This window comes from Lolium perenne, chromosome 5 (genome assembly GCF_019359855.2).
Source record: "Lolium perenne isolate Kyuss_39 chromosome 5, Kyuss_2.0, whole genome shotgun sequence".
Taxonomy (NCBI): domain Eukaryota; kingdom Viridiplantae; phylum Streptophyta; class Magnoliopsida; order Poales; family Poaceae; genus Lolium; species Lolium perenne.
This window is the reverse complement of record NC_067248.2, coordinates 92,133,432-92,205,520: the sequence shown is the minus strand read 5'-3', so window position 1 is coordinate 92,205,520 and position 72,089 is coordinate 92,133,432.

The following is a 72,089-nucleotide window of genomic DNA, read 5'->3' as shown; positions in this document are numbered from 1 at the left end:
TAAGATCCAAAGTCAAATGTCAAAAGCGGTGATCTATGTCAAGAAAACACGGAAACACACACAAGGAAGAATAATGGGGTTAGCGCGACCAAGGAAGTGAGCAAGTAACAAGGATGGTCCTAACGAAGACTATTAGCTCGGTGTCGCGCCAACACAAGAGAGACCGTAGCTTGGTTGCATATGAGAGAAGCAACTAGATTTGCACAAATGCCACTCTTCTCTTATCTCTCTTAGTGCTCACAAGCTTTGCACTCCTTTGTATCGGTGAACACACACTCTTTTTGTATTTCCTTTTCCTGTTCTCTTTTTTTTTGTATGCTTAGAAGCTTTCTTTGTCTCTATATATATGTCACACTCTTTCTTCTTTTGTGTATCTTTCTCACCGAGCTTGCTTCGGAGCTTTGCTCAACACAACGCACACACACACCCTCTCACGGTCGTGACACTTGTGCAATGCTTCGCAACACTCGGAAAGCCACTCTCAATGGGATAGGTACACAAAGAAAGAAACGGGGCTACAACGGGAGGCAAGTTATACCTATTGATGTTAGGCGGTGTCAAGCACACGAACTTGCGATGGCGAAGTGGTGGTGTCGATGACGATGGTGAAGTTGCGCCGGAATCCGGGGTGCCAACGGTGTCGTCGCGGTGTTGATGTAGGCGCGGAAGCGAAATAGACAACCGATGCACTCCAAATCGATAACCGAGCAAAATAAGTCAATGCCCGAAAAGTTGGGTCAAAACGAGCGGTCGAAAGTTATGCTCCAAAAATCGTCAAAAATTAAAGATAGGCTATGTAGAATATTTGGGGGATGTTGTTAAATTTTGGAGTCAAACGGGCGCCGGAAAGTTGTCAAAATTTGGGGCAAAAAGATGGGTCAGAATTGGCCGAAACTTGAACAGGGCGTGGCCGTGGCCGGCACTGCCGGGTAGGCTTGGCGGCACTGCCGGGGGGCGCAGGCCGGCACTGCCGGGAGTGCTTCTGCAGTACTGCCGGCCAGGAGCAGAGGTGCGCTGAGGATGGAAGGAGGTGGCCTGGGTGCTGCGTGCGTGCGTGGCTTGGGCCTGCGCGTGGAGAGGAAGCTGGGGCGGGGCCACGCCGAGATGGAGCTGCTGTTGGGCGGGAGGAGAATTGAGCAGCGCGAGGTGGAGCAGCGGGCGGGCGGCCAAGGCCTGCGGACGAGCGGAGCCTGGCGGCTTGGGCGTGCGTGGTGCTTGGTGAGCGGAAGCTGCGCGGCGGCGTGGTGTGCGAGTTGGGCGGGGCGATTGGCGGCCAGGGGAGATCAAGGCGCAGGGCTTGGCGCGCGGGGCGAGCAGAGGATGCTGCTGCGGCTTGCTATGTGCGCGAGGTGAGCGGAGGCGAGGGCGGGGCAAGCGGTGGCCAGGCGGCAGTTGGGCGGCGAGTGGAGGAAGAAGGAGGGCGGCGGCGGTAGTGCCGCTATGAACAGGCCGGCAGTGCCGGGCCGGCCGGCAGTGTCGGTGAAACTAGGTCGGCAGTGCCGGTCGAGCACGAACTGGACGAACAGGACGAACTGTTCTTCGTGAGTAGCGGAAATTGGGGCAGAAATTCGTCGATTCTGAGCGAAATACAAGGAATTTGACGGTGAAGTTTGGAGGAGATGTAGATCAACACAAGAGACAACAGATCTGTGGACCAAAACCACAAAAAATCAACAAATCCAGAGATCCAAATTCGAGCTATTTTTTGGGAAAAAATTTTTGGGGAATTTTTTGGGCGAAATTGGTGGAATTGGAGGGTCAAATCCGTGGCAACCTTTGCATTGATACCATATGATGCGGGCTAAGCCCGAGGGTGTGCCCAATCTTCACGGTTTGACCCGGGTGAGTGTGATTGCGGAGGGGGATTCGCGGGGAAGTGGATGAACGCGAAGAACACGATACAAACACACGCACACACAGAATCGGTTATCCTCGTTGGCCCGAACCACCAACTCGATAGAGGTTGCAGGAAAAGACCTTTCGGTAGAAGTCCCGCAAAAAGATCGACAAATCGAAGATCCTATGAATCTAGAAGGGTGAAAAGACCAAACTCAATAGAAGTGCAAGCAAAAGACCAAATAGGTAGAAGTGCAAGCAAAAGACTAAGATTGGTAGAAGTCACCAAAGAGATACAATAGGATTCGATAAGGAGCCCGGGTGGTACAATAGGAATTACCCTAAGGTGGGGGTTTCCCAAATCCACAGGGGGATAATAGAGGCATAAGCCAATTCATCTAAACATCATCTCTCCCTCATGAAGGTGGGGGTGGAGGTCTATTTATAGGGAACCACTAAGGAGGGGTAGTTTGGGGAAACTAAGATACAAGCACAGCCATACATGTGGCAGATTAGGGTTAGGTTTGGGACTGGTCACGACCTCGGCGGCAGTGCCGGCGTGGGGAGGGCGGCAGTGCCGGCCCAGGCTGCAGTGCCGGCCTGTGTAGGGCGGCAGTGCCGGCCCTAGAGCTTCCAGCTCCTCTTCCTCCTTCTCTTCCAAGCTTCCGTGACATCGGCTTTGCGTCCTCGGGTCTCCATGGCATCCTCTCTTCTCTCCGTACTTGTCGTCGAGTTCCTTTCATCAAGATATGTCGGAGTATGAAGTAGTATATCGTCCCAAATAGGAGATTCGAGGCACGCGTAAAGGAGAAGATTCACCTTAGCGGGCCGTCTCGGCGATGAAGCACATGATGCGGTGAAGACCGAAGGTCGGGCTGCATCATGTATGTTAGTGGAAGAATACTACCTCACAATCTTACCGTGGTATGACAAGATTGGGGTGATCCAACAAGCCGAGAGTTAGAACAATTGTATCGGGCACTCACACAAAGACACACGCAAAAGCTAGCAAATATGGTGTTAGGTGGGTATGGTGGAAAGCCAAAAGATGAAATCCGAAATCAAGTTTGTTGTTAAGGGTGGGTGAAATCCAAAAACTCAAATGTCAATGCGATGATCACTATATACACGGAAAAGATGTGGAACTCACACACGAGATAAGCGGGGTTAGTGCGACCAAGGAATGAGCGGAAAAGTGTATGAAGCCCGAAAGCAAGGGTGGCTCGGTGTCACACTAACACAAGGAGAGGCAAAGCTTTGGTTGCAACATGAGAGACAACAAGATTCACACGCGGCCTCTCTTCTCTTTTCTCTCTTTTGCTTAAAAGCTTTTTCCTCTTTTTGTAGTTGGTGGCACTTACACTCTTTTGTGTATTTGTATGTATGATGACACTCGCACGCCTTTGCTCTATGGTGCACTTGCACTCTTTTTGTGTTTTGGCGGCTTTTTCTCGCACTATGTTAGCGTTAGCTCGCTTTTGCTATCTTGCCACACGAGTTTTGCTTAGAAGCTTTACTCCACACTACACACACACCTCACAATCGGGGCCACGTGCAATGTCTCGCAACACTCGATAAGCAATGCTCGATAGGATAGATCGCAAAAGAAGAGGGGTTACAAGGTGATGCAAGTTATACCTATATGGGGCGTAGGCGGTGATGATCACTCAACTTGCGATATGGTGGTGGTGTCAAGAGTACGTTTGCAAGTCCGGGGTGCCGAGGATGTCGTCGCTTGCTTCGGAGCTGCGGGTTAGTTTCACAAACAAGGCACTCAAACCGGAACAAGCAAACACAAGTTAGCGGATAAGATGGGTCAAAGTAGCTCGGCGGTGGTGGCGGTGGTATGCCGGTGGTGGGTGGTGTCGATGCTCTTGCGGATGTGGTGGTGGTGGTGGGGCCGCGGTGGTGTTTACCGGTGGTCTGCGGTGGTGACGGAGCTTGCCGGCGGATGAGAGGGGTGGTGGTGGTCGGCGTTGGTGGTGGAAGTGGTGGCGCCCGGTCTGGCGCCCGGTCTGACCGGCTCCTGGACCGGCCTGCCCGGTTGGCGGCCGGTTGACCGGGTTCTGGGCCGGCCTGCCCGGTCTGCCACCCGGTCGACCGGATTTCTCAACCGGCCTGACGTTTCTCTCTCCTGTTCTTGAGGCAAACCAAGCCAAATTGACCCAAATCGAAGGAAACGATGGAATTGGGGGCTTGAAAGTGGGGGAAATAGTAGATCAAGCACCTCAACACCAAATCCATGGACCAAAACCACTCAAAACGCAACCAAATCGCAGATCCATCCAAAGGCAAATTAGGGCTATTTTTTTGGGTATTTTTGGGGAAAATTTTTAGAGACGAAATTGGATGGGTGGGGGGTCAAATTCGCGGAAACCAAAGGCTGCTGATACCATATGATGAGGTATCTCTGGCTCTGATAACCATATGATGAGGTCTAAGACCCCGTGTTTGGCCCGATCTCGCGAATGACCCAAGAATCAAAGGGGAAAAGAGAGGGAGAGGCGGAAGAACACGAAGAACGCGAAGAACACAACGCACACCAACCCGATACAATCGATACTTACCCTCGTGTCTCGATGGACCACGCCAATAGAATCACCATGGGAGAGACTCGAGGTAGAATCCCGGAGTGAGAGATCGGTGTTGGGGACGGAGACCGGTGAGGGAGAGAGAGTGGAGCACACTAGAATCTCACTCACATAGATCCAATCATCCAACATGGGGTGCCTTGATACAAAGGGGATGAAACCCTAGGGAGACAAAGCTCAAAGTCATGTTTAAGCCTAAATCTTGTCTAACCAGCTATGGGGGCGAGCTGGGGTCTTATATAGGCATACAAGGCAACATGGGTCGAAAAGGTACAAGTTGGTGTGCCAAACCCGACGGATCCGGTCCTAGGGCCGGTCTGACCGGGCCTGGGGCCGGCGGGTCCGGTCGTGGGTCCGGTCGACCGGTCGCCAACCGGAAATGTCGCAGATCTCCGTCCGGTTGGCTTCCGGTACGACGCCCGGTTGTCGACTGGGTGCGCCCGGTCTGTGGCCCGGTCTGACCGGCCTCTGCGCCGGCCTGGCCGGTCTGTGGCCCGGTCTGACCGGCCTCTGGGCTGGCCGGCCTGTTCCTCCCTCCTCTTCTTCCTCTTCCTTCTCCTCTTCTTCCCTTCTTCTTCTTCCTTCTTCCATGCACCATGGGGGTTCCTTCTCTCTTGGTCCTTGTCGACGTCGGCACCTATAGACATCATGATTATAGGCATGAGGTAGCATGCCATTCAAGTTGGTGTTGAGATCGACCATAGAGAGGAAGGAGTTCACCTTGACGTATATGGCGGGGTTTTGTGTTGTTGGTCCACTTGGGGGACTCCTTGGCCATGGTGTAGCGTCGACGATAGGCGGGGATGCACTTGTTGGTCTTGAAGCGGAGGTGTCCAAAAGCCACCCCGCATCAGAGACTAAGCTCAAAGTTGGTTTAAGCTCAAAATTATGTCTAACCCATAAGGGAGGGGTCCTGGGTACTTATATAAGCATACATGGCCAGCAAGGCGAAAAGGTAAATAACTTAGGCGGGTCGGTGGGGCCTTCTCGACGAATCCGGTCTGGGGCCGGTCAGACCGGGCTGGGGACCGGGTGGCCCGGTGGTGGGGCCGGTCGACCGGTCGCCAACCGGAAACTTCGCAGATTTCCGTCCGGTTGGTCTCCGGTACGAGCTTGCGGGAAACCCGGTTGGCGACCGGTTGACCGGGCCTGGGACCGGGTGGTCCGGTCTGGGATCCGGTCTGACCGGGTTCTGGACCGGCCGGCGTCTTCTCTTCCTTCGAGCGCTTCGAGTGACATCGGGTCCAGCTTCGTGCCCATCTTCAAGTCCTGTTGTTCCTCTCCTTCCCTTGGCCATGGTGCGTCCTCCCCTCCGGGGTCTTGATGCTCCTTGTACCTAATGACACAAAGCACATCGGCATGAGGTAGCATTCCATCCAAAGGCGTACCGAGATCAAGGGTGGTGAGGAGCGAGTTCACCTTATCATGTAGAGCTTTAACTCGAGCCCTTGTCATTGGTCCACTTGGGGGACTTGTTGGTCTTGGTGAGGAGGTGTCCGAAGGCCACCCCGCATCAAATCCATTGCAAATGCCAAACATGAAATGAGAAATCCAAAGGAGAGCAACTTTTGATGTAACATGTGGCACAAGGTGCATAAGGTGTCTCTCACATGTATGACATGATCCTTGAGGTTCTCGGAGTGTATGATAATATCATCAATACATACAACAACCATTGTGCCAACAAGATCTTTCAAGATATGTTGCATAAGAAGCAAAAGAGGTGACGAGGAATTGGACCAAACCGGAAGCTCGACAAGAAATGTCGGAAACACACGATGGCGAAGGCGTTGGGAAACATACCCTTTGGTTTGAATCCCGCGGGTTTGGTGATGGAGGTTGTCCTTGGTGGGGTAGCTCTCGATGGCACGTGTCGTCAACTCATGCTCCATGGCGGTGGATGTTGTCGTTCGGGTACCTATACACACAATGGAGAAAACAAAAAGCGTGTGTGCATGGTAGATGAATACATCATCCATCATGATGTTCCATGTCTTGTGCACATCACCATTAGTGTCAAGCAAGATAGTATGGAATGCATGGTGATGGTGCATATGGCAAGAAGGTGCATTCATGGCATGTGGTAACTTATGATCATCAAAAATTGAGAAGGCTATGGGGGCCATCTCATGGACAATGAAATAAGCATTCTTGCATACCAAGCATAAGAAAGAGCTATTATTCACAATCTTGGATGCAAGGACCATGGAATAGTGCAAACATTTTGGGCAAAGCATGTTTAACATGTTATCATTGTTGTCGACAACCCTATGGAAAGAGCAAGTGTTCATCAAGGGTGTCACAACACAAGCATTAGCATCATCATTTTTATTGCAAGCAATACATGGTAAAGAGCAATTGTTCGACATATTGCAAGCAATAGGAGAGAAAGTGAAACTCTCATAGCATGGCATGACCATATTGTCACAAGCAAGTAATTCCACATGATCAACAATGTTATCAAGCAAAGCATCACGTGGGAAAGACAAATTGTTCAACAAGTTGCATGCAATGGGATTTATATTGAAACACTCATAGCATGGCATGATCATATTGTCACAAGCAAGCATACCCACATTATCAACAATGTTATCAAGCAAAGCATCACATGGAGGAATGAACGAATCATGTGGCATAGCAATTGTATCCTCAAGATCATGCATGCACTCATAAGTCATCATGTCCACTAGTGGGATCATGGCATCATCAACACCCATATAGGTACCTTTGTAGTCCGACTCATTTGAGGTAGGTGTTGTGGAAGTGGTAGGATCCATGTGGTCGATATCTTTGACTTCTTGTAAGCATGGTGTGATATCATCATCTTCATGCACCATGTACATCGTCTCCATGATCGGGAACTCGTCCTCCATGGAACCTAGTGCAACATAAGAAGACACAAACGAGGGAGAGGTTAATGTGTTAGCAAATGCGATATCCTCCATGGACCTATCATCTACCTCTCTCAACTCACTTTGTGTGTCACTCATGTCCTCCAAATGGAAGCACTCAAACTCACATATGGGGTGGAAGTCACTCAACTCACTATCACTCTCGCTCAAGTGGGCTAAGTGGCTCTTATGCTCACATGGGGTTGGTACCAACTCATCAATCAAGCATGTAGGAGTAGGTTCGACTTGCTTATCTCCATGCGCCTCCGTGGTTGAAGGGAACTTCCCATGCTCAACCATCTCAACTCCATGCGCCTCCTTGGTTGAAGGGATCATCCCATGCTCAACCTTCTCAACTCCATCGCCTCCCATGTTGACACCATTTGATGGCGCTATGGTGTTGTTGAGAGCTAAGCTCGAATCAACGTCACTCTTGTCCATTTCCTTGCACCATTCTTTGAACACGATTGTATCTTGAAGTGTCATGTTGGCGAATTGGGCATCCAATTGGGCGAAGTAGAGCTTGTGGGCTTGTGGTGTGTTGCACTCCCATGTCATGTGCTTGTTGGATGTGCACACATCACAATGGAGATTGGCGCATTCCCAAAGATGATTACCGTCTTGTGTGCAATGAAAGCATTGGGAGCTACGTGGTCTTGGAGGACGAACCATTGTCATGTTGGCATAAAGATGGGTAGATCGTCCTTCATCTTGAAGTGTAGACTCCACGGTCTTCATCTTGGGGCTTGAGCTTCTTGTAGGTGCCATTGTGGTGGTGGCGGTAGGAGGGGGAGGCACCATGATAGGTGGTTCCTCTTTATGTGCACTTGACACCATCTTCCTTGTTGATGTAGCGTCTTGTCTCGCACCATTGGAGATCTTCTCATGTGTAGGCGGTCTTGGAGATGCCATTTTGGTGGTGGAGCTAGGCTTTGTGGACACCATATGTTTGGTGTTGTTGACCTTTGTAGCCTTGGCCGCTTCATGTCGAGGCTCTCGTCTTCTTGCATCATCACCATGTCTTGGGGGGGTGTCGTCGAAGATCCTTGGGAGGTGTTGGTTGATGGCGAACATGAGGTGACTTGTGTCGGCGATGATCATGTGGTGACGCATGTCGATGGTGGTCATGAGGTGGTGATTGTCAACGACGATCATGAGGTGACGAGTGTCGATGGCGATCCTCAACATGCCTAGATGATGGTTCATGTAGTTTGGCACTTTGCTTGTGGCGCCTTCTTGAGCTCGGAGGAGAGTGTCGATGGCGATCATGGCGGGGACGCTCTTGTTGTTCCAAAGGACGAGCTCGATGTAGATGATCATGTGCGTAAGCACTCTCATGGTGGCGCCGTCTTGAAGGTCCGCAACCGTCATAAGTAGTTCCATTGCCCAAGGTGGGGAACTTGTAGGCACCGGTCTTGTGCAAGGTGGTGTCGAAGCTCGGTTCCGCCATGGTGTCAATGTCATAGTCGAGGTAGTGCTCGGTGCGGTGCTCCATCATGTTGTCGTGGTCGTAGTCGAGGTAGTGCTCGGTGCGGTGCGCCATCATGTTGTCGTGGTCGTAGTCGAGGTAGTGCTCGGTGCGGTGCTCCATCATGGTGTCGTAGTCGTAGTCGAGGTATTGCTCCACCATGTCGTCGATGTTGTAGTCAAGCTCGGAGTGGTGGTCCACCATGTTGTCCATGCTTGGCGAGTCATGGTCGGTGTAGATGATGAGGTCTAAGACCCCGATTGTGGCCCGATCTCGCGAATGACCCAAGAATCAAAGGGGGAAAGAGGGGGAGAGGCGGAAGAACACGAAGAACGCGAAGAACACACGAAGATCCACGCACACCAACCCGATACAATCAATGCTTACCCTCACGGTTCGATGGACCGTGCCAATAGAATCCGCCCGGAAGAGACTCGAGGTAGAATTCCGAGAGGAGAGACCGGTGGGGAGGACGAATCAAGGAGTGGGAGAGAGAGTGAATACACTAGAATCTCTCACTACCAAATTCATACATCCACAAGGGTGGCCTTGATTACAGAGGGATGATACCCAAGGGAGACTAAGCTCAAAGTTAGGTTTGAGTTCTAAACAAGTCTAAGGGGTAAAAGGGGTGTCCAGGGTGCTTATATAGAAGTACAAGGCGACACGGGCCGAAAAGGTACAAAGGAAAACATTTCGGGCCGAAAAGGCGTCTTTAGTCGTGCAGGCCGGTCAGGGGGCCGGTTGGACCGGACCTGGGACCGGGCAGTCCGGTCGGTGACCGGATCCTGGACCGGGCAGTAACCGGGCGAGGTTCTGGGGCCCCGGGATGGCGTCCGGATGGCACCGGTTGGGGGTCCGGTTGTGGACCGGGTGGCCCGGTCAGGCGGCCGGTCAGCCGGATTCTGGACTGGGTGGCCCGGTCAGGAGGCCGGTCAGACCGGATTCTGGACTGGCCGCTCATCTTCTCTTCCTTGCGTTCTTCGGACGACTTCGGGTCCAGCTCCATGTACATCTTCCCGATCAGCTGCTCCTCTCCTTTCCTTGACCATGACGTATCGTCCTCTCTGTGGTCTTGATGCTCCACGTACCTAATAACACAAAGTGTTTCGGCATGAGGTAGCATTCCATCCAATGGGGTATCGAGATCGAGGGTAGTGAGGAGCGAGTTCACCTTGTCATGTAGAGCTTTAGCTCGATCCCTTGTCAATGGTCCACTTGGGGGACTTGTTGGCCTTGATGTAGTGTCGTTGGTGAGCGGGGCTACATCAGTAGAGATGCTCGATGTGGGTCATGTTGCCAATGCTTGCGGAGCCATTGTCGGTGTCGAGCTCCACATGGTCCTCCATATCCGCGGTGCTTGCGGAGCTATCACCCTCATCGTACTCCATGTCGTCCTCCGTAGGTTCATCCTCACTATCCATGTTATTCTCTATGATTGGTGTATATATGGTGGAAGGAAAACTACCAAAAGTGTCAAAACTTGCAAACCAAAATCGGAAAGGTGTTTCAAGTCGGGGGACAACCGATATGTATGCACACACACAAAACAAAAACTCTATATGGTGTTAGGTATGGATGTGGAAAGTCAAATGGAAGAACCAAACGAAGAGTCTATTGTCAAAAGTGGGTAAGATCCAAAAGTCACAAGTCAAAGGTGGTGATCACAAAAGGCATACACAAGGTGGAGCACACACGTGGGACAAAATAGGGTTAGCGCGACGGGAAAATGAGCACGAACAAAATTGGTCCTAACGAAGACTACTAGCTCGGTGTCACGCTAACGCAAGAGAGACCGTGGCTTGGTTGCAAAATTGAGAAGCAACAAGATTTGCGCAGTCGTAGTCGAGGTATTGCTCCACCATGTCGTCGATGTTGTAGTCGAGCTCGGAGTGGTGGTCCACCATGTTGTCCATGCTTGGCGAGTCATGGTCGGTGTAGAGATGCTTGATGTCGGTCATGTCGCCAATGCTTGCGGAGCCATTGTCGGTGTCGAGCTCCACATGGTCCTCCATATCCGCGGTTCTTGCGGAGCTATCACCTTCATCGTACTCCATGTCGTCCTCCGTAGGTTCATCCTCACTATCCATTTTAGTCTCTATGATTGGTGTATATATGGTGGAAGGAAAACTACCAAAAGTGTCAAAACTTGCAAACCAAAATCGGAAAGGTGTTTCAAGTCGGGGGACAACCGATATGTATGCACACACACAAAACAAAAACTCTATATGGTGTTAGGTATGGATGTGGAAAGTCAAATGGAAGAACCAAACGAAGAGTCTATTGTCAAAAGTGGGTAAGATCCAAAAGTCACAAGTCAAAGGTGGTGATCACAAAAGGCATACACAAGGTGGAACACACACGTGGGACAAAATAGGGTTAGCGCGACGGGAAAATGAGCACGAACAAAATTGGTCCTAACGAAGACTACTAGCTCGGTGTCACGCTAACGCAAGAGAGACCGTGGCTTGGTTGCAAAATTGAGAAGCAACAAGATTTGCGCAGTCGTAGTCGAGGTATTGCTCCACCATGTCGTCGATGTTGTAGTCGAGCTCGGAGTGGTGGTCCACCATGTTGTCCATGCTTGGCGAGTCATGGTCGGTGCAGAGATGCTCGATGTCGGTCATGTCGCCAATGCTTGCGGAGCCATTGTCGGTGTCGAGCTCCACATGGTCCTCCATATCCGCGGTGCTTGCGGAGCTATCACCCTCATCGTACTCCATGTTGTCCTCCGTAGGTTCATCCTCACTATCCATGTTAGTCTCTATGATTGGTGTATATATGGTGGAAGGAAAACTACCAAAAGTGTCAAAACTTGCAAACCAAAATCGGAAAGGTGTTTCAAGTCGGGGGACAACCGATATGTATGCACACACACAAAACAAAAACTCTATATGGTGTTAGGTATGGATGTGGAAAGCCAAATGGAAGAACCAAACGAAGAGTCTATTGTCAAAAGTGGGTAAGATCCAAAAGTCACAAGTCAAAGGTGGTGATCACAAAAGGCATACACAAGGTGGAACACACACGTGGGACAAAATAGGGTTAGCGCGACGGGAAAATGAGCACGAACAAAATTGGTCCTAACGAAAACTACTAGCTCGGTGTCACGCTAACGCAAGAGAGACTGTGGCTTGGTTGCAAAATTGAGAAGCAACAAGATTTGCGCAAGACGCCTCTCTTCTCTTTTCTCTCTTTTGCTTAGAAGCTTTGGACTCTTTTGTGTATAGGTGTCACTCACACACTCTTTTTCTATTTCTTTTTCTTTTTCTCTTTTTTTCTATACTTAGAAGCTTTCTTTTTCTCACTATGCAAGGATACTACCATCTATGTAAGTATGTCACACTTCTTTTGCCTATCTTTTCACAACGAGCTTGCTTCGTAGCTTTTCTCAACACACGCACACCCTCATGGTCGGGACGCTTGCGCAATGCTTTGCAACACTAGAAAGCCACTCTCGATAGGAAAGGTACGCAAAGGAAGCTAAGGCTACAAGTTAGGGGGCAAGTTATACCACGTGATGACGGTGGCCGACGATCTTGAACTTGCTATGGTGGAAGGTGTCAAATGAACCGCTTGGATTCTCGGGCCGTCGTCGTAGTTGATGTTGCGGAAGCTTTGTGGTAGCTGAAATGGCACACAAACCGAAGTCCAAACACAAGGGGTTAGTGCCAAAACGAAAAACGGAGGATGCTGTGAAAATTTCGGCCAGGACGAACTTCCGGTCCTGAGGGGCGGAACTTCCGGTCCCCGGGCGGAACTTCCGGTCCTGCCAGGCGGAACTTCCGGTCGCAATTAGATCTGCGGGCTGTTCTTCGATTTGGGCGGAAATCCGGGCCGAAAATCTTCGAATTCGCGGAAAATTTGGTACTAAGAGCGGTGGGAAGGTGGGGGAATTGCAGATCAACACCAAAGACAAGTTTCTATTGGACCAAAACCACCAAAAACTCAACAAATCGCAAGATCCAACCAAGGCCAATTTGGGGATATTTTTTGGGAAAATTTTTTGGAAAAATTTTTGGGCGAAATTGGTGGAATTGGTGGGTGTGGGGGTCAAATCCGTGGCAACCAAAGAGCTCTTGATACCATATGATAAGGGATAAGCCCAAGGATGTGCCCGATCTTCATGGATTTGAAGGGATTCGTGGGGGGAGGTGGAGGAACGTGAAGAACACGGTGGTAGGTGGGGTGGATCGGAGATACAAACGCAACACACACACACAAACCGGTTGTTCTTCGTTGGCCCGATACACCAACCCAATAGAATTGCGAGGTAAAAGACTCGTGAGGAGTAGAAGCCCTCACAAAAGATTGGCAATAGAAATCGATAGAGTTCCAAAGAGGAAAAGAGCGCAAAGATAGAATTGCAAATAGCAAAAGATCCAAACACTAGAATTCCTAGAATGGAAGAGACCGACTTCCTAGAAGAGTTGATAACTTCGTAGATGGTAGATCTAGAAGGGTTCCCACAAGGGTCATGAGCAAAGCTCGTGTTTTAATTTCACATCAAGTCTAAATCTCAGATCTGAGCCAACACGGCTATTTATAGGTGGGGGCGAAGGGATAAGTTACACGCTGAAAAGTGCTGTTGTGCTGAAGTTCGATAGGGCGGAAGTTCCGGTCAGGGGCGGAAGTTCCGGTCTTGGGGGCCGGAAGTTCCGGTCCGGCCGGAAGTGGACCGGAAGTTCCGGTCAAGTTCCGGCCTAGTTCCGAATATGGCCAATTTCCTTGCAGTAACTTCTAGGGGCGTTCTGGCATAATTTCGGAACTTGGGCGGAACTTGGGCGGAAGTTCCGAGTGGGCGGAAGTTCCGGTCCCTCGGGGCGGAAGTTCCGGCCTGATCCATTTCTCTGGGCGCTGGAAGGCATCTTGGCGGCATCTGGGCGGAAGTTCCGGTCCTTGGGGGCGGAAGTTCCGGTCGGGCGGAAGTTCCGGCCATCAGGGGCGGAAGTTCCGGCCTGGAGCGTCCAGCTCCTCTTTCTCCTTCTCTTTCATGCTTCCATGACATCAACCTTGCGTCCTCGGGTCTCCATGGCATCCCCTCTTCCCTCCGTACTTGTCGTCGCATTCCTATCATCAAGATATGACGGAGTATGAAGTAGTATATCGTTCCACATAGGCGATTGTAGACACGCGTAAAGGAGAAGATTCACCTTTGCGTGTCGTCTTGGCGATGAAGCATATGATGCGGTGTAGACCGAAGGTCGGGCTGCATCAGGATTTGTTGCGTTGTTTGTGGTTTTGGTCCATAGATCTGTTGTCTTTGGTGTTGATCTACATCCCCTCCAAATTTCACCGGCCAATTCCACCTATTCCTCTCAAAATCGACGATTTTCTGCTCAGTTTTTCGCCCCGAGTTCATGCTGTTCATCGTTCCAGATCTCAGATCCGAAAAATCTGGTATTTCCGGAAGTACCGGCATCACACCCGGAACTTCCGCTCGGGCCCAAAAATCACCATCTTCCTCGCTTCGTTTCGTCCCCAGCGCGCGCCACCAAATCACCACGCCAAATCCGCGCGCACAGTAGCTACGGCCAAATCCTGCGCGAGCCAGCAGCAGCGCAGGCCCCAGCTCCACCATCGCTCCGCAAAGTCAGTGCTCGCCCGCCTGCCTCGCCGCCCAAGCACCAAGGCCCGGCCCACCTCCACGCACCCGTGCGCCACCAGGTCGCCCACGCCGCCGCGCGCACCACCTGCTCCGCATCGATCGCCACCTCCGCGCGCCCGCCAGGCCCAGCTATCTCCGCCACCGCCAGGCCCATCTACCTCCGCTTGCAGCGACCTCGCTTCCGCCCGACCGGCACAGCGCACGACCGAGCCGCCGCTCACGCTACGGCCGCGCCAACCAACTCCGTGCACGCCAGGCCAACCCGCGCGCTACCACCGCTCGCCACCTCCCAGCACCCACGCGCAGCCCCGCCTCTGCTCTGCCCAGCTACCACTGCGCACGCCACCAGCAGCTACATCGCGCCTGCCCACCATCTCCGCAGCGAGCCGCCCGCCCCAGCTGCTCCAATCGCGCACGCCCACGCCCAGTTCCCTGCCGAGCCACCACGCTGTGCCCTGAATCAATTCCGCAAGCCACGATTTCCGTTTGATTCCCTCACAGATTGCGCAAGAATCGCTCCGCTGCAAATCAGAAAATATCCAACACCGGAACTTCCGGCCGAAGTGAGCGGAACATCCGGCCGAGCGGAAGTTCCGCCCAACCTCCGCCCAACCTTCGAAAATCGCAGTTTCCTATGCAGTAAGAGCATCTCCACTCGTTTTCCCTCCCCACGCCGAAATCCGGGGAAATTTACGTCCGGATTGGACGTAAATTTGGCGTGGGGAGGAGTTGTTTCCCAGCCGCGTCCTCAGGCGAAAGCGACGATGTAAATTTGAAAAACTTAAACTTGACAAACTACGGCTAAAAAGGGCAATTTTAGACTAAATTTAATGATATTTACTATATAGAGGGCGAAGTTCATACATAGAGGCCGAATTCGACTATATTTCGAATTCGGCTAGGGGAATACAACTTAAATTATAAAACACGGCGTTCTACATGCCTAAATGGCGGTAGAACACCGTGTAGTCACCGCCGTCGTCGCCATCGTCGTCCGAGCCGTCGTCGAACTGCGGCGGCGCGGCCTGGCTGCTGCCCTGGCCGGCGTCTCCCCACCGAGGCGGCGATGGCTTGTACCATTCGTCGTCCGAGGCTTCGAGGTCGACGACGGGGACGACGACGCCGGATGGAGGTGTTGCAGGCCGGTGGAAGCGAGCGAAGTCGTCGGTGGCGGTTGGAGCGGCGGCGCGGGCGGCGAGCTGGTGCGCGGCGGCTAGTTCCATCAGCCGCCGCTGCTGCTCCGCCTCCTCGCGCTCCCAGTCGCGCCTCGACCACTCCAGGGCGGCGTCCTCGGGGAGGGCGTTGTCGGCGGGCACCAGGTCGTTGAGCGACCTGGCGATCGCCTCCGCAATGGCCGCTTCCTCCGCGCGCTTTGCCTCCTCCTCGGCGAGCTTGTTTGCGGCGGCGTTGGCGGCGGCAGCGACGTCCTCCTTCGCCGGCTTCCTCTTCCGCCCACGCTGCGGGGAGGAGGGCTCGCGGATGACGAGGGCGCCGCTGCGCCCTCTGGTCGGCGGTGGTGGAGACGCCGGCTCCTTCTTGACGCGCGCCGGCGTCGACGGAGATGTCATCTCCCTTTTCACCGGCGCCAAGGACGGCCTCGGCGCTGATCCGGAAGACGACGAGCTGGCAGCCATGCGCCGTGGCTGCCAGACGTTCCCCCGGCTTCGGCTCGCCGACGCCCTCGATGCAGGGGGCATCGTGAGCACCGGGAAGTTTCCGCCCTCGATGTGCTCGAGGACGTTCGCCAGCGTTCTATCCGGCGCGCTCCACCACCGTCGTTGTCCCGCGGCGTTGTTGCGCGCAGGCGGAGGCGGCGGGCCGTCGTAGGCCGCCAGCTCCCGCTCCCACCGCCGGAGGAAGTATGAGTTCCACCGCGTGTAGTTCTCGGGGTAGTGGCGCGGGTCGGCGCGCTCCTCGTCCGTCATCGTGAGCCGCGCCTCCTCGATGGCGGCGTCGAGGGCGTCGCCCCGAGGCGGCGGCGGGATTGGTACGCCGCCACGGCTTAGCCGCCACCCGCCGCCGGGAGGCCTCGTGTCCGGCGGGCAGGGGTACCCCGCCTGGTGGAGGAGGTGCCCCTCCCACTGGCGGAGCGACCGGCGGGGGAAGCCATTGGAGGCTGCGCCGTCGTCGTCGGAGAACGTCATCTTCGTTGGAGGTGGACGGTGAGTGGAGGGAGAATGGAGGAAGAGTGGAGCAGGGGCGTCGCGGCGAGCGGAGTGGCCTTAAATAGGCGCGGCGGGCGCGGCGAGCGCCGGCGATTAATGCCGCGTGGAAGACGATGCGTGCGCGGATGACGATGCGACGGCATTAACTCGCCGCGTGGAAGCTACGCGGCCGGCGAATGCTGACCGGCGGCAGGCTTTTACAGCACGCGGAAGACGATGCGATGAGGACGACGACCGGTGTCTCTCGCCGACAAGTTGGTGCCACCAGACGCGCGGGAAGTTTCCTCGCCGTTTCGCGCGCTTTTGTTTCGTCCGGAGTCCCCGAGAGCCCCCCGGGGGACCGGGGATGGCGTGGGATCGCCGGATGAATTTAGGCTCAAATCCGGACGAAATCGAGGAACCGGGGGCGCAACTGGGCCGAATTTCGCCGTCCGAATGGAAAAAACGTCGTTCGGGGGCCTAGTCAGGGAGACGAGTGGAGATGCTCTAACGTTTCTAGTTCGTTTCGCGCAATTCCGGAACAAGACCGGAAGTAGCCCGGAAGTTCCGCCCGTGCAAATTTTCTGACCCAAATTTCAGCAACTTTTGACCCCAACTTTGACCCAACTTTTGACAATTTTCCGGAGCCCGTTTGACCTCAAATTTTGACCATAATTCCACCATCTTGACTTGAAATTTTGACAATTTTCCCGAGTCCATTTGACTCCTCTTTTTTGCCCCAAATTTTGAAAACTTTCCGGAGCCCGTTTGACTCCAAACTTTAACAACATCCTCCAACTACTCCACATAGTCCACGTCTAATTTTGGACAATTTTTGGAACCCAACTTTTGACCGCTCGTTTTGACCCAACTTTTCGGGCATTGACTTAATTTGCCCGGTTTTCGAATTGGAGTGCATTGGTTGTCTATTCCGCTTCCGCACCTACACCAATACCTCGACGACAGCTTTGGCACCCCGGATTCCGGCGCAACTTCGACACCATCATCGACACCACCTCGATCATCGCAAGTTCGTGTGCTTGACACCGCCTAACATCAATAGGTATAACTTGTCCCACCCCTTGTAGCCCCGTTTCTTTCTTTGTGTACCTATCCCATTGAGAGTGGCTTTCCGAGTGTTGCTGATGAGGACATCCCTACCTCACTACTACCTCCGTCATTACCAATTGAAGATGAACCTGCTGTGAAGCTCAAGTCCAATGAAGTTCGGATTGGACCAATTACAAGGGCTCGTGCGAAGCTACTTAAACAACAGGTGAACTTGTTTCTAAACGATACTTTGATTGATGAGAACTTGTTCCCACCAAGTGTTGGCATAATCTTCAAACTCGAGGGAGGCCATGGCTACTTTCTTGGCCGCGGAGTAGTTGTGGTTGTGGATGCGGAAGATCTTGTCAACCTTGAGTGCCCATGAGAGGTAGGCCTCGGCATCGCCTTCACCCTTGAACTTGGGCATGTTGAACTTGAGCTTCCCATACATATTCTCTTCATCTTCCAAGTTTCGGCGGCGAGGACAGATGCCTTCATCCCTTGCGGCTTGAGGTGGTAGAGGAGGTCTTCCACGGCCAACCATAGCATTGGGTTGGCGGTGGAGATGAATACTAGCTTCACTTGGCACGTTGATGATGTTGTTGCGGGTCTTGACGAGGTTGTTGGCGTTGTCCAATGATGGCCCTCTCATCTTGATCATGTTGTGGTTGTCCTCGGCCCCTTTGGTCATGGCGAGGATAATTGCGGAGATCACGCCTTGGTGGATCTTGATGACCTTGGTCTTGAGCATCCACATGGGCTTGACGATGAGGTGCCGGGTCCATGTTGTGGAGGACGTTGTCGTGGGGTTGGTCGTCATGCCCATGGTGGGCATGGCGAGCCGCTTGATGACGATCTTGGTGAAGAGCTTGTTCTTGTTGAGGACGTTCATGAGGAGGAGCATGGCGATGGAACTCTCCGCGCCTTGAGTTTGAGCGAGAATCTTCATGACGAGCGTGCGGTCGACGAGAGCGATGATGATCTCCATGCCTTGAGTCGGAGCTTGAGGACGAATGGTGATCATGAGAGTAGTCATCGTGTGAGGAGGTTGATGACGATGAGGAAGTAGAGCGATGTCGATGTCGGCGACCCAAGTTGGTGATGGCGCGCTCGAGGCTATCCATGCGCCTCTCCATGTTCGCATCATTGGCCGTCACTTGATGATGCAAGTTGTCCGTAGCTTCACGAAGAAGATTCATATCTTGGTTCACTTGGCCGAAGTTGTGAGCCACTTCTTCATATTGTTCGTCGATGCGAGTCTCGAACAAGGTAAGTTGCTCCTTGAACTCTTGGCGTTGCACCCATAGATTGTGTTGGGTGGCCAACCTCTCGGAGGTGTGTAGGACTTCATCTTCCTTTCCTTGGTCTCCGTGCCTATCCATGATAACAAGACAAGAACTATGTGGTGGATGTTAGTGGAAGGAGACTACCTCGCACTCTTACCGAGGTAAGATAGTATTGAGGCAATCAACCAAGCCAAAAGTAAGACCAAGTGTATCGGGTACACACAAAGGAACACGCAAAAGCTAGCAAATATGGTGTTAGGTGTGGATGGTGGAAAGCCAAAAGACGAAATCCAAAATCGAGTATGTTGTTAAAAGTGGGTAAGGTCCAAAAATCAAGTGTCAAAGTGGCGATCACTATAAACACGGAAAAATGTGGAACTCACACACGAGATGAGCGGGGTTAGTGCAACCAAGGAACGAGCGGAAAAAGGAAAAACTCCTAAAGAAGGGTGCTCAATGTCACACTAACGCAAGAAGAGGACTGGTGAGGGCTAAGCCCAAGGATGTGCCCGATCTTCACGGATTTGAAGGGATACGTGGGGGTAGGTGGATGAACGCGATGAACACGTGGGGGAATCGTGGGGATACAACACACACACGCACACAATTCGAGTTTTCCCTCGTTGGCTCGAAACACCAACTCGATAGAGATTGCAGGAAAAGACCTTCCGGTAGAAGTCCCGCAAAGAGATCGACAAATCAAAGCTCGGGAGATCTAGAAGGGCAAAAAGACCGGAAGGTTTGATAGAAGTGCAAGCAAAAGACCAAATAGGTAGAAGTGCAAGCAAAAGATCAAACAAACGGTAGAAGTCGCCAAAGAGATCTTCACGAGTTGATAAGGAGCCCGGGTGGGGATACAAGATCATAGATCTAGGTAGGGTTCCCACAAGGGTGAGCTAAGCTCAGGTTTTCTTTCACATCAAGTCTAATCTCAGATCTGAGCCAACTAGGCTATTTATAGTAGGGGGCGAAGGGGTAAGTTACACGCTGAAAAGTATTGCTGTGCTGAAGTTCGAGGTGGCGGAAGTTCCGGTCGTCTTGGGCGGAAGTTCCGGTCAGGGGCGGAAGTTCCGGTCCTGGGAGCCGGAAGTTCCGGCCCAGCCGGAAGTTTCGGCCAAGTTCCGGTCAAGTTCCGAAATTGGCCCGTTTCCTTGCAGTAACATCCAGGGGCATTTTGGCGGACTTTCGGAACTTGGGCGGAACTTGGGCGGAAGTTCCGAGTGGGCGGAAGTTCCGGTCCCTCGGGGCGGAAGTTCCGGCTGGCTCCACTTCTCTGGGCGCTGGACGGCATCTTGGCAGCATCTGGGAGGAATCTGGCCGGAAGTTCCGGTCCTGGAGGGCGGAAGTTCCGGCCTGGGCGCTGTAGCTCCATCTTCATCATTTCCAGCTCTCTCTCCATTGGCTTGGACTCCATGGCTTGTGTCTTGACCGATGTACCTGATTGAACATAGGGTATTTGCATGAAGTAGCAAGCCATCCAAGGGGGTGTCAAAGGCATAGGTAGAGAGGAGCGAATTCACCTCTTGGCGTAGTGCTTGGGCTCTAGCTCGTGTCATTGGACCACGAGGAGGGCTTGTCGTTCTTGATGTAGTGTCAACCTTGGGTGGGGCTACATCATCTCCCCCCCCTTGGGAAAGAGTCGTCCTCGACTCGATGTTCTCCTCATCTCCATGGTATGGTGAGAGGTCGGACACATTGAACGTGTTGCTCACCAAGTACTTGGATGTTGGTATGTCGACGACGTAGGCGTTGCCGTTGATGCGCTTGAGGACCTTGAAGGGACCATCACCTCGGGGCTTGAGCTTGGATGATGAGGACATCCCATCTATTGATACAACCGCTGTACCTACAGCCACACAAATACAAGGACCAATCACTCGAGCTCGTGCCAAACAACTTAACTATCAGGTACTTTCGTTTCTTGGAACTATTCCTCATATACATGAGAATATGATGCTGCCTAAATCAGATATGTTTGTTACTCTTAGGAATGATGGACCTAGCATGGATGAGGAGGACAAGCATTGGAGCATGATCACACATGGAGGAGATGGCAGCAAGCACTTGAGGATTGAAGATGATGCCACAAGTGGAGATTTCAGAACTTTGAAGCCACCAGAAGAAGAGATGAAGACATGGACGAAATATAGAGTTCTCCACTTCATAATTTCGTCCATAGCATAATATGGTGCTGCGTCACCTTTAGTTTTGGGCCAGGCCCATGTCATTTTCGCAGGAATTAAGTCAGCCACTTTTTAGAGTCCGTATTGAAGGGGGAAAGGCCTTCTAGGGTTTGGTTCGGCCACCATATGATAAGGGCTAAGCCCAGGGATGTGCCCGATCTTCATGGATTTGAAGGGATACGTGGGGGTAGGTGGATGAACGCGATGAACACGTGGAGGAATCGCGGGGATACAACACACACAAGCACACAATTCGAGTTTTCCCTCGTTGGCTCGAAACACCAACTCGATAGAGGTTGCAGGAAAAGACCTTCCGGTAGAAGTCCCGCAAAGAGATCGACAAATCGAAGCTCGGGAGATCTAGAAGGGCGAAAAGACCGGAAGGTTTGATAGAAGTGCAAGCAAAAGACCAAATAGGTAGAAGTGCAAGCAAAAGATCAAACAAACGGTAGAAGTCGCCAAAGAGATCTTCACGAGTCGATAAGGAGCCCGGGTGGGGATACAAGATCATAGATCTAGGTAGGGTTCCCACAAGGGTGAGCCATGCTCAGGTTTAATTTCACATCAAGTCTAATCTCAGATCTGAGCCAACTAGCCTATTTATAGGTGGGGGCGAAGGGATAAGTTACACGCTCAAAAGTGCTGTTGTGCTGAAGTTCGGTAGGGCGGAAGTTCCGGCCGTCTTGGGCGGAAGTTCCGGTCATGGGTGGAAGTTCCGGTCTGCTGGGCCGGAAGTTCCGGTCAGGCCGGAAGTTCCGGCCTAGTTCCGAAAATGGCCAATTTCCTTGCAGTAACATCCAGGGGCGTTTCGACGCAATTTCGGAACTTGGGCGGAACTTGGGCGGAAGTTCCGAGTGGGCGGAAGTTCCGGTCCCTCGGGGCGGAAGTTCCGGCCTGATCCATTTCTCTGGGCGCTGGAAGGCATCTTGGCGGCATCTGGGCGGAAGTTCCGGTCCTTGGGGGCGGAAGTTCCGGTGGGGCGGAAGTTCCGGCCATCAGGGGCGGAAGTTCCGGCCTGGAGCGTCCAGCTCCTCTTTCTCCTTCTCTTCCATGCTTCCGTGACATCGGCCTTGCGTCCTCGGGTCTCCATGGCATCCTCTCTTCCCTCCGTACTTGTCGTCGAGTTCCTATCATCAAGACATGACGGTGTATGAAGTAGTATATCTTCCCAAATGGGCGATTCGAGGCACGCGTAAAGGAGAAGATTCACCTTGGCGTGCCGTCTTGGCGATGAAGCACATGATGCGGTGAAGACCGAAGGTCGCCCCGTATCACCATACGTATGGCTGGTCGAAACCCCACCTTTTCCTCCTTTAAATACCTCCATAGCCGTCACGTTTAGACTCGGATTTTGATTAGACAAAAAGTTAGCCATTGCTGCAACTCTCGTGTACTTCTTTTGAGGCCAACGCCCAGAACAAGACCGACTATTCGGAATCCCACCTTTTCAATAAAGCTTTCATCTATATCCGCAATAATTCTGATTGCATTATTAGTTCTTACTTGTTCTCGATTTCAGGTAGGAATTAAGACCCTCGCTGGTCAGGCTGATCGTGCATCCGCAAGGTCAGTAACTTCCGGAGATTGTCCTAGCGATTGCATTGGCGCACGAGCTTTGCACGTGTAGTCGGATCGTCAAGCACGAACTCCACCAACAAATCGACATTATCCACGTCTCATCGAAAGATCGGACACCTTTGCCCTATCAAGTGGTATCAGATTTCAGGTTGCTCGGTGAGATTTTACAGTTTTCCTAGTTTAGATTGCATCTGCCATCATACCCATAAACCACGAAAAAGCCAAAAAAAAAACTGTTAGGGTTTTAGATCATCTTCCCATAAACCCCTGCCACGCCTTGCATTGTCTTTTCAGTTTTGCATAGTTGAATTTGTGTCTGCATCTTCGTGTCGAGTTGCTGGTCTTAGCGTCTAGTTCCTTTAGAGTTTCAAGTTCTGGTCATATTAGTTACGCCGCCGCCGCCGCTCGCACCATACGCAGATCACCACCATCATCGCCATATACACCCTGCCATATACACTCTGCCATATACACCCTGCCATATACTTCCGCCATCGCCGTATACATCCGTATCCACCATATACCCCGTTTCCTACCGCGACACGGTTTGTTGTTGTTTCTCTGCCGTGACAGAGTCCGAGTAGAATTAGGTTTTATTTGTTTTCCCCTCTTAGCTGTTGCCTTCTAATTCCGTCTGTGATGTAGAAAAAATTCCTTGAGATAAGTTTCGGCCGCCAGGAAAGAATTGTGAAGGAGAGCAAAAAAAAAGTCTGGAAACGCCTCCGAAAAAATTTTCGGGCTACATTGGTTTTCGACCGTGGAGATCATTTTTCGCCACTGGCCGTTATAGCGACATTTTTTTGGCGCCTGTGCGCTTTCCGGAGCACTTCCGAAATTTCGACAAAAAAATTTTCTGAGGCTATACTGTTTTTAGACCTCGGGGATCAGTTTGAGACACTCGCCATCATAGTGATTTTTCGCATCTCGGGTCGCCACATCATCGCCACCTCATCGCTGCTAGTTGCTTGTGTGCCGCGCTGTGACCTCGTTTGTGTTCTAGGCTCGCGTCTCTAGTACGGTCTAGCCTAGGACCAGCACAGTACCGTTGTTGAGCATACTTTCAATACTGCATCGCTGTTTTGACAATTGCTGTTTTGCTACCATATTAGCCTTCCTACAGCACCTCATATTGTCTCCACGTGCTTGGTGTCGACCCCTGGTAATCGCTTTGGAAATTCTTGGAGACGCTGATCCTTGTTGGTTGTTACATCGCCTTCCTCCTGTTTGGTAAGAACTTGTAAGAGTTTTGTATTTTGCTTGACGAATTGCGCGTGAACCACCATATTCCGTAGTTTTGTAGGCATATACATTTGTGCTTTTCTGTACTAACCATGTCAGGACCAGTTGATCCGGCCGCTGTTGACCCGGCCAAGATGACTAGTGAGCAGTTACATGCTCATTTCGCCCACCTTTTGGGCGGACACGCACGCGACGTCGATGCGCGTATTGGTGATGTTGACGCCAAACTCACCGACGCGCTGGACAAGCTGGATGGCCTCGAGACAGCTTTCAACTCCAAGCTCGACGCCAAGTTCCAGGAGCTCTTGACTCGGTTGCCGCCACCTCGTGACAACGTGCGACGACGCGCACGCCGCGTCCCTATTGCGGATGTGCCTGCGGGTACCGCTCCTGCTGCTGCCGCCGCACCTGACGCGCCTTCTGATGAAGGATACGAGGATTATGGAGGGAACGAGGACGAGCATGTAGATGAGAACGTGCTGGATGACGAGGAGGTCCAACAACCTGTGATACGGGGTGGCCTATGGACACCGCCGCCTCAAGACCGACAAGCCCTCCTCGTGGTCCAATGACACGAGCTCGAGCCCAAGCACTACGCCAAGAGGTGAATTCGCTCCTCTTTACCTATGACTTTGACACCCCCTTGGATGGCTTGCTACTTCATGCAAATACCATGTGTTCAATCAGGTACATCGACCAAGACACAAGCCATGGAGACCAAGACGTTGGAGAGAGAGCTGGAAACGATGAAGATGGAGCTACAGCGCCCAGGCCGGAACTTCCGCCCCTCAGGACCGGAACTTCCGGCCAGATTCCTCCAAGATGCCCCCAAGATGCCCTCCAGCGCGCAGGAAAAAGCATCGGACCGGAACTTCCGCCCAGTCGGAACTTCCGCCCAAGTTCCGAAAGTATGCTAAAACAACACTGGATGTTACTGCGAGGAAATGGACGACTTTCAGAACTTGGCCGGAACTTCCGGCCTGGCCGGAACTTCCGGCCCCGAAGACCGGAACTTCCGCCCAAGATGACCGGAACTTCCGCCACCGCGAACTTCAGCACAGCACTACTTTTCAGCGTGTAACTTAACTCTTCGCCCCCTACCTATAAATAGCCTAGTTGGCTCAGATCTGAGATTAGACTTGATTTGAAAGAAAACCTGAGCTTAGCTCACCCTTGTGGGAACCCTACCTAGATCCATGATCTTGTATCCCCACCCGGGCTCCTTATCAACTCGTGAAGATCTCTTTGGCGACTTCTACCGTTTGTTTGATCTTTTGCTTGCACTTCTACCTTATTTGGTCTTTTGCTTGCACTTCTATCAAACCTTCCGGTCTTTTCGCCCTTCTAGATCTCCCGAGCTTTGATTTTTCGATCTCTTTGCGGGACTTCTACCGGAAGGTCTTTTCCTGCAACCTCTATCGAGTTGGTGTTTCGAGCCAACGAGGGAAAACTCGAATTGTGTGTGTGTGTGAGTTGTATCCCCGCGTTTCCCCCACGTGTTCATCGCGTTCATCCACCATCCCCCACGAATCCCCTTCAAATCCGTGAAGATCGGGCACATCCCTGGGCTTAGCCCTTATCATATGGTATCAAGAGCTCCTTGGTTGCCACGGATTTGACCCCCACACCCACCAATTTCGCCCAAAAAAAATTCCAAAAAAATTTCCCAAAAAATAGCCCCAAATTGGCCTTGGTTGGATCTCGCGATTTGTTGAGTTTTTGGTGGTTTTGGTCCAATAGAAACTTGTCTTTGGTGTTGATCTGCAATTCCCCCACCTTCCCACCGCTCTTAGTGCCAAATTTTCCACGAATTCGAAGATTTTCGGCCCGGATTTCCGCCCAAATCGAAGAACAGCCCGCAGATCTGATTGCGACCGGAAGTTCCGCCCGGAAGGACCGGAAGTTCCGCCCGGGGACCGGAAGTTACGCCCCTCAGGACCGGAAGTTCCGTGATACGGGGCGACCTTCGGTCTTCACCGCATCATATGCTTCATCGCCAAGACGACACGCAAAGGTGAATCTTCTCCTTTACGCGTGTCTACAATCGCCTATGTGGAACGATATACTACTTCATACTCTGTCATATCTTGATGATAGGAATGCGACGACAAGTACGGAGGGAAGAGGGGATGCCATGGAGACCCGAGGACGCAAGGCCGATGTCACGGAAGCATGGAAGAGAAGGAGAAAGAGGAGCTGGACGCTCCAGGCCGGAACTTCCGCCCCTGATGGCCGGAACTTCCGCCCCACCGGAACTTCCGCCCCCAAGGACCGGAACTTCCGCCCAGATGCCGCCAAGATGCCTTCCAGCGCCCAGAGAAATGGAGCCAGCCGGAACTTCCGCCCACTCGGAACTTCCGCCCAAGTTCCGCCCAAGCTCCGAAAGTCCACCAAAATGCCCCTGGATGTTACTGCGAGGAAAAGGACGACTTTCGGAACTTGGCCGAAACTTGGCCGGAACTTCCGGCCGGGCCGGAACTTCCGGCCCCCACGACCGGAACTTCCGCCCAAGACGGCCGGAACTTCCGCCACCGCGAACTTCAGCACAACAACACTTTTCAGCGTGTAACTTACCCCTTTGCCCCCTACTATAAATAGGCTAGTTGGCTCAGATCTGAGATTAGACTTGATGTGAAATTAAACCTGAGCATGGCTCACCCTTGTGGGAACCCTACCTAGATCTATGATCTTGTATCCCCACCCGGGCTCCTTATCAACTCGTGAAGATCTCTTTGGCGACTTCTACCGTTTTTTTGATCTTTTGCTTGCACTTCTACCTATTTGGTCTTTTGCTTGCACTTCTATCAAACCTTCCGGTCTTTTCGCCCTTCTAGATCTCCCGAGCTTTGATTTGTCGATCTCTTTGCGGGACTTCTACCGGAAGGTCTTTTCCTGCAATCTCTATCGAGTTGGTGTTTCGAGCCAACGAGGGAAAACTCGAATTGTGTGCGTGTGTGTGTTGTATCCCCGCGTTTCCCCCACGTGTTCATCGCGTTCATCCACCTACCCCCACGAATCCCTTCAAATCCGTGAAGATCGGGCACATCCCTGGGCTTAGCCCTTATCATTCCGCCTGGCCGAAATTTTGACAGCATTCTTCGTTTTTCGTTTTGGCACTAACCCCTTGTGTTTGGACTTCGTTGTGTGTGCCATTTCAGCTACCACTAAGCTTCCGCAACATCAACTACGATGACGGCACCCCGAGGATCCAAGCGGTTCATTTGACACCTTCCACCATAGCAAGTTCAACATCGTCGGCCACCGTCATCAAGTGGTATAATTTGCCCCTAACTTGTAGCCTTAGCTTCCTTTGCGTACCTTTCCTATCGAGAGTGGCTTTCTAGTGTTGCGAAGCATTGCGCAAGCGTCCCGACCGTGAGGGTGTGCGTGTGTTGAGCAAAGCTACGAAGCAAGCTCGTGTGAAAAGATAGGCAAAAGAAGAGTGACATACTTACATAGATAGTGAGAAAAAGAAAGCTTCTAAGCATACAAAAAAAAAGAGAAAAAGAAAAAGAAAAAGAGTGTGAGTGACACCTATACACAAAAGAGTCCAAAGCTTATAAGCAAAAGAGAGAAAAGAGAAGAGAGGCGTCTTGCGCAAATCTTGTTGCTTCTCAATTTTGCAACCAAGCCACGGTCTCTCTTGCGTTAGCGTGACACCGAGCTAGTAGTCTTCGTTAGGACCAATTTTGTTCGTGCTCATTTTCCGTCGCGCTAACCCCATTTTGTCCCACGTGTGTGTTCCACCTTGTGTATGCCTTTTGTGATCACCGCCTTTGACTTGTGACTTTTGGATCTTACCCACTTTTGACAATAGACTTTTCGTTTGGTTCTTCCATTTGGCTTTCCACATCCATACCTAACACCATATAGAGTTTTGTTTTGTGTGTGTGCATACATATCGGTTGTTCCTCGACTTGAAACACCTTTTCGATTGTGGTTTGCAAGTTTTGACACTTTTGGTAGTCTTTCCTAACCACCCACCACATAGTTCTTGTTTTAGTTTTAACCATGTCTAGTGGAGAAGGGAATCAACTACCGATGACGCGGCACCAACATTGGATAGCTACTCAAGCCATCCACGCCAAGCTCAATCAATTTGAAGCCATGCTCAAGGATACCAACGTCCGCTATGAAGAAAGAGCTCAAGTGCAAAGGATTGACCTCAACAATCAAGTTCAAGAACTCAATGAGAAGATCGACACTCAAGGCAATGAGTTGAAGGCAACACTCGCCATACAAGGTCAAGAAACAAGAGAAATGAAGACGGCGTTGGACAACATCCTCCATACACTCAACCGTCAAGAAGATAGAAGACACCATTCAAGGTCTTCGCGCTCTCATAGCTCAAGGTCACGAGCTCCTACATCGTCGCATCATGATTCCAATCAAGACCCACGCCACCATAATGTGGATGCTCAAGTGCTTCAACAACAAGCTCAAGAAGCGGAGCAAGCACGACTTCGACTTGTCCAAGAACGTCTACGCCTTGAAGAAGAACGCCTTCAACAAGAACATCTCTGATGTAGCCCCGCTCACCGACGACGCTACCAAGACCAACAAGTCCCCCAAGTGGACCGATGACACGGGCTCGAGTCAAAGCGCTACATGATAAGGTGAACTCACTCCTCACTACCCTTGATCTCGATACCCCATTGGATGGGCTGCTACCTCAGGCCGATATGCTTTGTGTTATCAGGTATGAACCTCGAGAGAAGGACAGCACAGCAGACCCGAAGATGGACAAGGAAGAAGGAGAAGAAGAGTCCCAGCTGAAGGACGCCCCTCAGGGCCCCGGCACTGCCGGCCTCAAGCCCCGGATCGCCGGCCTGCTCACCCGGCACTACCGGCCTCAGGACCCCGGCACTGCCGTGCCCTCCAGTGAAGACTCGACGAGAACCAAGACCGGCAGCTGCCGGCCTCGAACCAGCGCAGCTGAGGCCCCACCGGCACTGCCGGCCCATCCTCACCGGCACTGCCGGCCCCACCCCTGTTGACTTCATCTCAACCGTCGATTTCGTATCCATGGACCAGGATAATTTATGTAATTCCGACTTTACCCCTGTACGAATCTGGGCCTATAGATACCTCACCCCTTCCTCTAGATTAGGGTTAGAGATGAACTAAGAAGAAACTTGAGCTTTGCTCTTACCCATGTGGGAAACCCTAGATCTATAATCTTGTATCCACCCGGGCTCCTTATCGACGCGTGATGATCTCTTTGGTGACTTCTACCGTTTGTTGATCTTTTGCTTGCACTTCTACCTTTTGGTCTTTTGCTTGCACTTCTATCAACCTTCCGGTCTTTTCACCCTTCTAGATCTCGCGTGTTTCGATTTGTCGATCTCTTTGCGGGACTTCTACCGGAAGGTCTTTTCTCGCAACCTCTATCGAGTATGTGTATCGGGCCTACGAGGAGAAACCGGTTTGTGTGCGTGTGTGAGTTGTATCCCCACGAATTCTTCCCCGTGTTCGTCGTGTTCATCATGTTCATCCACCTCCCCCACGAAATCCACCCAAATCCGTGAAGATCGGGCACATCCCCGGGCTTAGCCCTCATCATATGGTATCAGCAGCTCTTTGGTTGCCACGGATTTGACCCCCACATCACCATTTTCGCCCAAAAATTTTCCAAAAAAATTTCCCAAAAAATAGCCCCAAATTGGCCTTGGATCGATCTCTCGATTTGTTGAGTTATTTGTGGTTTTGTTCCAATAGAAACTTGTCTTTGGTGTTGATCTACTATTCCCCCAACTTTTCCCACCAGTTTGTGCCAATTTTCCCACGAAATCGAAGATTTTCGGATCAGTTTTCCGCCAAATCGACGAACAGCAGCTGAGGCCGGCACTGCCGCTCCAAAATCGCCGGCACTGCCGGTCAGGCTGGCACTGCCGCCGCCCAAACGCCGGCACTGCCGCTGGCCCCGAAATTTTTCACACTTTCTTCGTTTTCGTTTTGGCACTTCCCATTTGTGTTTGGTCTTCGGTTTTGAGTGCCATTTCAGCTACCACAAGCTTCCGCAACATCAACAACGACGACGGCACCCCGAAGATCCAAGCGGTTCAATTGACACCTCCACCATAGCAAGTTCAAGGTCGTCGGCCACCGTCATCAAGTGGTATAACTTGCCCCCTAACTTGTAGCCCTAGCTTCCTTTGCGTACCTTTCCTATCGAGAGTGGCTTTCTAGTGTTGCGAAGCATTGCGCAAGCGTCCCGACCGTGAGGGTGTGCGTGTGTTGAGCAAAGCTACGAAGCAAGCTCGTGTGAAAAGATAAGCAAAAGAAGTGTGACATACTTACATAGATAGTAGTATCCTTGCATAGTGAGAAAAAGAAAGAAAAATACAAAAAGAAAAAGAGTGTGAGTGACACCTATACACAAAAGAGTCCAAAGCTTATAAGCAAAAGAGAGAAAAGAGAAGAGAGGCGTCTTGCGCAAATCTTGTTGCTTCTCAATTTTGCAACCAAGCCACGGTCTCTCTTGCGTTAGCGTGACACCGAGCTAGTAGTCTTCGTTAGGACCATTTTTGTTCGTGCTCATTTTCCGTCGCGCTAACCCCATTTTGTCCCACGTGTGTGTTCCACCTTGTGTATGCCTTTTGTGATCACCGCCTTTGATTTGTGACTTTTGGATCTTACCCACTTTTGACAATAGACTTTTCGTTTGGTTCTTCCATTTGGCTTTCCACATCCATACCTAACACCATATAGAGTTTTGTTTTTGTGTGTGTAACCGGTTGTTCCTCACCTTGATACACCTTTTCGATTTTGGTTTGCAAGTTTTCACATTCTTGGTAGTCTTTCCTAACCACCCACCACATAGTTCTTGTTTTAGTTGTAACCATGTCTAGTGGAGAAGGGAATCAACTACCGATGACGCGGCACCAACATTGGATAGCTACTCAAGCTGTCCACGCCAAGCTCAATCAATTTGAAGCCATGCTCAAGGATACCAACGTCCGCTATGAAGAAAGAGTTCAAGTGCATAGGATTGACCTCAACAATCAAGTGCAAGAACTCAATGAGAAGATTGAAACTCAAGGCAATGAGTTGAAGGCAACACTCGCCATACAAGGTCAAGAGACAAGAGAAATGAAGACGGCGTTGGACAATATCCTCCACACACTCAACCGCCAAGAAGAAAGAAGACACCACTCAAGGTCTTCACGCTCTCATAGCTCAAGGTCAAGAGCTCCTACACCGTCTCGCCATGATTCTAATGAAGACCCACGCCACCATAATGTGGATGTCCAAGTGCTTCACCAACAAGCTCTAGAAGCGGAGCAAGCTCGACTTCGACTTGTCCAAGAACGTCAACGCCTTGAAGAAGAGCGCCTACAACAAGAGAATCTCCATGCTCAATTCCAACAAGAGCAAGAACGCCTTCGTCATGATCAAGAGCTAGGTCAAGCAAGGGAACAAGAGCGTCTATGCAATGAACAACAAGCACTTGAAGAGCAAGAGCGACACCGACAAGTACAAGAAGCTCAAGCTAGAAGACAACGCTTTAATGAGGAGGAACAAAGGCAAGCGCACCAAGAACGCCGAATCATCAATGTTGCTCAACCTCAACGCCCTCAAGGTCAAGATAATCGACGACATCATGATGATCTCGCATGGTAGAAGACCACCTCCAAGGGCGCGACATGAAGAGTCAAGTCATCACCAAGCATCAAGTGAAGAAAGCGTGATGCCTCGACACCGCCACAACAATGATGATCAAGATCACGGTCATGGAAGACCACCTCCTCATCAACAACATAGCAACAACAATGGAGAGGCTCAAGGCCCACAACCTCAACCTCAACAACGTCAAGCTCATGGTGAAGAAAGACCACCTCCTAGACGCAATGACCGAATGAGGAAGAAATCTTTGGGAAGCTAAAATTCACCATGCCCAAGTTCCAAGGAGAGGAAGACCCCGATGCATACTTGTCTTGGGTCCTCAAGGTTGACAAGATCTTCCGCATCCACAACTTCTCCGAAGCAAAGAAAGTTGCCATGGCATCACTTGAGTTTGAAGGATATGCAAATGTTTGGTGGGAAGAAGTGAACAAGAAGCGTGACAAGGAAGACTTAGAACCCATTGACACATGGGAAGAGATGCAAGAAGTCATGCACAAACGCTTTGTGCCCACCCACCACAAGCGTGACCTCTTCAACAAGCTTACTCAACTCAAGCAAAGCTTCAAGTCCGTTGAGGAGTACTACAAGGAGATGCACATGACCATGATGAGTGCGAATGTGGATGAGCGAGAAGAGCAAACAATGGCAAGGTTCTTGAATGGATTGAACATCCCCGTCAAGAGGATAGTGGAATTCTTGCCATACACCAACATGGTTGAGTTGCTTCATCAAGCTACAAGGGCCGAGCGCCAAGTGCGAGAAGACTTAGCAAGTGCAAAAACAAAGTCCTTCTTCGCCACAAGAAATGCAATGAATGCCTCCTCAAGCATCCAAAACACAAGTGCACTTGCCTCCAAGGATCCTCCAAAGCAAGCAAGAAGTGCTATCAAGACAACAAGCTTCAAGCCGGAGCAATCAACCATATCCTCCAAAGCTTCCGCCGGATCTAGTAACATCACTTGCTTCAAGTGTGGTGCTCAAGGACATAAATCCTTTGAATGCAAGAACACAAGAGTTATGATAACTCGAGATGATGGAGATGTAGAGTATTTGAGTGAAGGTTAATATGAAGCCTTGGTACAAGCCGCAACCTCTCATGAAGATGATGGCTTGGAAGACCAAGAGCAAGTCCTATGTGTGCATGATGCAAGCCCTTCTCTTGTGGTGACCAAAGTGTTGACAACCCATACACTCCCCAATGAAGACCAAAGGTGCAATATCTTCCAAACAAGAGCCGGAATCAATGGAAAGTCAATAAAGGTTATCATCGATGGAGGGAGTTGCCACAATCTTGCAAGCACCAAACTATGCACCAAGCTCAACCTCCCGCTACGGAAACACCCCCATCCCTACCATGTGCAATGGCTAAGTGACAATGGAAATGTGAAGATCCAACACACCGTCACGATATCCTTCAAGATTGGCGCCTATGAAGACACCGTTGATTGTGACATCGTGCCTATGACGGTGTGCCACATGTTACTTGGTCGCCCTTGGCAATATGACAAGAAAACAAACCATGATGGCTACACAAATGCCTATAGCTTCAAGGTCAACGACAAGACATACATCCTACGCCCAATGACTCCTAGCCAAGTAATTGCGGACAATGCAAAGGCTCTAGCGAGGGCTAAGGAAGCTACCATCACTAGTGAGATGAGCGGTGAGAGAGTGACCCACCAAAAAGAAAGTGAGCGCCACAAGCCATATGCGAATGAGATGAAGAGTGTCCTCCTAGCTACCAAGAGTGAGATGAGAGAAGTGCACAACAACCCATCCACCACCCTCCACTACGTGCTCATTTGCAAGGGCCCCTCGGTGGAGACTAACGACTTAACCAACATTCCTTCGTCTTTGTTGTCTCTTTTGAAGGAGTTCCAAGACGTCTTCCCCGACGAGCTACCTCATGGACTACCACCGCTTCGGGGCATCGAGCACCGCATCGACCTCATACCCGGCGCTCCTCTACCAAACCGCGCCGCCTACCGCACCAACCCCGAAGATACAAAGGAGATTCAACGCCAAATTCAAGATCTCCTCGAAAAAGGGTATGTCCGTGAAAGCTTAAGCCCTTGTGCCGTTCCCGTGATTCTTGTGCCTAAACCGGATGAGACGCAACGGATGTGTATGGATTGTCGCCCCATCAATGCCATTACCGTCCGTTATCGCCATCCCATACCGCGTTTAGATGACATGCTTGATGAGTTGAGTGGTGCCACGATTTTCTCTAAGATAGATTTGCGTAGTGGCTACCACCAAATCCGCATGGCAATTGGTGATGAATGGAAGACGACATTCAAGACCAAACTTGGTCTCTATGAATGGCTTGTCATGCCATTTGGTCTTTCAAATGCTCCATCTACTTTCATGCGCCTCATGAATCACATCTTGCGACCTCTCATTGGCAAGAGTGTGGTTGTCTATTTCGATGATATTCTCATTTATAGCAAAGATCTCAAGGACCATGTGCAACATGTGAGAGAAGTCTTATGCATCTTGCGCCGTGAAAAGCTTTTTGCAAATCTTCCCAAGTGCACCTTTGCCCAAAGCAAGTTGGTTTTTCTTGGTTTCGTGGTTTCCGCCAACGGGATTGAAGTTGATTCTTCCAAGGTTGAGGCCATCCACAATTGGCCCACTCCCACAAATGTTGGTCAAGTTCGAAGTTTTCATGGACTTGCCGGTTTCTACCGCCGCTTTGTGAAAGATTTTAGCACCATCGCTTGCCCTTTAAATGAGCTTACTAAAAAGAATGTTCCGTTTGTTTGGGGCAAAGCACAACAAAACGCTTTTGATGAATTGAAAAAGAGACTCACCGAGGCACCAATACTTGTTCTTCCCGATTTTGCTAAAACATTTGAGATAGAATGTGATGCGAGTGGCCTTGGAATTGGTGGTGTCCTCATGCAAAATGGAAAACCCGTGGCATACTATAGCGAGAAGTTGGATGGCGCACGCCTCAACTATCATATATATGACAAGGAACTTTATGCTTTGGTTCGTGTTCTTGAAGTTTGGCAACATTACCTTTGGCCAAAAGAGTTTGTTATTCACTCCGACCATGAATCTTTGAAGTATTTGAAAAGTCAACACAATTTGAACAAAAGACATGCAAAATGGGTTGAGTTCATTGAGTCATTTCCATATGTAATCAAATACAAGAAGGGCAAGGACAATATCGTTGCGGATGCCCTTTCCCGCAAGCTCACCCTTTTACTCACTCGTTTGGATTTCCATGTGTTGGGTCTTGATGAAATCAAAGATCAATATGCCTCCGATACTTTCTTTGGCCCAATTTTTGCAAAGTGTTCCATTCAAAAGGGCATCGATGATTTCTATTTGCACCAAGGATTCTTGTTTAAGGGCAACAAACTTTGTGTTCCAATGTCCTCGCTTCGCCTTTTGCTCTTACAAGAATCGCATGGTGGTGGTCTCATGGGTCACTTTGGGCGTGACAAGACACTTTCTATGCTCTCCACCCATTACTATTAGCCAAGAATGAAGCGCGATGTGGAGCGCCTATGCAACCGTTGCACGACATGTTTACAAGCTAAGTCCACCTCCAACTCTTATGGTCTTTAGAGACCGTTGCCTATCCCTTATGCTCCTTGGTCCGATATAAGCATGGACTTTGTACTAGTCGAACTAAATATGGTCATGATTCAATCTTTGTGGTAGTTGATAGATTCTCAAAAATGGCTCACTTTATACCATGCTCCCGAACGGATGATGCTTCACACATTGCCTCCTTGTTTTTTAGGGAAATTGTGAGACTCCACGGTGTACCAAGAAGCATTGTCTCCGACCGAGATGTCAAGTTCATGAGCTATCTTTGGAAGACACTAATGGCCAAGTTCAACGTCAAGCTTTTGTTCTCATCATCCTCGCACCCCCAAACCGATGGGCAAACCGAAGTGGTGAACCGAAGCCTCTCCACGCTACTACGAGTCCTTGTCAAGAAGAATTTGAAAGCATGGGAAGATTGCATCCCACATGCGGAGTTCGCCTACAACCGTGCCAAGCACACTACAACATCGAGAAGCCCATTCATGGTCGTCTACGGGTTTGAACCACCTACGGCGATCGACCTCCTTCCTCTTCCGCTACATGAGCAAGTGAACATGGACATCGACAAGCGAGCACAATACATGAAGAAACTCCATGAAGACACAAGGGCAACGATCGAGCAACAAGTTCTCCGTCAAGCCACAAGACTAAACTTGAAGAAAAAGGCACGGATCTTCAATGAAGGCGACCTAGTGTGGATACACCTTCGCAAGGACCGCTTCCCTCAAGAAAGAAACTCCAAGCTCAAGCGCCGAGGTGATGGTCCCTTCAAGGTCCTCAAGCGCATCAACGACAACGCCTACGTCGTCGACATACCAACATCCAAGTACTTGGTGAGCAACACATTCAATGTGTCCGACCTCTCACCATATCATGGAGATGAGGAGAACATCGAGTCGAGGACGACTCTTTCCCAAGGGGGGGAGATGATGTAGCCCCGCTCACCGACGACGCTACACCAAGACCAACAAGTCCCCCAAGTGGGCCGATGACACGGGCTCGAGTCAAAGCGCTACATGATAAGGTGAACTCTCTCCTCACTACCCTTGATCTCGATACCCCATTGGATGGGCTGCTACCTCAGGCCGATATGCTTTGTGTTATCAGGTATGAACCTCGAGAGAAGGACAGCACAGCAGACCCGAAGATGGACAAGGAAGAAGGAGAAGAAGAGTCCCAGCTGAAGGACGCCCCTCAGGGCCCCGGCACTGCCGGCCTCAAGCCCCCGGCACTGCCGGCCTGCTCACCCCGGCACTACCGGCCTCCAGACCCCGGCACTACCGTGCCCTCCAGGTGAAGACTCGACGAGAACCAAGACCGGCACTGCCGGCCTCGAACCAGCGGCACTGCCGGCCCCACTGGCACTGCCGGCCCATCCTCACCGGCACTGCCGGCCCCACCCCTGTTGACTTCATCTCAACCGTCGATTTCGTATCCATGGACCAGGATAATTTATGTAATTCCGACTTTACCCCTGTACGAATCTGGGCCTATAAATACCTCACCCCTTCCTCCAGATTAGGGTTAGAGATGAACTAAGAAGAAACTTGAGCTTTGCTCTTACCCATGTGGGAAACCCTAGATCTATGATCTTGTATCCACCCGGGCTCCTTATCGACGCGTGATGATCTCTTTGGTGACTTCTACCGGTTGTTGATCTTTTGCTTGCACTTCTACCTTTTGGTCTTTTGCTTGCACTTCTATCAACCTTCCAGTCTTTTCACCCTTCTAGATCTCGCGTGTTTCGATTTGTCGATCTCTTTGCGGGACTTCTACCGGAAGGTCTTTTCTCGCAACCTCTATCGAGTAGGTGTATCGGGCCTACGAGGAGAAACCGGTTTGTGTGCGTGTGTGAGTTGTATCCCCACGAATTCTTCCCCGTGTTCGTCGTGTTCATCGTGTTCATCCACCTCCCCCACGAAATCCACCCAAATCCGTGAAGATCGGGCACATCCCCGGGCTTAGCCCTCATCAATCTCCATGCTCAATTCCAAGAGGAACAACAACGTCTTCGTCATGATCAAGATCTCCTTCATGCACGTGAGCAAGAAAGGCTCCGCCAAGAGCAAGAGGCACGTCATCATCAAGGGCAACCTCGCCCATCTCAAGTGGCCAATGCTCAAAGGCACAACCATAATGCCGAACAAGAAGTGAACCAAGACCGCCGCATCATCAATGTTGATCAACCTCCTCGTGATAGGGCACCACGCCGTCAAGGTCAAGACAACCGTCGTCATCATGATGATCGCACTCATGGTAGAAGACCACCTCATCAAGCACGAGATGTTGAGATGGAGGAAGACTCAAGTCATCACCAAGCATCAAGTGAAGAAAGTGTGAGGCCTCATCAACGCCACAACAATGATGATCATGATGAAGGTCATGGAAGACCTCCTCCTCCTCAACAACATAGAAACAACAATGAAGATGCTCAAGGTCCACAACCTCAACCTCAACAACGTCAAGACCATGGTGAAGCAAGACCACCTCCTCGACGCAATGACCGCAATGAGGAAGAAATCTTTGGGAAGCTAAAATTCACCATGCCCAAGTTCCAAGGAGAGGAAGATCCCAACGCATACTTGTCTTGGGTCCTCAAGGTTGATAAGATATTCCGCATCCACAACTTCTCCGAAGCAAAGAAAGTTGGCATGGCATCACTTGAGTTTGAAGGATATGCTAATGTTTGGTGGGAAGAGGTAAACAAGAAGCGTGAGAAGGAGGACTTAGCACCCATTGACACATGGGAAGAGATGCAAGAAGTCATGCACACCCGCTTTGTACCAACTCACCACAAGCGTGACCTCTTCAACAAGCTCACTCAACTCAAGCAAAGCTACAAGTCCGTTGAGGAATATTACAAGGAGATGCACATGACCATGATGAGTGCAAATGTGGATGAGCGGGAAGAGCAAACTATGGCAAGATTCTTGAATGGCTTGAACATCCCCGTCAAGAGGATAGTGGAATTCTTGCCTTACAAAAACATGGTTGAGTTACTCCACCAAGCAACAAGGGCCGAGCGCCAAGTGCGGGAAGACTTAGCAAGTGCAAAGACAAAGACCTTCTTCGCCATGCAATGAATGCCTCCTCAAGCATCAAGAACACAAGTGCACTTGCCTCCAAGGATCCTCCAAAGCAAGCAAGAAGTGCCATCAAGACAACAAGCTTCAAACCGGAGCAATCAACCATGTCCTCCAAAGCTTCCACCGGATCTAGTAACATCACTTGCTTCAAGTGTGGTGCTCAAGGACATAAATCCTTTGAATGCAAGAAAACAAGAGTTATGATCACTCGAGATGATGGAGATGTGGAGTACTTGAGTGAAGGTGAATATGAAGCCTTGGTACAAGCCGCAACCTCGCATGAAGATGATGCCTTGGAAGACCAAGAGCAAGTCCTATGTGTGCATGATGCAAGCCCTTCTCTTGTGGTGACCAAAGTGTTGACAACCCATACACTTCCCAATGAAGACCAAAGGTGCAATATCTTCCAAACAAGAGCCGGAATCAATGGCAAGTCAATAAAGGTTATCATCGATGGAGGGAGTTGCCACAACCTTGCAAGCACGGAACTATGCACCAAGCTCAACCTCCCGCTCCGGAAACACCCCCACCCCTACCATGTGCAATGGCTAAGTGACAATGGAAATGTGAAGATCCAACACACCGTCACGATATCCTTCAAGATTGGCGCCTATGAAGACACCGTTGATTGTGACGTCGTGCCTATGACGGTGTGCCACATGTTACTTGGTCGCCCTTGGCAATATGACAAGAAAGCAAACCATGATGGCTACACAAATGCCTATAGCTTCAAGGTCAACGACAAGACCTACATCCTACGCCCAATGACTCCTAGCCAAGTAATTGCGGACAATGCAAAGGCTTTAGCGAGGGCTAAGGAAGCCACTATCACTAGTGAGTTGAGAGGTGAGAGAGTGATCCACCAAAAAGAGAGTGAGCACCACAAACCATATGAGAGTGAGATGAAGAGTGTCCTCCTAGCTACCAAGAGTGAGATGAGAGAAGTGCACCACAACCCATCCACCACCCTACACTACGTGCTCATTTGCAAGGGCCCCTCGGCGGAGACTAACGACTTAACCAACATTCCTTCGTCTTTGTTGTCTCTTTTGAAGGAATTCCAAGACGTCTTCCCCGACGAGCTACCTCATGGACTACCACCGCTTCGGGGCATCCAGCACCGCATCGACCTCATACCCGGCGCTCCCCTTCCAAACCGAGCCGCCTACCGCACCAACCCCGAAGACACAAAGGAGATTCAACGCCAAATACAAGACCTCCTCGCCAAAGGGTACGTTCGAGAAAGCCTTAGCCCTTGCGCCGTTCCCGTGATTCTTGTGCCTAAACCGGATGAGACGCAACGGATGTGTATGGATTGTCGCCCCATCAATGCCATTACCGTCCGTTATCGCCATCCCATTCCGCGTTTAGACGACATGCTTGATGAATTGAGTGGTGCCACCATTTTCTCTAAGATTGATTTGCGTAGTGGCTACCACCAAATTCGCATGGCAATTGGTGATGAATGGAAGACGGCATTCAAGACCAAGCTTGGTCTATATGAATGGCTTGTCATGCCATTTGGTCTTTCTAATGCTCCTTCGACTTTCATGCGTCTTATGAATCACATTTTGAGACCACTCATTGGCAAGAGCGTGGTTGTTTACTTTGATGACATTCTCGTCTATAGCAAAAATCTCGAGGACCATGTTCACCATGTGAGAGAAGTCTTATGCATACTACGCCACGAGAAGCTCTATGCCGACCTCCCAAAATGCACCTTTGCTCAAAACAAATTGGTTTTTCTTGGTTTTGTGGTTTCCGCCAACGGGATTGAAGTTGATTCTTCCAAGGTTGAGGCCATCCAGAATTGGCCCACTCCCACAAATGTTGGTCAAGTTCGAAGCTTCCATGGACTCGCCGGATTTTACCGCCGCTTTGTGAAAGATTTTAGCACCATCGCTTGCCCTTTAAACGAGCTTACTAAAAAGAATGTTCCGTTTGTTTGGGGCAAAGCACAACAAAAAGCTTTTGATGAATTGAAAAAGAGACTCACCGAGGCACCACTACTTGTTCTTCCCGATTTTGCTAAAACATTTGAGATAGAATGTGACGCGAGTGGCCTTGGAATCGGTGGTGTCCTCATGCAAAATGGAAAACCCGTGGCATATTATAGTGAGAAGTTGGACGGCGCACGCCTCAACTATCCTATTTATGACAAGGAACTTTACGCTTTGGTTCGTGTTCTTGAAGTTTGGCAACACTATCTTTGGCCAAGAGAGTTCATTATTCACTCCGACCATGAATCTTTGAAGTATTTGAAAAGTCAACACACTTTGAACAAAAGACATGCAAAATGGGTTGAGTTCATTGAGTCCTTTCCATATGTAATCAAATACAAGAAGGGCAAGGACAATGTCGTTGCCCGGATGCCCTCTCCCGCAAGCTCACCCTTTTACTCACTCGTTTGGATTTCCATGTGTTGGGTCTTGATGAAATCAAAGAACAATATGCCTCCGATACTTTTGATGAGGTCTAAGACCCCGTGTGTGGCCCGATCTCGCGTTTGACCCGAAATCCAATGGGGAAAGAGAGGGAGAGCGCGAAGAACACGAAGAACACGAAGAACACGAAGAACTCACGCACGCACACCAACCCGATACAATCGATACTTACCCCCGTGGCTCGATGGACCACGCCAATAGAATCAACCCGGAAGAGACGCGCGGTAGAATTCCGAGGTGAGAGATCGGTGAAGGAGATGAATCTAGGAGTGGGAGAGAGAGTGGTAGCACTAGAATCTCACACACCAAATCCAATCATCCAACAAGGGTAGCCTTGATACAAAGGGGATGAAACCCTAGGGAGACAAAGCTCAAATCCAAGTCTAAGCCTAAAATCTTGTCTAACCAGCTATGGGGGCGAGCTGGGGTCTTATATAGGCATACAAGGCAACATGGGTCGAAAAGGTACAAGTTGGTGGGCCAAACCCAACGGATCCGGTCCTGGGGCCGGTCTGACCGGGCCTGGGGCCGGCGGGTCCGGTCGTGGGTCCGGTCGACCGGTCGCCAACCGGAAATGTCGCAGATCTCCGTCCGGTTGGCTTCCGGTACGATGCCTGGGTGCGCCCGGTCTGTGGCCCGGTCTGACCGGCCTCTACGCCGGCCTGTCCGGTCTGTGGCCCGGTCTGACCGGCCTCTGGGCTGGCCGGCCTGTTCCTCCCTCCTCCTCTTCCTCTTCCTTCTCCTCTTCTTCCCTTCTTCTTCTTCCTTCTTCCATGCACCATGGGAGTTCCTTCTCTCTTGATCCTTGTCGATGTCGGCACCTATAGACACAATGATGATAGGCATGAGGTAGCATGCCATTCAAGTTGGTGTTGGGGTCGATCATAGAGAGGAAAGAGTTCACCTTGACATATATGGCGGGGGTTTGTGTTGTTGGTCCACTTGGGGGGCTCCTTGGCCATGGTGTAGCGTCGACGATAGGCGGGGCTACATCATCTCCCCCCCCCTTGGGGAAGAGTCGTCCTCGACTCTTGCTCCTCCTCACCGATGAGGTAGACGGGAAGGACTTGTATAGGTGCCCTTGTGTCCTTAGGGATGCTCATCGTAGTGCAGGCGTCTTTGTTGTAGTCCATAACGGGTCTCCCATGTAGTGGTGGAGGGGCCAAGTCTCGGTCGAAGAAGAACAAGGGGAAAAACAACTTGCAAAAGGAAAGCTTGTGGATGCCAACTTGGTGACCGGTGAACAAGAGGCTCTCAATCAAAAACAAAGCATCAAGTCGTTTCTCCAAGAGGCATGTGGCAAAAATGGTAATCGAAAGAGTGTCGATGTATCCAAAATGTGGGACAAAAATTTGTGCAAGTAAAAGTTTGCTTTGGAAGGTGTCAAAAATGTTGTGTGTAGCATTGTCCCACACAAATGGAACAATAAAAAGGCAAGTATCGGCGACAAAATTTGGGGCAAAATTGTTATGTGCAATGGAAAAGCTATGGAGACTTCTAGCTTGGGAAAGTATGGTTGGCGTGAGCCGATTATGGGTATCCTCAAGTGTCAAAGAATCCATTGCAAATGCCAAAGATGAAATGAGAAATCCAAAGGAGAGCAACTTTTTGTGTAACTTGTGGCACAAGGTGCATAAGGTGTCTCTCACATGTATGACATGGTCCTTGAGATTCTCGGAGTGTATGATGATCTCATCAAGACATACAACAACCATTGTGCCAACAAGATATGTCAATATATGTTACATAAGAAGCAAAAGAGGTGACAAGGAATTGGACCAAACCGGAAGCTCGACAAGAACTGTCGGAAACACATGAGGGTGAAGGCTTGTGGGAACATACCCTTTGGTGTGAGTCCCGCGGGTTAGGTCCTTGATGGGGTAGCTCTCAATTGCGCGTTTCGTGAGCTCATGCTCCGTAGCGGTGGAAGTGGTCATCCGTGTACCTACACATGGAAGAAACAAGACAAAAAGCGTGTGTGCATGGTAGATGAATACATCATCCATCATGATGTTCCATGTCTTGTGCACATCACCATTAGTGTCAAGCAAGATAGTATGAAATGCATGGCGATGGTGCATATGGCAAGAAGGTGCATTCATGGCATGTGGTAACTCATGATCATCAAAGATTGAGAAGGCTATGGGGGCCATCTCGTGAACAATAAAATAAGCATTCTTGCATACCAAGCATAAGAAAGAGCAATTGTTCGCAATCTTGGATGCAAGGATCATGGAAGAGTGTAAACATTTGGGACAAAGCATTTGGAAGCTAATGTCATCCTTGTCATTATCATTGCAAGCTATAGATGGGAAAGAGCAAGTGGTCGACATGTTGCAAGCAATGGTAGAAAAATTGAAACTCTCATAGCATGGCATGTTCATGTTATCACAATCAATCAACTCCACATGATCAACAATGTTAGCAAGCAAAGCATCACATGGGAATATGAAAGAATCAAGTGACGTAGCAAATGTATCATCAAGATCATGCATGCACTCATAAGTCATCATGTCCACTAGTGGGATCATGGCATCATCAACACCTATGTTGTTACCTTTGAAGGCCGACTCATGTGATGTAGGTGTTGTGGAAGTAGGAGGATCCATGTGGTCGACATGTCCATCTTGGAGCAAGCATGGTGAGATATCGTCATCTTCATGCACCATGTACATCGTCTCCATGAGCGGGAACTCATCCTCCGTGGAACCTAGTGCAACATAAGAAGACACAAACGAGGGAGAGGTTAATGTGTTAGCAAATGCGATGTCCTCCATGGACCTATCATCTACCTCTCTCAACTCACTTTGTGTATCACTCATGTCCTCCAAATGGAAGCACTCAAACTCACATATGGGGTGGAAGTCACTCAACTCACTATCACTCTCGCTCAAGTGGGCTAAGTGGCTCTCATGCTCACATGGGATTGGTACCAACTCATCAATCAAGCATATAGGAGGAGGCTCGACTTTCTCATCTCCATGCGCCTCCTTGGTTGAAGGGAAATTCCCATGCTCAACCATCTCAACTCCATGCGCCTCCGTGGGTGAAGGGAGAATCCCATGCTCACCATGCTCAACTCCATCGCCTCCTAAGTCGTCCTCAAGTGGTGGCATCTTGGAGACTTGTGCATTGAGCTCGTCGAAGTAGAGCTTCTTGGCGCTTGGCGTTGTGCATTGCCATGCCACGTGACCCTTGGTCTTGCAAACCTCACATAGGAGACTGGGACATTCCCGTGGAAGGTGGCCTTGTTGCTTGCACTTGTAGCATCGGAGTCCATAGGCATATGACGAGGTAGGGGCCATTGTGGTGGTGGCACAAGAGATAGACATCACCTTATGAGGAAGGTCTTCTTGATGTGCCCTCTCCACCCTTGGAGTGGTAGACACCCGATGGTGTTGTTGGTCGCCTTCATGTCGAGGCTCTCGTCTTCTTGCCTCATCACCATGTCTTGAGTGGTGTCGTCGAAGATCATGTGTGGACGGATGTCGATGTAGATCATGAGGTGGTGGTGGTCGACGACGATCATGAGATGGTGTGAGTCGATGACGGTCCTTGCCATGCCTAGATGATGGCTCATGTTGGGGGCGCTCTTGATGCTCCATATGATGTCCGTGATGTCGATGATCTTGTGCATAAGCACTCTCATGGTGGCACCTTGTGGAGCTCGGAGAAGTGTGTCGATGCCGAACATGTTGGGGACGCTCTTGATGATCCATATTATGGTGCCATCGGGGAGGTCCTCGATCTTCATATGTAGCTCCATTGGCCAAGTAGGGGTATGTGGGCGCCTCGGTGTTGTTCAAGGTGGAGTCGAGGTGAGGCTCCGCCATGGTGTCGATGTCGTAGTCGTGGCGTTGCTCCACCATGACGTCCAAGCTTGTTGAGCAAGTGTCGATGTAGAGCTCGTCGATGTCGTCCATGTTTGCGATGCTCGCGGAGCCATAGTCGGTGTAGAGCTCCTCGATGTCGTCCATGTTGGCGATGCTCTCGAAGCCATAGTCGGTGTAGAGCTCCTCCATGTCGGTCATGTTGGCGATGCTCGCGGAGCCATAGTTGGTGTAGAGCTCCACATGTTCCTCCACATCCGCGGTGCTTGAAGAGGTATCCTCCTCGAAGTGCTCCGTGTACTCCTCCGTATCTTCTTCGTCGCTATACATGTTAGCAAGACAATATCTATATGGTGTATGTTAGTGGAAGAACACTACCTCGCAATCTTACCGTGGCATGACAAGATTGGGGTGATCCAACAAACCGAGAGTTAGAACAATTGTATCGGGCACTCACACAAAGACACACGCAAAAGCTAGCAAATATGGTGTTAGGTGAGTATGGTGGAAAGCCAAAAGATGAAATCCGAAATCAAGTTTGTTGTTAAGGGTGGGTAAGATCCAAAAACTCAAATGTCAAAGCGATGATCACTATAAACACGGAAAAGATATGGAACTCACACACAGGATAAGCGGGGTTAGTGCGACCAAGGAATGAGCGGAAAAGTGTATGAAGCCCGAAAGCAAGGTTGATCGGTGTCACACTAACACAAGGAGAGGCAAAGCTTTGGTTGCAACATGAGAGACAACAAGATTCACACGCGGCCTCTCTTCTCTTTTCTCTCTTTTGCTTAAAAGCTTTTTCCTCTTTTGTATTTGGTGGCACTTACACTCCTTTGTGTATTTGTATGTATGATGGCACTCGCACACTTTTGCTCTATGGTGTACTTGCACTCTTTTTTTGTTTTGGCGGCTTTTTCTCGCACTATGTTAGCGTTAGCTCGCTTTTGCTATCTTGCCACACGAGTTTTGCTTAGAAGCTTGACTCCACACTACACACACACCTCACAATCGGGGCCACGTGCAATGTCTTGCAACACTAGATAAGCAATGCTCGATAGGATAGATCGCAAAAGAAGAGGGGTTACAAGGGTAATGCAAGTTATACCTAAGATGTTAGGCGGTGATGAACACGCAACTTGCGATGACGGCGGTGGTGTCAAGAGTACGTTTGCAAGTCCGGGGTGCCGAGGATGTCGTCGCTTGCTTCGGAGCTGCGGGTTAGTTTCACAAACAAGGCACTCAAACCGGAACAAGCAAACACAAGTTAGTGGAAGAAATGGGTCAAAATAGCTTGGCGGCGGTGGCGGTGGTATGCCGGTGGTGGGTGGTGTCGATGCTCTTGCGGATGTGGTGGTGGTGGTGGGGCCGCGGCAGTGTTTACCCGTGGGTTGGGGAGGTGGCGGTGCTTGCCGGCGGTGGAGAGGAGTGGCGGTGGTCGGCGGTGGTGGTGGTGGCGTGGCGCCCGGTCTGGGGGCCGGTCTGGCCGAGTCTGGGGCCGGCTGGGCCGGTCACGCGGCCGGTCGACCGGATTCTGGGCTGGCCCGGCCGGTCTGCGGTCCGGTCAACCGGTGCTCAACCGGACAGCTCGTTTTCTCTCTCCTGTTCTTGAGCAAAACCACGCCAAATCGACCAAATCGAAGGAAAACGATGGAAATGGGGGCTAGAAAGTGGGGGAAATAGTAGATCAAGCACCTCAACACCAAATCCATGGACCAAAACCACTCAAAACGCAACCAAATCGCAGATCCATCCAAAGGCAAATTAGGGCTATTTTTTGGGGATTTTTGGGGAAAATTTTCAGAGGGGAAATTGGGTGGGTGGGGGGTCAAATTCGCGGAAACCAAAGGCTGCTGATACCATATGATGAGGTCTAAGACCCCGTGTGTGGCCCGATCTCGCGTTTGACCTGAAATCCAATGGGGAAAGAGAGGGAGAGCGCGAAGAACACGAAGAACACGAAGAACACGAAGAACTCACGCACGCACACCAACCCGATACAATCGATACTTACCCCCGTGGCTCGATGGACCACGCCAATAGAATCAGCCCGGAAGAGACGCGCGGTAGAATTCCGAGGTGAGAGATCGGTGAAGGAGATGAATCTAGGAGTGGGAGAGAGAGTGGTAGCACTAGAATCTCACACACCAAATCCAATCATCCAACAAGGGTAGCCTTGATACAAAGGGGATGAAACCCTAGGGAGACAAAGCTCAAATCCAAGTCTAAGCCTAAAATCTTGTCTAACCAGCTATGGGGGCGAGCTGGGGTCTTATATAGGCATACAAGGCAACATGGGTCGAAAAGGTACAAGTTGGTGGGCCAAACCCGACGGATCCGGTCCTGGGGCCGGTCTGACCGGGCCTGGGGCCGGCGGGTCCAGTCGTGGGTCCGGTCGACCGGTCGCCAACCGGAAATGTCGCAGATCTCCGTCCGGTTGGCTTCCGGTACGATGCCTAGGTGCGCCCGGTCTGTGGCCCGGTCTGACCGGCCTCTGCGCCGGCCTGTCCGGTCTGTGGCCCGGTCTGACCGGCCTCTGCGCCGGCCTGTTCGGTCTGTGGCCCGGTCTGACCGGCCTCTGGGCTGGCCGGCCTGTTCCTCCCTCCTCCTCTTCCTTCTCCTCTTATTCCCTTCTTCTTCTTCCTTCTTCCATGCACCATGGGAGTTCCTTCTCTCTTGATCCTTGTCGATGTCGGCACCTATAGACACAATGATGATAGGCATGAGGTAGCATGCCATTCAAGTTGGTGTTGGGGTCGATCATAGAGAGGAAAGAGTTCACCTTGACATATATGGCGGGGGTTTGTGTTGTTGGTCCACTTGGGGGACTCCTTGGCCATGGTGTAGCGTCGACGATAGGCGGGGCTACATCAACTTTCTTTGGCCCAATTTTTGCAAAGTGTTCCATTGAAAAGGGCATCGATGATTTCTATTTGCACCAAGGATTCTTGTTTAAGGGCAACAAAATTTGTGTTCCAATGTCCTCGCTTCGCCTCTTGCTCTTACAAGAATCGCATGGTGGTGGTCTCATGGGTCACTTTGGACGAGAGAAGACATATGCCATGCTATCCACTCACTACTATTGGCCAAGAATATACCGAGACGTGGAACGCCTTTGCCGTCGGTGTACAACATGCTTACAAGCTAAGTCCTCTTCCAATCCATATGGTCTTTATACACCGTTGCCTATTCCTTATGCTCCTTGGTCCGATATAAGCATGGACTTTGTACTAGGATTACCTCGAACTAAATATGGTCATGATTCAATCTTTGTGGTAGTGGATAGATTCTCAAAAATGGCTCATTTTATACCATGTTCCCGAACGGATGATGCTTCACACATTGCCTCCTTGTTTTTTAGGGAAATTGTGAGACTCCACGGTGTACCAAGAAGCATTGTCTCCGACCGAGATGTCAAGTTCATGAGTTATCTTTGGAAGACACTAATGGCCAAGTTCAACGTCAAGCTTTTGTTCTCATCATCCTCACACCCCCAAACCGATGGGCAAACCGAAGTGGTGAACCGAAGCCTCTCCACACTACTACGAGTCCTTGTCAAGAAGAATTTGAAAGCATGGGAAGATTGCATCCCACATGCGGAGTTTGCCTACAACCGCGCCAAGCACTCCACAACAATTAGAAGCCCATTCATGGCCGTCTACGGGTTTGAACCACCTACGGCGATTGACCTCCTACCTCTTCCGCTACATGAGCAAGTGAACATGGACATCGACAAGCGAGCACAATACATGAAGAAACTCCATGAAGACACAAGGGCAACGATCGAGCAACAAGTTCTCCGTCAAGCCACAAGACTAAACTTGAAGAAAAAGGCACGGATCTTCAATGAAGGCGACCTAGTGTGGATACACCTTCGCAAGGACCGCTTCCCTCAAGAAAGAAACTCCAAGCTCAAGCCCCGAGGTGATGGTCCCTTCAAGGTCCTCAAGCGCATCAACGACAATGCCTACGTCGTCGACATACCAACATCCAAGTACTTGGTGAGCAACACATTCAATGTGTCCAACCTTTCACCATATCATGGAGATGAGGAGAACATAGAGTCGAGGACGACTCTTTCCCAAGGGGGGGGGGGAGATGATACGGGGTGGCCTATGGACACCGCCGCCTCAAGACCGACAAGCCCTCCTCGTGGTCCAATGACACGAGCTCGAGCCCAAGCACTACGCAAAGAGGTGAATTCGCTCCTCTCTACCTATGACTTTGACACCCCCTTGGATGGCTTGCTACTTCATGCAAATACCCTGTGTTCAATCCGGTACATCGACCAAGACACAAGCCATGGAGACCAAGACGTTGGAGAGAGAGCTGGAAACGATGAAGATGGAGCTACAGCGCCCAGGCCGGAACTTCCGCCCCTCAGGACCGGAACTTCCGGCCAGATTCCTCCAAGATGCCCCCAAGATGCCCTCCAGCGAACAGGAAAAAGCATCGGACCGGAACTTCCGCCCCGAGGGACCGGAACTTCCGCCCAGTCGGAACTTCCGCCCAAGTTCCGCCCAAGTTCCGAAAGTACGCGAAAACAACACTGGATGTTACTGCGAGGAAATGGACGACTTTCGGAACTTGGCCGGAACTTGGCCGGAACTTCCGGCCTGGCCGGAACTTCCGGCCCCGAAGACCAGAACTTCCGCCCCTGACCGGACTTCCGCCCAAGATGACCGGAACTTCCGCCACCGCGAACTTCAGCACAGCACTACTTTTCAGCGTGTAACTAAACTCTTCGCTCCCTACCTATAAATAGCCTAGTTGGCTCAGATCTGAGATTAGACTTGATTTGAAAGAAAACCTGAGCTTAGCTCACCCTTGTGGGAACCCTACCTAGATCCATGATCTTGTATCCCCACCCGGGCTCCTTATCAACTCGTGAAGATCTCTTTGGCGACTTCTACCGTTTGTTTGATCTTTTGCTTGCACTTCTACCTTATTTGGTCTTTTGCTTGCACTTCTATCAAACCTTCCGGTCTTTTCGCCCTTCTAGATCTCCCGAGCTTTGATTTGTCGATCTCTTTGCGAGACTTCTACCAGAAGGTCTTTTCCTGCAACCTCTATCGAGTTGGTGTTTCGAGCCAACGAGGGAAAACTCGAATTGTGTGCGTGTGAGAGTTGTATCCCCGCGTTTCCCCCACGTGTTCATCGCGTTCATCCACCATCCCCCACGAATCCCCTTCAAATCCGTGAAGATCGGGCACATCCCTGGGCTTAGCCCTTATCAACCTGCACCTGGTCGTCCACGACAACTGAACCGCAACGCTCGCCCACCTCCACGGCCGGTACGTGACGATGATCATGTTGCTAAACTTAAATTGAATATTCCGCCATTTGAGCATAGATATAATCCTGATGCATATCTTACATGGGAATTGGAAGTAGAGCAACGCTTTGCATGTTTACGCTATCCTGATCATTTGCGTGTTAGTGCTGCTACTTGTGAGTTCACAGATTTTGCATCTATTTGGTGGTCTGAGCATTGTAGAGTACACCATGCTAATATTCCTACTACTTGGGTTGGTTTAAAACTTGCTATGCGTACTCATTTTGTTCCTCCACATTATCAACGTGATTTGCTAAAGAAATTGTCTCGCTTAGAACAAGGAAAAAATTCTGTAGAAGACTATTATCAAGAATTGCAAACTGGCATGATTCGCTGTGGTATTGTAGAGGATAATGAGGCTATGCTTGCACGTTTCTTTGGTGGTTTGAATAAAGAGATTCAGCATATTTTAGATTATAAGGAGTACAACACTATTACTCGCTTGTTTCATCTTGCTTGCAAAGCTGAACGTGAAGTGCAGGATCGTCAACCACCATGGAGAAAAGCTAATGTTTCTGCAGGTCGTACATCGTCATGGACTACACGACAATCAGCGCCACAATCTCGTGGGGCTACACCAGCACCTTCTACCTCCAAGTACACCGCGCCTGCATCACGAGCACCACCGGCTGCTACTTCACCACCATCTGCTGGTCCTCCTCGGAGTTCATCTTCGATGGCCTCCCACGGGGAAGACGCGCGACATACAATGTCGCAAATGCTTGGGTTTTGGACACATAGAGAGAGAATGCAGAACCAAGCGTGTGATGTTGGTGCGTGAAGATGACGAATATGATTCTGCAAGTGACTTTGATGAAGATACATTGGCCCTTATTGCTGCACGTGATGGTGCCAATTCTGATTCTGAGAGAGAGATGGAGGTAATGGAAGCTGACACTGCTGATCAGTACAGGAGCTTAGTTGCACAGCGTGTGTTGAGCGTGCAATTGAGCAAAGCTGAGCATGATCAACGCCACAATCTGTTCCAAACAAGAGGCGTTGTCAAAGAACAAGCTATAAGGATCATCATTGATGGAGGGAGCTGCAATAATCTGGCTAGCGTTGACATGGTGGAGAAGCTTTCTCTCCCTACAAGACAGCGCACTCATCCATACTACATTCAATGGTTTGAGAGCTCTCGGAAGCTCAAGGTAACAAGAACTACACGTGTGCATTTTACTATTGGTACATATTCTGATTTTGTGGATTGTGATGTTGTGCCTATGCAAGCTTGTTCTTTGTTACTTGGTAGGGCTTGGCAATTTGATAGAGAATCTGTTCATAATGGTAAAACTAATCAGTATTCTCTTATGTATGATGGAAAGAAAATTGGTCTCAAACCTATGACTCCTGAACAAATACTAAAAGATGATCTTGCTAGAGCTAGTAGAGTAAAAAACGAGGAGAAACATAAGAGTGAGAATCAGATTGTTGCTGCAGATTTTGTGCCACATAAGATTAATACTAAATCTGATTCAAACCATGCCACTGAAATTCGTTTGAAAAATCCTTGTTTTCTTGCTAGCAAATCTGATATTGCTGAACTTGATGTGAACACCACTCAATGCTATGCTATTATTTGCAAAGAAGTTCTGTTTTCATTTGAGGATATGCCTCCTTCTTTGCCACCTGCGGTTGCTAACCTTTTACAGGAATTCATTGATGTGTTCCCACAAGATGTACCACCTGGACTACCACCTATCCGTGGGATAGAACACCAGATTGACTTGATTCCAGGTGCTTCGCTGCCCAACCGTGCGCCATATCGTACCAATCCTGAAGAGACCAAAGAGATTCAGCGACAAATTCAGGTTCTCCAAGATAAAGGTTACATTCGTGAGTCTCTTAGCCCATGTGTTGTTCCTATTATCTTGATACCTAAGAAGGATGGTTCTTCACGCTTGTGTACTGATTGTAGATCTATTAATAATATTACCATTCGTTACCGTCATCCTATACCTCGTTTAGATGATATGCTTGATGAATTGAGTGGTTCTATTATGTTCTCTAAAGTTGATTTGCGTAGTGGTTACCACCAGATTCGTATGCAATTAGGAGATGAATGGAAAACAACGTTTAAAACTAAGTTCGGTTTATATGAGTGGTTAGTAATGCCTTTAGATTTAACTAATGCACCTAGTACTTTCATGCGACTGACGAACGAAGTTTTACGTGCTTTTATTGGACGTTTCGTGGTGGTATACTTTGATGATATTCTGATTTATAGCAAATCTTTGGAGGAACATTTGGATCATTTGCGTGCTGTTTTCAATGCTTTACGTGATGCACGTTTGTATGGTAATCTTGAGAAGTGCACCTTTTGCACCAATCGAGTTGCGTTTCTTGGCTATGTTGTTACTGCGCAGGGAATTGAAGTTGATCCAGCCAAGATTGAGGCAATTGAGAGTTGGCCGCAGCCAAAGACGGTCACACAAGTGAGGAGTTTTCTTGGCCTCGCTGGTTTCTATAGGCGCTTTGTGAAAGATTTTGGATCCATTGCTGCGCCGCTGAATGAGCTTACAAAGAAGGATGTGCCCTTTGTGTGGGGCGATGCACAACAAGAAGCCTTCGTGATATTGAAAGATAAGTTAACACATGCTCCATTACTCCAACTTCCTGATTTCAATAAGACTTTTGAGCTTGAATGTGATGCTAGTGGAATTGGTTTGGGAGGTGTGTTATTACAAGAGGGCAAACCTGTTGCATATTTTAGTGAGAAATTGAGTGGGCCTAGTCTGAATTATTCTACTTATGATAAAGAATTATATGCGCTGGTTCGGACATTCGAAACTTGGCAACATTATTTATGGCCTAAAGAATTTGTTATACATTCTGATCATGAATCTTTGAAGCATATTCGTAGTCAAGCTAAGTTGAATCGTCGCGATGCAAAGTGGCTAGAATTTATTGAGTCTTTTCCTTATGTTATCAAACACAAAAAGGGTAAAGATAATGTTATTGCTGATGCTTTGTCGCGCCGTTATACTATGCTATCTCAACTTGACTTCAAGATTTTTGGATTGGAAACTATAAAGGAACAATACTTGCATGATGCTGATTTTAAAGATGGATTTGTGTTCCGTGCTCACAAGCTATGCATCCCAGATAGTTCCGTTCGTCTTTTGTTGTTGCAGGAGGCGCATGGAGGAGGATTGATGGGTCACTTTGGTGTGAAGAAGACGGAGGATGTACTTGCTGCACACTTCTTTTGGCCACGTATGCGTCGAGATGTTGAGAGATTTGTGGCACGCTGCACTACATGTCAAAAAGCTAAGTCTCGACTTAATCCACATGGTTTATATATGCCTCTTCCTGTTCCTAGTGTACCTTGGGAGGATATTTCTATGGATTTCGTTTTGGGTTTGCCTCGTACACAGAAGAGGAGGGATAGTATCTTTGTTGTTGTGGATAGATTTTCTAAGACGGCACACTTTATTCCATGTCACAAAACTGATGATGCTACACATGTCGCTGATTTGTTCTTTCGCGGAATTGTGCGTTTACATGGTGTGCCAAATACTATTGTTTCTGATCGTGATACTAAGTTTCTTAGCCACTTTTGGAGATGTTTATGGGCTAACTTGGGGTCTAAATTGCTGTTTAGTACTACATGTCATCCCCAAACTGATGGACAAACTGAAGTAGTAAATAGAACATTATCTACTATGCTGCGGGCTGTTTTGAAGAAGAACTTAAAATTGTGGGAAGAATTTTTACCTCATATTGAATTTGCTTACAATCGTTCGCTGCATTCTACTACTAAGATGTGCCCTTTTGAGATTGTGTATGGTTTTGTTCCACGTGCACCTATTGATTTATTGCCTTTACCATCTTCGGTGCAAAATGATTTGGATGCTACACAACGAGCTGAATTGATATTAAAATTGCATGAGACTACTAAAGACAACATAGAACGCATGAATGCTAAGTATAAAATTGCTGGGGATAGAGGAAGAAAGCATGTTGTGTTTGATGTTGGTGATCTTTTTGGTTGCATTTGCGCAAAGATCGTTTTCCTGCATTGCGCAAGTCTAAGCTCATGCCACGTGCCGCTGGTCCTTTTAAGGTGTTAGAGAAAATAAATGATAATGCATATAAACTTGAGCTTCCTGCAGAATTGGGTCCGGTTAGTCCTACATTTAACATTGCAGATTTGAAGCCTTACTTTGGTGAAGAAGATGAGATCGCGTCGAGGACGACTTCAATTCAAGAAGGGGAGCATGATGAGGACATCCCATCTATTGATACAACCGCTGTACCTACAGCCACACAAATACAAGGACCAATGATGCGGGGTGGCCTTCGGACACCTCCTCACCAAGACCAACAAGTCCCCCAAGTGGACCAATGACAAGGGCTCGAGTTAAAGCTCTACATGATAAGGTGAACTCGCTCCTCACCACCCTTGATCTCGGTACGCCTTTGGATGGAATGCTACCTCATGCCGATGTGCTTTGTGTCATTAGGTACAAGGAGCATCAAGACCCCGGAAGGGAGGACGAACCAGGGACAAGGGAAGGAGAGGAACAACGGGACATGAAGATGGACACGAAGCTGGACCCGACGTCACTCGAAGCGCTCGAAGGAAGAGAAGACGCCGGCCGGTCCAGAACCCGGTCAGACCGGCCCCCAGACCGGACCACCCGGTCCCAGGCCCGGTCAACCGGTCGCCAACCGGATCCCCCACAAGCTCGTACCGGAGACCAACCGGACGGAAATCTGCGAGGTTTCCGGTTGGCGACCGGTCGACCGGCCCCACGACCGACGCCCCGGCGCCAGGCCCGGTCTGACCGGCCGCACGACCGGACACCCGGCGCCAGGCCCGGTCTGACCGGCCGCCAACCGGATTCGTCGAGAAGGCCCCACCAAACCGCCTAAGTTATTTACCTTTTTGCCTTGCTGGCCATGTATGCCTATATAAGGACCCAGGACCCCTCCCTTATGGCTTAGACATAATTTTGAGCTTAAACCAACTTTGAGCTTAGTCTCTGTTAGCATCCATCTTGGATAAGCATCCCTCTGTAATCAAGGCACTCATGTTGTTGATTTGTGAATTGCTAAGTGAGATTCTAGTGCAAGGCACTCTCTCTCCCTTACCAATCCCCTTCTCTCCAACACCAATCTCTCTCCGGGAATTCTGCCGCGTGCCTCTTCCTTGGAGATTCTATTGGCGTGACCTACCGAGTCACGGGGGTAAGTATCGGGTGTATCGGGTTGGTGTGCGTGCGTGAGTCCCGTGTTCTTCGTGTTCCTCGTGTTCCTCGCGCTCTCCCACCTCTTCCCCTTGGTTCTTGGGTCGAATCGCGAGATCGGGCCACATCCTAGATCTCAGATCTCATCATATGGTATCAGCAGCCTTTGGTTACCGCGATTTTGACCCTCCACCCACCCGATTTCGTTTCTAGAAAATTTTCCAAAAAAAAATAGCCTCAAAGTGCCTTTGGACCGATCTGTGATTTGGTTGAGTTTTGAGTGGTTTTGATCCGTGGATTTGGTGTTTTTGTGCTTGATCTACTATTTCCCCAACTTTTAGCCTCCAATTCCATCGTTTTTCCGTCGATTTGATCTTTTGGTTTTGGTTTGGGGAAGAACAAGAGAGAGAAACATGAAACCCGGTTTCGAAACCGGTCAACCGGCCCCCAGACCGGACCGTCCGGCGCAGCACTCGGTCAACCGGCCGCCAACCGGACTTCCGGCCCAGAGATCGGTCCGACCGGACACTCCGGTGCCAGCTCCGGTCAGACCGGACCACCGACCGGGCTCCCGTCTTCGACATCGACTAACACCACCGCCGACCACCACCACCACCATCATCTCCACCATCGCAGGTATAACTTGCAGTAACCCTTGTAGCCCTCTTCTTTTTGTGATCTATCCCACGAGCGAAGCTTTTCGAGTGTTGCGAAACATCGCACGAGGTCCCGACCATGAGGGTGTGCGTTGTGTGAGTAAAGCTCATAAGTGGAGCTCGTGAGTGGCAAGCAAAAGAGTAAGAGCATAGTGTGCTAGTGAAAAAAAAAGAGAAAAGCAAAGTGCAAAGTGCCACCAATACAAAAGGAGTGAAAAGCTTTTAAGCAAGCAAGAGAGATAGAGAAGAGAGACCTTGTTCGAATCTTGGTGTTTCCCCTCTATGCAACCTAGCTTCGATCTCTTCTTGCGTTAGTGTGACATTGAGCACCCTTGCTTAGGGGTTTTTCATTTTTCCGCTCGTTCCTTGGTTGCACTAACCCCATTCATCTCGTGTGTGAGTTCCACATTTTTCCGTGTTTATAGTGATCTCCACTTTGACACTTGATTTTTGGACCTTACCCACTCTTAACAACATACTCGATTTTGGATTTCGACTTTTGGCTTTCCACCATCCACACCTAACACCATATTTGCTAGCTTTTGCGTGTGCCTTTGTGTGTGTCCCGATACACTTGGTCTTACTTTGGTCTTGGTTGATTGCCTCAATACTATCTTACCAAGGTAAGAGTGCGAGGTAGTCTCCTTCCACTAACATCCACAACATAGTTCTTGTCTTGGTCTCTTACCTTGGTAAGGGAGGGGTCCTGGGTCCTTATATAGGCATACATGGCCAGCAAGGCGAAAAGGTAAATAACTTAGGCGGTTTGGTGGGGCCTTCCCGACGAATCCGGTTGTCGGCCGGTCCGACCGGGCCTGGCGCCGGGCGTCCGGTCGTGCGGCCGGTCAGACCGAGCCTGGCGCCGGGGCGTCCGGTCGTGGGGCCGGTCGACCGGTCGCCAACCGGAAACCTCGCAGATTTCCGTCCGGTTGGTCTCCGGTACGAGCTTGTGGGAGATCAGGTTCGCGACCGGTTGACCGGGCCTGGGACCGGGTGGTCCGGTCTAGGGTCCGGTCGGACCGGGTTCTGGACCGGCCGGCGTCTTCCCTTCCTTCGAGTGCTTCGAGTGACGTCGGGTCCAGCTTCGTGTCCATCTTCATGTCCCGCTGTTCCTCTCCTTCCCTTGTCCCTGGTTCGTCCTCTCCTCCGGGGTCTTGATGCTCCTTGTACCTAATGACACAAAGCACATCGGCATGAGGTAGCATTCCATCCAAAGGCGTACCGAGATCAAGGGTGGCGAGGAGCGAGTTCACCTTATCATGTAGAGTTTTAACTCGAGCCCTTGTCATTGGTCCACTTGGGGGACTTGTTGGCCTTGATGTAGTGTCGTTGGCGAGCGGGGCTACATCATCTCCCCCCCCCTTGGCTGAGAGTCGTCCTCGACTCTTGTTCCTCCTCATCTCCATGATGTGGGGATAGATCCGAGATGTTGAAAGTGTTGCTCACCAAGTACTTGGATGTTGGTATGTCGATGACGTAGGCGTTGTTGTTGATGCGGTTGAGTACCTTGAAAGGCCCATCTCCTCTTGGCTTGAGCTTGGAGTTGCGTTCTTGAGGGAACCTTTCTTTCCTTAGGTGAACCCAAACAAGGTCTCCTTCTTCAAACACTCGTTCTTTCTTCTTGGCGTTGAGGCGGGTAGCTTGGCGAAGGACATGGTCTTGTATGGTTGCTCTTGTTTCTTCATGTAGTTTCTTCATGGCGGTGGTGCGCTTGTCGAAGTCCATGTTCGTCCTTTGATGAAGAGGTAGTGGGAGGATGTCGAGTGCCGTTGGAGGTTCGAATCCATAGACGATCATGAAGGGACTCCGTAATGTTGTGGAGTGCTTGGCTCTATTGTAGGCGAACTCCGCGTGGGGGAGGCAATCTTCCCATGACTTCAAGTTTTTCTTCACAAGTGTGCGGAGGAGTGTGGAGAGGCTTCGATTGACCACTTCGGTTTGTCCATCGGTTTGAGGGTGCGAGGACGATGAGAATAAGAGCTTCACTCCAAACTTTGCCATGAGCGACTTCCATAGATAACTCATGAACTTGACGTCTCGATCCGACACAATGCTTGCCGGTATTCCGTGTAAGCGAACCACTACCCCTTTAGCGAGGAGGTCTTGTATTTGGCGTTGTATCTCCTTGGTATCTTCGGGGTTGGTGCGGTAAGCGGCGCGGTTTGGTAGGGGAGCGCCGGGTATGAGGTCGATGCGGTGCTCGATGCCCCGAAGCGGCGGTAGTCCATGAGGTAGCTCGTCGGGGAAGACGTCTTGGAACTCCTTCAAAAGAGACAACAAAGACGAAGGAATGTTGGTTAAGTCGTTAGTTTCCGACGAGAGGCCCTTGCAAATGAGCACGTAGTGTATGGTGGTGGATGGGTTGTCTTTCACTTCTCTCCACTCGCTTTTTGTGGCTAAGAGGACACTCTTTCTCTCACTCATATGTGGGTGGTGGCGCTCACTCTCTTTTTGGTGGGTCGCTCCCTCTCCTCTCAACTCGCTATGGTGGGTGTGGTGTTGTGCCCTCGCTAAAGCCTTCGCACTGTCGGCGATGATTTGGCTAGGAGTCATAGGGCGAAGCTCGAACTTCTTGTCCTTGACCTTGAAGGTGTATGCATTGGAATAACCATCATGTATGGCCTTCTTGTAAAATTGCCATGGGCGGCCAAGCAACATGTGGCACACGGTCATAGGCACCACGTCACACTCAACGGTGTCTTCATAGGGTCCTATCTTGAAGTTGACGGTGACGGTGTGTTGAATCTTGACATTGCCCTTCTCGCTCAACCATTGAACATGGTATGGATGAGGATGCTTGCGAAGCGTGAGATTGAGCTTCTCACATAACTCGGTGCTTGCCAAGTTGTGGCAACTCCCACCATCGATGATGACCTTGATTGACTTGCCACCAATGCCGGCACGAGTTTGGAAGATGTTGCATCTTTGGTCTTCCATAGCTTGGGGTTGAGTTGTGAGCACTCGAGTGACCACAAGTGAAGGGCTTGGGTCGTGGGTGCATAAGACAGGGTCTTCTCCACTTTCTTCATCATACTCTTCCTCATTAGCAACGGCGGCTTGTACTATGGCTTCATATTCGCCCTCACTTAGCGTTTCTATGTCACCATTCTCCATAGTGATCATAACCTTGGTGTTCTTGCACTCGAAAGACTTGTGGCCTTGAGTGCCACACTTGAAGCAAGTGACATTGGAGGATCCCGTAGAGGCTTTGGAGGAGGCGGTGGAGGACTCCGTTTGCTTCATGCGACTTTGGATAGTAGGTTGCTTGGAAGGTGTAGAGGATGTGGTTGGCTTGACGCTTGTTGTGGGAGTTGTTGTAGCAAGTTTGGAGGCGAAGTATTGCTTGGACTTCGAGTACTTGATGTCCTCATTCACTTGACGCTCGGCCTTGGAAGCTTGGTGAACTAACTCAACCATGTTGGAGTATTGTTGGAACTCCACAGTCCTCTTGATGGGGTAGTTGAGGCCATTGAAGAACCTAGCAATGGTTTGGTTCTCGAACTCTTGGATGTTTGCTCGCATCATAGTTAACTCCATTTCCTTGAAGAACTCCTCAACGGTTTTGGTGCCTTGCTTCAACTTTTGGAGCTTGTTGAATAGATCGGTCTCGTAGTGTGTAGGGACAAAGCGAGCTTGCATCTCCTCCTTCATATCTTCCCAAGTGTCAATTGGAGGTTCACCCTTTTCTTCCCTTTGAGTAACAACTTGTTCCCACCATGTGTTGGCATAATCTTCAAACTCAAGGGAGGCCATGGCTACTTTCTTGGCACCGGAGTAGTTGTGGATGCGGAAGATCTTGTCAACCTTGAGTGCCCATGAGAGGTACGCCTCGGCATCGTCTTCACCCTTGAACTTGGGCATGTTGAACTTGAGCTTTCCATACATATTCTCTTCATCTTCCATGTTCCTTCGGCGAGGACAGAAACCTTCATCTCTTGCGGCTTGGGGTGGTAGAGGAGGTCTTCCACGGCCAACCATAGCATTGGGTTGGCGGTGGAGTTGAACACTAGCTTCACTTGGCTCACGTTGATGATGTTGTTGCGGATCTTGACGAGGTTGTTGGCGTTGCCAATGATGGCCCTCTCATCTTGATCATGTTGTGGTTGTCCTCGGCCCCCTTGGTCATGGCGAGGATGATTCCGGAGATCACGCCTTGGTGGATCTTGATGACCTTTGATGAGGACATCCCTACCTCACTACTACCTCCGTCATTGCAAGATGAAGATGAAGCTATGAAGCTCAAGTCCAATGAAGTTAGGATTGGACCAATGACACGAGCTCGTGCGAAGCTACTTAAACAACAGGTGAACTTGTTCCTAAACGATACTTTGATCAATGAGAATTTTATACTACCTAAGTCGTATTACTTATGTATGATCAGGTATGAGGAGGAACCAAGCATCGCACGAGGAGGAGAGGAGCAGCTGGACAAGAAGCTGGACGTGAAGCTGGACATGGAGCTCGACGTGAAGACATCCCATGGACGCGCGAGGGAGGAGCGGGAGGAATGCGCGAGAGGAGGAGTTCTTCAGGCCGGTCCCAGGCCCGGTCAGACCGGCCGTGGCGCCGGACCGCCCGGTCGCAAACCGGATTCTACGCCGGTGCCATCCGTGCCAATCCCGGGGCCTTAGACGCTTCGTCCGGATCAGCCCGGTGCCAGATCCGGTTGCCGACCGGACCGCCCGGTCCCAGACCCGGTCGACCGGATTTCCCACCGGCCGTGTCCGAGTCTGTTTCGACCAGATCTGTTCTGGGTCGGTTATTTCCGTACTTTTCCGACCTGAGGTCGTCTTGGACACCTATATAAGTCCATAGGACGCCCCCAAAGTTGCTTGAGACCACGTTTAAGATAAACCCTAGTTCATAGTTGTTTGCTAAGCAAAACTATTGTTCCCCAACTCTCCAATTCGTTGCGATCTGGAGTTTTATGCTACTGAAAGTTTGTGTGATCTGCTGTTCCATTGGGGATTAGAAGATTGTAATTTACCGCTTCGTGGTCGGCGGCTACGTGCGCAAGTGTGTGGAGTTGCGAATATCTTGCAGGGTTGAGATCTGTTGCATTGGCTACAGGAATCAATCGAGAGACTTCGTAGGCGTCATACCAGTTATCTACACCATATCATCGATACCATCCGCTACATACATTCATTGTGTTCATCACCACCGTCGCTTACTGAGAAGATCGGGCCACCCCTTATCATCTTGGTATCAGATTTCCAGTTTTCCTCGGTAAGCCATCCACAATCCACCCCATAGTTGAGTTGTGAGTGTTTTCCTATACAGAAAAAGCCAAACATATTAGGGTTAGGGTTTGCCATAGCCATAGCTTGCACTAATTTCGAGTTTTAGTTGCTTTTCGTAGTTGTTTTTGCGTAACTTTATCTTTCATCTAGTTTTTAGGGTTTGAGTTTACTCTATCATCTTGTGTTACTTTGTCGTCTCGTGTCAGTTTGTGTTACTCCGAGTCCACATAGCGTACAGTGTGCTTGTTCCCAACCATAGACACAGCCTTTCGATATATGTGACTAGGAACTTCCCCAGAAGAGACTAGTTTTACCGCTCGACAGGCTGCTCATTAGGGTTTTGGTGCTTTGCATATCTTGTTGGCCGTGTTATCAAGGAGTTGCGTCATAAAATCAAAACACAAAAAAAAAGAGAAAATAGAAAAGAAGCAAAAAAGAGCTACTGATGCGGGGTGGCTTTGGGACCCCTCCGCCTCAAGACCGTCAAGTGCAACCCCGCCTATCATCGACGCTACACCATGGTCAAGGAGTCCCCCAAGTGGACCAACAACACCAACCCCCGCCATATATGTCAAGGTGAACTCCTTCCTCTCGACACTCGACCTCGTCAATACCTTGGATGGAATGCTACCTCATGTCGGTGTGTTACATGTCATTAGGTACAAGAGTCATCGAGGAACCGGAGAGAAGGAACTCCCATGGTGCAAGGAAGAGAGAAGAAGAAGAATGAAGGAAGAAGAAAGGAAGAGGAAGAAGAGGCGGGAGGAGGAAGGCAGGCCGGTCACAGACCCGGTCGACCGGGCTCCTGACCGGACAGCCCGGTCACAGGCCCGGTCAACCGGGCTCCTGACCAGCCGGCCGGTTTTCGACCGGAACGTCGACCGGTGCCATCCGGAAGCAATCCCGGGGCTCCCGAAGCCCCGCCCAGTTACGTCCGGCCCAGAATCCGGTTTGGAACCGGATGGCCCGGTCCCAGACCCGGTCCAACCGGCCCTGTGACCGGATTCGTCGGGTTTGACCCACCAACTTGTACCTTTTCGACCCATGTCGCCTTGTATGCCTATATAAGACCCCAGCTCGCCCCCATAGCTGGTTAGACAAGATTTAGGCTTAAACATGACTTTGAGCTTTGTCTCCCTAGGGTTTCATCCCCTTTGTATCAAGGCACCCCATGTTGGATGATTGGATCTATGTGAGTGAGATTCTAGTGTGCTCCACTCTCTCTCCCTCACCGGTCTCCGTCCCCAACACCGATCTCTCACTCCGGGATTCTACCTCGAGTCTCTCCCGTGGTGATTCTATTGGCGTGGTCCATCGAGCCACGAGGGTAAGTATCGATTGTATCGGGTTGGTGTGCGTTGTGTTCTTCGCGTTCTTCGTGTTCTTCCGCCTCTCCCTCTCTTTCCCCCTTTGATTCTTGGGTCATTCGCGAGATCGAGCCACACACGGGGTCTTAGACCTCATCATATGGTATCAGCAGCCTTTGGTTTCCGCGAATTTGACCCCCCACCCATCCAATTTCATCTCTAAAAATTTTCCCCAAAAATCCCCAAAAAAATAGCCCTAACTTGCCTTTGGATGGATCTGCGATTTGGTTGCGTTTTGAGTGGTTTTGGTCCATGGATTTGGTGTTGAGGTGCTTGATCTACTATTTCCCCCACTTTCTAGCCCCCAATTCCATCGTTTTCCTTCGATTTGGTCGATTTGGCTTGGTTTTGCTCAAGAACAGGAGAGAGAAAACGAGCTGTCCGGTTGAGCACTCGGTTGACCGGACCACGGACCGGACCGGCCGGCCCAGCATCCAGCCGACCGGCCACCAGACCGGGGCAGCCGGCCCGTGGCCCGGCCAGACCGGCCCCAGACCGGGCACCGCCACACAGCCACCACCACCGCCGACCACCGCCACAGCACCGCCACCCTCCATCCCACGGGTAAACACCACCGCGGCCCCACCGCCACCACCGCATCCGCAAGAGCATCGACACCACCCACCACCGGCATACCACCGCCACCGCCGCCAAGCTATTTTGACCCATTTCTTCCGCTAACTTGTGTTTGCTTGTTCCGGTTTGAGTGCCTTGTTTGTGAAACTAACCCGCAGCTCCGAAGCAAGCGACGACATCCTCGGCACCCCGGACTTGCAAACGTACTCTTGACACCACCGCCATCATCGCAAGTTGTGTGTTCATCACCGCCTAACATCTTAGGTATAACTTGCATTACCTTGTAACCCCTCTTCTTTTGCGATCTATCCTATCGAGCATTGCTTATCGAGTGTTGCGAGACATTGTACGTGGCCCCGATTGTGAGGTGTGTGTGTAGTGTGGAGTCAAGCTTCTAAGCAAAACTCGTGTGGCAAGATAGCAAAAGCGAGCTAACGCTAACATAGTGAGAGAAAAAAGCCGCCAAAACACAAAAAGAGTGCAAGTGCACCATAGAGAAAAAGTGTGCGAGTGCCATCATACATACAAATACACAAAGAGTGTAAGTGCCACCAAACACAAAAGAGAAAAGCTTTTAAGCAAAAGAGAGAAAAGAGAAGAGAGGCCGCGTGTGAACCTTGTTGTCTCATCGTTTGCAACCAAAGCTTTGCCTCTCCTTGTGTTAGTGTGACACCGAGCCACCCTTGCTTTCGGGCTTCATACACTTTTCCGCTCATTCCTTGGTCGCACTAACCCCGCTTATCCCGTGTGTGAGTTCCACATCTTTTCCGTGTTTATAGTGATCATCGCTTTGACATTTGAGTTTTTGGATTTCACCCACCCTTAACAACAAACTTGATTTCGGATTTCATCTTTTGGTTTTCCACCATACTCACCTAACACCATATTTGCTAGCTTTTGCGTGTGTCTTTGTGTGAGTGCCCGATACAATTGTTCTAACTCTCGGTTTGTTGGATCACCCCAATCTTGTCATACCACGGTAAGATTGCGAGGTAGTGTTCTTCCACTAACATACACCATATATATACCGTCTTGCTAACATGTATAGCGACGAAGAAGATACGGAGGAGTACACGGAGCACTTCGAGGAGGATACCTCTTCAAGCACCGCGGATGTGGAGGAACATGTGGAGCTCTACACCGACTTTGGCTCCGCGAGGCCAACATGACCGACATCGAGGAGCTCTACACCGACTATGGCTCCGAGAGCATCGCCAACATGGACGACATCGACGAGCTCTACATCGACACTGGCTCAACAAGCATGGACGACATGGTGGAGCACCACCACGAGGACGACATCGACCCCACCATGCATACCGCCGATGCTCCCACATACCCCTACTTGGCCAATGGAGCTACATATGAAGATCGAGGACCTCCACAATGGCATCATCATGTGGATAATCAAGAGCGTCCCCAACATATTCGGCATCGACACACTTCTCCGAGCTCCACAAGGCGCCATCATGAGAGTGCCTATGCACAAGATCATCGACATCACGGACATCATATGGAGCATCAAGAGCGCCCCCAACATGAGCCATCACCTAGGCATGGCAAGGACCGTCATCGACTCACACCATCTCATGATCGTCGTCGACCACCACCACCTCATGGTCTACATCGACATCCTTCCACACATGATCTTCGACGACACCACTCAAGACATGGTGATGAGGCAAGAAGACGAGAGCCTCGACATGAAGACCTTCCTCATAAGGCGACTTCTACCTCTTGCGCCACCACCACAATGGCCCCTACCTCGTCATATGCCTATCGACTCCGATGCTACAAGTGCAAACAACAAGGCCACCTTCCACGGGAATGTCCCAATCTCCTATGTGAGGTGTGCAAGGCCAAGGGTCACGTGGCATGGCAATGCACAACGCCAAGCGCCAAGAAGCTCTACTTCGACGAGCTCAATGCACAAGTCTCCAAGATGCCACCACTTGAGGACGACTTAGGAGGCGAGGTAGTTGAGCATGGTGAGCATGGGATTCACCCTTCACCTACGGAGGCGCATGGAGTTGAGATGGTTGAGCATGGGAAGTTCCCTTCAAGCAAGGAGGTGCATGGAGATGAGCAAGTCGAACCTACTCCTACGTGCTTGATGGATGAGTTGGTACCAACCCCATGTGAGCATGAGAGCCACTTAGCACACTTGAGCGAGAGTGATAGTGAGTTGAGTGACTTCCAGCCCATATGTGAGTTTGAGTGCTTCCATTTGGAGGACATGAGTGATACACAAAGTGAGAAGAGAGAGGTAGATGATAGGTCCATGGAGGACATCACATTTGCTAACACATTAAACTCTCCCTCGTTTGTGTCTTCTTATGTTGCACTAGGTTCTACGGAGGACGAGTTCCCGCTCATGGAGACGATGTACATGGTGCATGACGATGACGATATCTCACCATGCTTGCTCCAAGATGGACATGTCGACCACATGGATCCTCCTACTTCATCAACACCTACTTCAAATGAGTCGGCCTCCAAAGGTAACAACATAGGTGTTGATGATGCCATTTTCCCGCTAGTGGACATGATGACTTATGAGTGCATGCATGATCTTGATGATACATTTGCTACGTCACATGCTTCTTTCATGTTCCCATGTGATGCTTTGCTTGATCATGTGGAATTGATTGATTGTGATGCCATGACCATGCCATGCTATGAGAATTTCATATTTGCTCCGCTTGCTTGCAATGATAATGATTATGCTCATGCTTGTGTTGTGACACCCTTGATGAACACTTGCTCTTTCCATAGGGTTGTCAACAACAATGATGACATTAGCTTTCACATGCTTTGCCCAAAATGTTTACACCATTCCATGATCCTTGCATCCAAGATTGTGAACAATTGCTCTTTCTTATGCTTGGTATGCAAGAATGCTTATTTCATTATCCATGAGATGGCCCCCATAGCCTTCTCTATTTTTGATGATCATGAGTTACCACATGCCATGAATGCACCTTCTTGCAATATGCACCATCGCCATGCATTTCATACTATCTTGCTTGACACTAATGGTGATGTGCACAAGACATGGAACATCATGATGGATGATGTTTTCATCTACCATGCACACACGCTTTTTGTCTTGTTTCTTCCATGTGTAGCCACAAGGACGACAACTTCCACCGCCACGGAGCATGAGCTCACGAAACGCGCAATTGAGAGCTACCCCATCAAGGACCTAACCCGCGGGAATCACACCAAAGGGTATGTTCCCACACGCCTTCGCCCTCATGTGTTTCCGACTTGGTTTGTTGAGCTTTGGGTTTGGTCCAATTCCTCGTCACCTCTTTTGCTTCTTATGCAACATATCTTGAAACATCTTGTTGGCACAATGGTTGTTGTATGTATTGATGATATCATCATACACTCCGAGAATCTCAAGGATCATGTCATACATGTGAGAGACACATTATGCACCTTGTGCCACATGTCACACCAAAAGTTGCTCTCCTTTGGATTTCTCATTTCATCTTTGGCAATTGCAATGGATTCTTTGACACTTGAGGATACCCATACTCGGCTCACGCCAACCATACTTTCCCAAGCTAGAAGTCTCCATGGCTTTGCCATTGCACATAACAATTTTGCCCCAAATTTTGCCCCAAATTTTGCCGCCGATACTCGCCTTTTGATTGTTCCATTTGAGTGGGACAATACGACATATCACATTTTTTCCACTTTATGATGTAGCCCCGCTCACCAACGACACTACATCAAGGCCAACAAGTCCCCCAAGTGGACCAATGACAAGGGCTCGAGTTAAAGCTCTACACGACAAGGTGAACTCGCTCCTCACTTCCCTCGACCTAGATACCCCATTGGATGGAATGCTACCTCATGCCGAAACCCTTTGTGTCATTAGGTACGTGGAGCATCAAGATCACGGAGAGAACGGTACGTCATGGTCAAGGGAAGGAGAGGAACAGCTGATCGAGAAGATGTACACGGAGCTGGACCCGAAGTCGCCCCAAGAACGCAAGGAAGAGACGATGAGCGGCCAGTCCAGAATCCGGTCTGACCGGACTCCTGACCGGACCACCCGGCTCAGAATCCGGTCGACCGGCCGCCTGACCGGGCCACCCGGTCCCCAACCGGGCCACCAACCATTGCCATCCGGACGACTTCCCGGGGCTGCAGAACCTCGCCCGGTTACTGCCCGGTCCAGGATCCGGTCACCGACCGGACGACCCGGTCCCAGGTCCGGTCCAACCGGCCTCCTGACCGGCCTGCACGACTGAAGACTACTTTTCGGCCCGAAACGTTTTCCTTTGTGCCTTTTCGGCCCGTGTCGCCTTGTACCGCTATATAAGCACCTTGGACACCCCTTTTTCCCCTCAGACTTGTTTAGAACTCAAACCTAACTTTGAGCTTAGTCTCCCTTGGGTATCATCCCTCTGTAATCAAGGCAACCCTTGTGGATGTATGGATTTGGTAGTGAGAGATTCTAGTGTTTACACTCTCTCTCCCACTCCTTGATTCGTCCTCCCCACCGGTCTCTCCTCTCAGAATTCTACCTCGAGTCTCTTCCGGGCGGATTCTATTGGCACGGTCCATCGAGCCGTGAGGGTAAGCATCGATTGTATCGGGTTGGGGTGCGTGGTTCTTCGTGTGTTCTTCGCGTTCTTCGTGTTCTTCCGCCTCTCCCCCTCTTTCCCCCTTGATTCCTTGGGTCATTCGCGAGATCGGGCCACAATCGGGGTCTTAGACCACATCATATGGTATCAGCAGCCTTTGGTTTCCGCGGATTTGACCCTCCACCCACCCAATTTCGTTTCTAAATTTTTTTCCAAAAAATAGCCCTAAATTGCCTTTGGACGGATCTGCGATTTGGTTGAGTTTTGAGTGGTTTTGCTCCGTGGATCTGGTGTTGTTGTGCTTGATCTACTATTTCCCCAACTTTTAGCCTCCAATTCCATCGTTTCCCTTCGTTTTGGCCGATTTGGTTTTGGTTTGGGGAAGAACAGGAGAGAGAAAGCTCCAAATCGACGAACCCGGTTTCGAACCCGGTCAACCGGCCCCCAGACCGGACCGTCCGGCGCAGAACCCGGTCGACCGGCCCACAGACCGGAGCAGCCGGCGCCACACCCGGTCCGACCGGACCACCGACCGGGCACACGTCTTCGACATCGACTAACACCACCGCCGACCACCACCACCACCATCATCTCCACCATCGCAGGTATAACTTGCAGTAACCCTTGTAGCCCTCTTCTTTTTGCGATCTATCCCACGAGCGAAGCTTTCGAGTGTTGCGAAACATCGCACGAGGTCCCGACCGTGAGGGTGTGCGTTGTGTGAGTAAAGCTCCTAAGCGGAGCTCGTGAGTGGCCAGCAAAAGAGTAAGAGCATAGTGTGCTAGTGAAAAAAAAAAGAGAAAAGCAAAGTGCAAAGTGCCACCGATACAAAAAGAGTGAAAAGCTTTTAAGCAAGCAAGAGAGATAGAGAAGAGAGACCTCGTGCGAATCTTGGTGTTTCTCCTCTATGCAACCTAGCTTCGATCTCTTCTTGCGTTAGTGTGACATTGAGCACCCTTGCTTTGGGATTTTTCATTTTTCCGCTCGTTCCTTGGTTGCACTAACCCCGTTCATCCCGTGTGTGAGTTCCACATTTTTTTTCCGTGTTTATAGTGATCGCCACTTTGACATGAGCCAAGTGAAGCTAGTGTTCACCTCCAACGCCAACCCAATGCTATGGTTGGTCGTGGAAGACCTCCTCTACCACCTCAAGTCGCAAGAGATGAAGGCATCCGTCCTCGCCGCCGCAACTTGGAAGATGAAGAGAACATGTATGGGAAACTCAAGTTCAACATGCCCAAGTTCAAGGGTGAAGACGACGCCGAGGCCTACCTCTCATGGGCACTCAAGGTTGACAAGATCTTCCGCATCCATAACTACTCCGGTGCCAAGAAAGTAGCCATGGCCTCCCTCGAGTTTGAAGATTATGCCAACACTTGGTGGGAACAAGTTGTCACTCTTAGGGAAGAAAAGGGTGATCCTCCAATTGATACTTGGGAAGACATGAAGGAGGAAATGCAAGCCCGCTTTGTCCCTACACACTACAAGACCGATCTCTTCAACAAGCTCCAAAAGTTGAAGCAAGGCACCAAGACCGTTGAGGAATTCTTCAAGGAGATGGAGTTAACCATGATGCGAGCAAACATCCAAGAGTCCGAGAACCAAACCATCGCTAGGTTCTTCAATGGCCTCAACTACCCTATCAAGAGGATTGTGGAGTTCCAACAATACTCCAACATGGTTGAGTTGGTTCACCAAGCTTCCAAGGCCGAGCGTCAAGTGAATGAGGACATCAAGTACTCGAAGTCCAAGCAATACTTCGCCTCCAAGCTTGCCACATCAACTCCTACAACAAGTGTCAAGCCAACCGCATCCTCTACACCTTCCAAGCAACCTTCCATACAAAGTCGCCTGAAGCAAACGGTATCCTCCACCGCCTCCTCCAAGGCCTCTACGGGACCCTCCAATGTCACTTGCTTCAAGTGTGGTACTCAAGGCCACAAATCCTTTGAGTGCAAGAACACCAAGGTCATGATCACTATGGAAAATGGTGACATAGAGACGCTAAGTGAAGGTGAATATGAAGCCCTAGTGCAAGCCGTCGTTGCTAATGAGGAAGACTATGATGAAGAAAGTGGAGAAGACCCTCTCTTAGGCACACATGATCCAAGCCCTTCTCTTGTGGTCACTCGAGTGCTCACCACTCAACCCCAAGCTATGGAAGACCAAAGATGCAACATCTTCCAAACGCGTGCCGGCATTGGTGGCAAGTCAATCAAGGTCATCATCGACGGTGGGAGTTGCCACAAGTTGGCAAGCACCGAGCTATGTGAGAAGCTCAACCTCACGCTTCGCAAACATCCTCATCCATACCATGTCCAATGGTTGAGTGACAAGGGCAATGTCAAGATTCAACACACCGTCACCGTCAACTTCAAGATAGGACCCTATGAAGACACCGTCGAGTGTGACGTGGTGCCTATGACCGGGTGCCACATGTTGCTTGGCCGCCCATGGCAATTTGAAGAACGCCATACATGATGGTTACTCCAATGCATACACCTTCAAGGTCAAGGACAAGAAGTTCGAACTTCGCCCAATGACTCCTAGCCAAATCATCGCCGACAATGCGAAGGCTTTAGCGAGGGCACAACACCACATCCACCATAGTGAGTTGAGAGGAGAGGGAGCTACCCACCAAAAAGAGAGTGAGCGCCACCACCCACATATGAGTGAGAGAAAGAGTGTCCTCCTAGCCACAAAAAGCGAGTGGAGAGAAGTGAAAGACAACCCATCCACCACCATACACTACGTGCTCATTTGCAAGGGCCTCTCGTCGGAGACTAACGACTTAACCAACATTCCTTCGTCTTTGTTGTCTCTTTTGAAGGAGTTCCAAGACGTTTTCCCCGACGAGCTACCTCATGGACTACCACCGCTTCGGGGCATCGAGCATCGCATCGACCTCATACCCGGCGGTCCCCTACCAAACCGCGCCGCCTACCGCACCAACCCCGAAGATACCAAGGAGATACAACGACAAATACAAGACCTCCTCGCTAAAGGGTATGTCCGAGAAAGCCTTAGCCCTTGTGCCGTTCCCGTCATTCTTGTGCCTAAACCGGATGAGACGCAACGGATGTGTATGGATTGCCGCCCTATCAATGCCATTACCGTCCGTTATCGCCATCCCATTCCGCGTTTAGATGACATGCTTGATGAATTGAGTGGTGCCACCATTTTTTCTAAGATTGATTTGCGTAGTGGCTACCACCAAATTCGCATGGCAATTGGTGATGAATGGAAGACGGCATTCAAGACCAAGCTTGGTCTCTATGAATGGCTCGTCATACCATTTGGTCTTTCCAATGCTCCTTCCACTTTCATGCGTCTTATGAATCACATTTTGCGACCTCTCATTGGCAAGAGCGTGGTTGTTTACTTTGATGATATCCTCATCTATAGCAAAAATCTCGAGGACCATGTTCAACATGTGAGAGAAGTCTTATGCATCTTGCGCCACGAGAAGCTCTTTGCCAACCTACCAAAATGCCATTTCGCTCAAAACAAATTGGTTTTTCTTGGTTTTGTGGTTTCCGCCAACGGGATTGAAGTTGATTCTTCCAAAGTTGAGGCCATCCACAATTGGCCCACTCCCACAAATGTTGGCCAAGTTCAAAGCTTCCATGGACTTGCCGGATTTTACCGCCGCTTTGTGAAAGATTTCAGCACTATTGCTTGCCCTTTAAACGAGCTTACAAAAAAGAATGTTCCGTTTGTTTGGGGCAAAGCACAACAAAAAGCTTTTGATGAATTGAAAAAGAGACTCACCGAGGCACCACTACTTGCTCTTCCCGATTTTGTAAAAACATTTGAGATAGAATGTGACGCGAGTGGCCTTGGAATCGGTGGTGTTCTCATGCAAAATGGAAAACCCGTGGCATACTATAGCGAGAAGTTGGATGGCGCACGCCTCAACTATCCTATATATGACAAGGAGCTTTATGCTTTGGTTCGTGTTCTTGAAGTTTGGCAACATTACCTTTGGCCAAAAGAGTTTGTTATCCACTCGGATCATGAGTCCTTGAAGTATTTGAAAAGTCAACACAATTTGAACAAGAGACATGCTAAGTGGGTTGAGTTCATAGAGTCCTTCCCTTATGTTATCAAATACAAAAAGGGCAAGGAAAATGTGGTTGCGGATGCACTTTCCCGCAAGATTACTCTCCTACTCACCCGCTTGGAGTTTCACATTTTGGGTCTTGAGGAGATCAAAGAACTTTACCCTTCCGATTCTTTCTTTGGACCAATCTTTGAAAAGTGTTCCATTGACCGAGGCTTTGATGATTTCTACTTGCATGATGGCTACTTGTTTAAAGCTAACAAAGTTTGCATACCCGAGTCTTCTCTTCGTAAGTTGCTTTTGCAAGAGTCACATGGAGGTGGCCTCATGGGTCATTTTGGACGCGACAAGACTCTTTCGATGCTATCCACACACTATTATTGGCCACGCATGAAGCGAGACGTGGAGCGCCTTTGCAACCGTTGCACCACTTGTTTACAAGCTAAGTCAACATCCAATCCCCATGGTCTTTACATGCCTTTACCCATTCCATATGCACCTTGGTCGGATATAAGCATGGACTTTGTGTTAGGCTTACCAAGAACAAAGCATGGGCATGATTCAATCTTTGTGGTAGTGGATAGGTTCTCAAAAATGGCACATTTCATACCATGTCATAAGAGCGATGATGC